This window comes from Pinus tabuliformis, chromosome 6 (assembly GCF_031772625.1).
Source record: "Pinus tabuliformis cultivar Carrire ecotype Pingquan chromosome 6, CPIR1, whole genome shotgun sequence".
Taxonomy (NCBI): Eukaryota; Viridiplantae; Streptophyta; class Pinopsida; order Pinales; family Pinaceae; genus Pinus; species Pinus tabuliformis.
Genome location: NC_142292.1, coordinates 1,740,081,777 through 1,740,153,865, shown reverse-complemented (window position 1 = coordinate 1,740,153,865; position 72,089 = coordinate 1,740,081,777).

Below are 72,089 nucleotides of genomic sequence, written 5' to 3'. Positions count from 1 at the left end.
CGAGGTTCAGCATGATTTCTTCTCAAATGGTTTTTGTTTTGCAACTTCTGAAATGTCGCAGAAAAGAAGCTATAGCGAAAATGCCACGATGACCTGTTTGGAGCAGCGAAACCCTAGAATCCAAAGCTCTAATACCAAATGTTATGAAACCAGCTCAAGAAAAGATAGAAAAGATAGATCGACGCCTTAGAATTCAGCCTCTTCAAGGGGGCAACCTCCTTTACATTACATAAATGAACAATTCTTGGATGATACAAATGAAAAGACCTCCTTTATATATATAGGAGTCTAAGGGGTCATAACATAATCAGAGCCGACATAACAATAATAATGTAAGGGCAAAATAATAACAATAGTGGGCTTCTATGGGGCACAATAGTAACAATATGGGCACTACATGGGTACAACGATATAATAAGTGGGTTGTACTAATAACAATAAGGGGTTACACTAGTAGTATAGGGGTCTAACATATATTAGCTAGTCTCTAGTTATAGGTGGATCTATCAAGGGAATTAGAGTCCCTTGAGAGATGGCGTGGATGTGTTCAGTTGAAAGCAAAATCTTTAGCACAACATGGTAAGATAATTGGTGTATTGTTGTGTTTATTTATGCACTAGCAATTATGTGTTTATGGCAGTATGCTAGTTCCGTATAATACTAGTGATTCCCCCATTACTATTGTCACTGTATCCCTTATTGTTATTGTTGTGCCCCTATTGTCCCCATATTGTTATTATTGTGCCCCATAGAAGCCCACTATTGTTATTTTTGTGCCCTTATATTATTAATGTTAGGTAGGCTTTGGTTATATTGTGACCCCTTAGACTCTCATATATAGAAAGTAGGTTTTATCATTTGTATCATCCTAGAATTGTTCATTTGTGTAATGTAAAGGAGGTTGTTCCCTCGAAGAGGCTGATTTCTAAGTCGTTGATCTATCTTTCTATATCTTTGTGAGCTAGTCTCATAACATTTGGTATTAGATGTTGAATTCCAGGGTTTCGCTACTCCAAATAGGTAATCGTGGAATTTTCACCATAATGTTTTTTTTGTGATGTTTTAGAAGAAAAAACAAAACCCATTTGAGCGGAAACCTCTCTGCACCTTAGGTCTGAATTTTAGATCTTGTATCACTATATTTTCATAGATATCATCCAAGGAAGTTAGGGGTTTTACAGGATCCCAAATTATATGTCAAACAAGTGACTTGGGGAAAATCGTCATAGATTTTTTTTCTGAGCATCATATTGACTTTCGTAAGACGTTATAGAAAGAGGATGGACTGTAGTTTCTGGGTATCAGTTTCATATCCTAAGGTCAAAACAGTGACACATGTCACTTCGTACAAGATCGCTATACTGAACCAGTCTATAATCAAGTCATCGTGGGAAATTTGGCATAACTATTCATTGGAGAATACAATCTTGATCAGACTTGCGGGGTTAGGAATAGTACTTAGAGGGTTACAGCAGGAAGCAATTTCAAACATTGGAGATCCAAAATTACAGAGATACGGCAAATTCAATATCGATCTCCTACAAAGTGAAAAAAAGGTGTGTAGTTTTTTAAAACAAAATTGCATAGGTTTGGTTTAAAAAATTAGTTTGAAGGAATTCAAAGGGCATAGTGAAGCACTACTATTAGTAATTGATGCCCCGAAGAAAGGAAATGGAAACACCTAGTAAGAAACCTGAAAGCTCTAGCATGACTCATGAAGAAGAGGAAGAAATGCAACATGATATATCAAAATTATGAGACCAAGTGCAACAAATTTCACTCAAACAAAAAGTAACAAAATCTAAGATGGATGGTTTAAAGAAAGACGTAGAAGCTAAGATGTATGGCATGGAAGCTAAGCTGGATGGTTTAAAGAAAGATGTAGAAGCTAAAATGTATGGCATAGAAGTTAGGATGGATGGTTTAAAGAAAGGTGTAGAAGCTAAGATGAATGACATGGAAGCTAAGATGGATGGCATGGAAGCTAGGATGGATGGTGTGGAATCTAAGTTGGATGATTTAAAGAAAGGCATGGAAGCTAAGATGCAAGATTTGAAGACAAAATTGACAAAGTTTCTACAATAAATGCTTACTAATAACCAAAGGGTAGTAAAGGAAACTCATGATGAGAACAAAATAAATGTTAATCATGATTTCATAGACTCTAACATTGGATCGAAGAACCACCATGTTCCAAAGATCGATATGAGGAAGTTTGATGGTAAGGATCTCGTATCATGGATACTACATATGGAACAATTTTTCGATCTCCATAATGTGAAAAACACACAAAAGGTATGCATTGCAACTTTATATTTGGAACCAAATCAGTTTGTATGGTATCAATGGTTTTGATCTCGTAAACAAATTGTCACTTGGGATATTTTTACGGATTAAATGATAGAACATTATGAGGATACAAAAAGCAACATGTTTTTGAGCTAATTGATAAATCTCAAACAAAAGGGTTTAATGATGCAGCACATTGAGGACTTCCAAAAATTTAATATAAGGGTAAAAGACATTCCAGAGGAGCATAGGATTGATGTGTTCATAGGGAATTTAAAGGATAACATCCAACATGAGGTTCACCTTTGGCAACCTGATTCATTGAAGAAGGCATTCAGGTTGGCAACAAGAATGGAAAGAAAAATTATGGCAATAAGGAAGCATACCACTCACAATCATAAATATAGAAGTGTTGTTGCCCCTAGCCATCCACAACCTATAAGGTTGACACCACAACAATTGGAAGGAAAAATAGTAAAAGGGCTTTGTTATAGTTGTGATAGCAAATAGACTAAAGGTCATAAGTTGTGATAGCAAATACACTAAAGGTCATACGTGTGCTGAGAAGAAATTATTTTACATAGATTGTGAAGAGGAGGAAGCAGAGGAATCAGGAAATTCAAAAGAAGAGGATATACACCAGGAACAAACCCTAGAGAAAGAAGAAATGAATCTGACCTTATCTTGTAATGCGTTGGCTGAATTACCACTCCTCAAACTATCAAGATAGGAGGGCATATCAAGAAGAAAAAGGTAATAGTGTTGATTGATTTAGGCAGCACCCATAATTTTATTCATTGTAAGATAGCCAAGGAATTGAATTGCTTGTTATATCCAGCACCAGAGTGTCAAGTGATGGTTCCAAGTGGAGGAACCATAAATTTCTCAGGAAAGTGCCATAATATCAAGCTATCCATGGGAGAATATGTATTTAATAGCCCAATTATTTCCATTCCAATGGGTGGTGCTGAGGTTGTACTAGGAGTCCAATGGCTACAATCCTTGGGTACACAATAGCTTTTTATTTTCAAGAATTTTTCATGAAATTTTCCTCGTTAGGAAAGGAAGTTGAATTAAGGGGTATCAAAGGGAAACTGGGAAAGACAATCAGCTCTAACAGAATGACAAAGCTTCTAAAGAAAGAACAATGAGGCATAATTGCACAATTGTGTTCACTAGAGGTTCCCACATCGAAATCATCTATTTCGCGAGATCTCCAAAAAGTCTTGGACAATCACTCCAAGGTATTTGAGACTCCCAAAGGCCTCCCACCTATTCATTATCATGATCATGCTATTCATTTGATTCCAGGAAGTGTTCCTCCAAACATCAAGCCTTACAGATATCCCTATGCCCAAAAGAGTGAAATTGAGAGTAGGGTTGTAGAAATGCTAGAGGCTGGTATAATTCAATCTAGTCAAAGCTCTTTCTCTACTCCACTAGTATTGGTTCACAAGAAAGATGGATCATGTCGAATGTGTCTAGATTATAGGGAGCTCAACAAGCTCACTATTAAAGATCAATTTCCCATTCCTGTCATTGATGGATTATTGGATGAATTGCATGGATCTATTTACTTCACCAAGTTGGATCTTCGTTCAGGATATCATCAAATCAGAATGAAGATTGAAGACATTACAAAAGAAGCATTTAGAACTCATGAGGGTCATTATGAATTTTTGGTCATGTCTTTTGGCTTTACCAATGCACCTTCTACATTTCAAGGTTTGATGAATTCCATTTTCAAACCCTTCCTTAGAAAATTTGTGTTAATATTTTTTGATGATATACTAATCTACAACAAGTCTTGGAAGGATCATGTTCAACATGTTGACAGGGTACTCAAACTATTGGAGGAGAAACAATTATATGCAAAAAGCTCCAAATGTTTCTTTGGAGTACAAGAGGTGGAATATCTGCATCATATTGCATCTCATGAAGGTGTTAAGGTAGACCCTAGAAAAATTAAAAGCATTAATGAATGGAAAATCCCCACATCCATAAAGCATCTACGTGGATTTTTCGAGTTGACAGGGTATTATCGCAAGTTTGTTAAGAATTATTGGAGAATAGCAACACCTCTAACAACATTATAGAAGAAAGATGAATTTTCATGGACTCCAAAAGCAAATAAGGCCTTTTAACATCTTAAAGAGGCAATGTACCAAGAACTGGTCTTAGCTACAGTGGACTTAACAAAAACCTTTATCATGGAATGTGATGCCACGAGAAATGGAATTGGTTCTGTTTTAATGCAAGAAGAAAGACCCATTGCTTTTGAAAGTTGTCCAATCAAAGGAAATTATTTATACAAAGATATTTATGAGAAGGAAATGTTGGCAATACTACATGCACTTAAGAAATGGCGACCCTACCTAATGGGAAGACACTTCAAGGTAAAAACAGATCATGATAGTCTTAAATACTTTTTAGAACAAAGATTATCTTCAGAAGAGTGGAAAAAATGGGTCACAAAGATGTTGGGTTATGACTTTGAAATCATCTATAAAAAAGGGAAGCAAAATGTTGTGGCAGATGCACTCTCAAGAAAGGATGAGGATGTAGAAGCATTTCTTTGCGCCATTTCTATTATCCAACCAATTAGATAAATGAAGCAAGGGATGAATGGAAGAATGAAGAAGAAGTGTGGGCACTCATTGAAAAGTTACAACAAGATCCCAGTGCATCTGATACATTTAGCTAGAAAAATGATTCATTAGGTACAAAGATCGGTTATACCTATGTAAGAATTCCCAACTCAAAAAATGATTCTTAGGGAATTGCACACCTCTCCCTTAGGAGGGCACTCAAGATTTCTAAAAACTTACCACAAGGTTAAGAAGGAATTTTTTTGGTATGGCCTGAAATTGGATATTCAAAAGTTTGTGGCAGAATGTTTGGTTTGCCAACAAAATAAAGTTGAAACAATTAATACCTCGAGTCTATTACAACCTTTATCCATTCAAATCCAACGTTGGGAGGAGGTTTCAATGGATTTTATCATAGGTTTACCCAAGTCTGAAGGAAAGAGTGTTATCATGGTGGTAGTTGACAGAATTACCAAGTATGCAAACTTTTGTGCATTATCTCATCCATTTAAAGCGAGTACAGTTTCTATTGAATTTATGGAAATAATTCAAAAGATACATGGAAACCCAAAAATTATTGTAAGCAATAGAGATCTAATTTTCACTGGAAATTTTTGGATAGAATTATTTTCTTGTCTTGGTACTCAGTTAGCTCATAGCTCATCTTATCATCCTCAATCTGATGGTCAAACTAAGATAGTAAACAAATGTTGGGAAGGATATCTTTGTTGCTTTGTATATGATAAACAGAGACAATGGGTCAAATGGCTGCCTCTGGCTGAATGGTGGTACAACACTTCCTTCCATACTGCAACAAAAATGACCCCATTTATGGCACTTTATGGATATCATTCACCATCCATCACATCATATTTAAGAGAAATTTCTAAGGTTCAAGTTGTGGAAGATCACATCGAGCATCAACAATAAGTTCTCCAACTCTTAAAGGATAGCCTCACCTTGGCGCAGAATAGAATGAAACATCAGGCAGATCAACATCGCAGCAAAATAAGTTTTGATGTAGGTGATTGGGTATTCCTACAGCTACAACCATATAAAAAAATTTCCCTCAATCAAGCTAAGAAGGATAATAAATTATCACCAAAGTATTATGGTCCGTACAAGGTGTTGCAAAAGATAAGCTTTATGGCATACAAATTGGAGCTTCCTACGGCTTCCTCAATGCACCCAGTTTTCCATGTTTCATGCTTAAAGAAGGTTATAGGTGACAAGCTCCAAGTTCAAACATTATTGCCAGAACTTGAGAGGAAGGAAAAGTCATATTGGAACCTAAAGCAATCAAAGAAACAAGAACTGAACAGCTACGAAATTGATCAATTTTAGAGTATCTCATAAAGTGGAAGAACTTACCCGTTGAAGATTCCACATGGGAGGATGAGAATTTTATATAGAAGCATCCAGAACTACTCAAGTGTTGAGGGAAAAAAAATTTGAAGGAGAGGGGCATGTCAGGTCCCTATAATACTAGTGATTCCCCCATTACTATTGTCATTGTATCCCTTACTGTTATTGTTGTTCCCCTATTGTCCCCATATTGTTATTATTGTGTCCCATAGAAGCCCACTATTGTTATTTTTGTGCCCTTATATTATTATTGTTAGGTCGGATTTGGTTATATTGTGACCCCTTAGACTCCTATAAATAGAAAGGAGGTTTTTTCATTTGTATCATCCAAGAATTATTCATTTGTGTAATTTAAAGGAAGTTTCCCCCTCGAAGAGGCTGATTTCTAAGTCGTTGATCTACCTTTTCTATCTTTTTGTGAGCTGGTTTCATAACCAAGTATGATGCAGAGGATTGCATGGCAACAGACTGCCATGAAATTCTGAAGAAGGGTCAGGTTGAGCATTCCTTTGGAAGCACTGGGAACCATGGGGATCAAGTCATGATGTTTGTTGTCAATCTTGTGCTTTTGGTATTTTGGAAAATTGGTGTGCTTGATTGTAGTTTTGTTTGCGTATTATGCATGGCCATGCAACATTTTTTGTGGTGTCGTATTGTTGTTGGTTTTCCATGGTTCTATTATTTTTTTCTTCTCGATCTTGCCTTTATTTTTTTGAGAGTCTTGGGAATTGGTTGGGGAAGGAGGAAGTTAATAGAGCTTGGGGAGAGATGTGTGGTACCCGACAAGTAAGGTATGACCTAGATGAAACTTGGTGCATGTATAAGGGAAGTTGGAGGAAAGAGTATGAAAACCAGTTGGAATGGTTGGGTCTATTGGTGTAAATGGACAATGGCAAGATAGTCATGGAAAAGGTAATCCAGAAAGATAATGTGAATGGATTTGAGGTGTCATATTCCTTGTCTATGTTCGGAACTATTGTTCTCGATGTTGCGCATGTGTTGCATGCATAAAGGGAGTTCACCTAACCTTGACCTTATGATATCTAGTAATTATGTTGTGATCGTGATTATGCTGATGTCTATATGTGCACACATGTATGTATGTATGTATGTCATGTCTCACATGGTAATCAATGTTCATGATTATTAAGCATAATATTTATATGTATACATATGTATGTATGTATGTATGTCATTGTCTGAAAGATTGTTTAATGCTAATATTTATATGTATATATATCTATGTATGTATGTTGTTGTCTGACAGGGTTGTTAGGAATCATTCTTGTAGATGAATGATTGCTTACACATGTGAATGACATGAATAGGTTCTTGGTTTATGAGGAATAAAGTGGAAGAGTAGTCATGAAAAATATATGAGGTTAGTATCATGTGGTTATGAGTTGATATTATGTTATTATATTGTGTCTATGTTATGGACATGCTATACCAAGTGATACATCAGCAAAATGGAAACAATATGGTGTGTCAGATTCTAGGATAAGCATGGATGGCGGGGAGACACTAGAAGCAAGGTTGTTTGGTAAAGATAGTGTGGTTTTGGACGAGTGGTACTACTATTGTGCATATGTTGTATATGTTTCACATGTTTCATCCATCATGTTGTGCGCATGCAATTTTGTGTATCTATAGTGTGTGTAAATGTGATTTATGCAGTGTTATGTACATGGTGGTACAAATAGTGTTGTCTGAATGTTGCATATGTAGTTTTGGGTATATATGGTGTTATGTACACATTGAATATGTAGTGTTGCATACATATTGTACTATGTGCATGATGGATATGCAGTATTTTGTGCATATGGTGTCGTGTGCATATTGTATATGTAGTGTTGTGTACATAGGGTTCTATGTACATGTTGTATATGTAGTGCTATGTACATATGTTGTCATGTGCATGTTGTACATGTGGTGTTATGTACATATGGTGTTGTGTGCATGATTGTATAAGTGGTGTTATGAGCATGTGTTGCCGTGTACATATTGTACATATGGTGTTGTGTGCAAGTGGTGCTATGTAAATGTCATGCATATGGTGTCTTGTACATGTGGTGTCATGTACATGTCATGTATGTGGTGTTGTGTATGTCTGGCATTGTGCACACATTGTACAGGTGGTACGATGTACATGTGGTGATGTGTACACATTGTGTTGTACTATGTGTAGTACATGTATTTTGTTGTGTTGTATGCCAAGTGTAGGTACATGTATTATATGGTTTGTACATCGGGTATAGATGTATTTTGTTGTGTTGTACGCCAGGTGTAGGTACATGTATTGTGTGGTGTTATACATCGGGTATATATGTATGTATTGTTTAGTATACGAGGTGTAGGTGTATGCATTGTGTGGTGTCGTACATTGTGTGTGGATGTATGCATTGTGATGTACATTGTGTATGTGTACATGATTGAAGAAAATAAAAAGGCAATGGGTGTTTGTTGGGTGTGGCAACCAATCTGGAGTGCGTACAGAATAAGGAAAAAGGTAAAAGCTAAGGATTGGTTGTGGATAAGTATCATTATTTTATTTTAGTTTTATTATGTATGTGATTTATGATTCTAGTCTATGATGGTTACATGTGATCTATGATTCTGGTTTATGATAGTTACATGTGATTTATGATGTTGATTTATGACGGTTGTGTTTTTGGCTAAACTAATGTGATATGTTTATATATGTTGATTTTTTCAAAGATGCTAGTTTGACTTGTTGTGACAGGGAGAAAACAGAATTGCAAGTATACCTTATTGACAGGCCACCAATGAGGTATGATTTGAAGTTATTTCAATTTATTTTGAATATAATGGAAACTATGTGCTTGGTACAAGAAAGAATGAAATTCCCAGTTGGGTGGTCAATATTCACAACAAGCATTAGAAACAACGGCATCAGTATGTTGATAAAGCATTCAGGAGCATGACCATTACGGGATAGTGATACCCAATAGTGTCAATTGATTTTCATGAGCATGCTATGAATGGTATGATGGTTTTGAGGTAGGGATATGCCTTTCTTTTTGGACCTTTCTGTAACAACACTGGTGAAAATATCATGTAATGAAAGTTAATAAAGGCAAAATAAGACCATGGTTACGAGACACTAATTCCAAGTTGAATGTTGGGCAAAGATATCCTAGTGGACATGATGCAAGAGCATATAGGTATAGCTAGCAATGTGATGGTGTGGTCACATGTTGTGGCTAATGAAAGTTTGGAGGAAGAATTGGTTGTTTGATTTTATTAATTGCAAAGTATGTAAGTAGTTAATTGTTGCCTAATTCTGAACAGAATTGGGAATAAGTTGCAAGTGATCCTCCCTACGTGGAGATCAAGCCAAGTAGTTATATTGATTAGTTAAGGTAGCATATGATTTCTAAATATATGGTGAACTCCTTCATATGTGGAAGGACACTATTAGATAGAGCATATATGCATTTTCCTGTCTTTTCAGAAAGGGAGAGAGAGGATTCAAGATGGGATTGTAAGCCTATGGGTAGATTAGAAAACAGAGGCTCCAATTAAGAGAATCATCCAGATAGGAATGGAGAACCTCAAGATGTAATTATGTGTTTATATGTTTATATACAAAGAGTTGATTCTGAGTGTAGAACTATGTATCTATGCATTTTTAATTCTTGTTGTATATATATGCTTGATTGTTTAAATCCCATTTGCACGCATGTTGATCGACCATCGATCACTTAAGGATCGATGGTGATCCATTGATAATTGAAATATTGTTATATGTAGAGTTTTGCATGCTTAAACTGAGTATGGAAGAGGAATGTGGTTTAGCGCAGAATCCATCAAACAGCGAACGAAGCAAGGTTAAATAGAAATAGACAATGTTGACGCATAGGATCCATTGGATCTATGAGATCAACAGAGAAAATCAAAAGAAGAGAACAGAGTGATTGATATTGCATCAGTGAAGTTCATACACAAGGGGCAGACCTTAGGCCTTAGACAATCGCGATCTGCAATCGCTGATATATGACATTGGCAGAAGTTGTGATATCGAAATCAGACCTTAAAACAACGATATTGTGGATAGCCAATGAAGCGAGGACCGTTGGATTGGAAGTCAAGATCAACGACGTAGATGTGATCATTGATCGCATTAGGAGAGTTCAAGTGTTGGTGGATAGTGGAATGTCGATAGCTGATTAACTGATGTGTGATACGCCGATAGTGGGGAAATGTCGATATGCGATTAAGAGATATGTGAAGGTTGATAAAGCGTTGGCCGATCAGAGATCGGAAAATGGAAGGATCAACGGAAAGGCTTGAAGCAATGAGTGGACCCGACGGATTTACGAATGTGGGTATATAAATTTTGAAATCCGACTTTATGCTGCTGAAGCGGGTTTTCCCGTGTTTATATGTATTACGGTGTATTCCGATATTATGTGTCTATGATAGTCATGATAGCGATATTGTGATAGATCCTTAGGAAGGGGTGATGAGCAGACCCAAGGGAATTATAGATGTGGGTGAAATCATTTTGAAGTCTGGCCTTAAGGTTTAAGGTGGGTTTTTCGTGTATTCCTGTATATTTCAATAAAGTGGCATGGTCCTAGGGTTTTAAAGGAAAACGAATATAGATTAACGCTTATGATATGTATATGTGGGCATGAAGCTTAAAAGGCTTATAAGGGTGAATGAGTCCCGATAAGGTGTTTAGGGTGTGGCAGTAGATTGGTTGCGTCATTTTGGTATCAGATCAGGGAAAGAGATTTCCTGCGAGAAGGAGGAAGAGTTTGCAAGCAGAAGGATGCCTTGCTTGTGAAGATTATGACTAAAAAGGTACGAAAGTTTGTAGCATGTTGGATAAATGCAGAGTTGGCACCGGATTACAGGAGTAAGACTGTAGAAAGAAATTTTGGGAAGTTCTTAAAAATTGTAGCAGAACCTCATTCCAGCTAAGGCTGGGAATAGATAGGGATAGAGGAGTCCTTAAGAGAAGTGAGTGTAGCAACCAAAGAGAGAGCAAGATTGCTCAGTGCAAGTTCTAAGGAAAGAGGACTTGGAGACCAGGTAGAGGAGAAGCTTGGTGAGAAGATCAACTTAGAAGGAAGTTGATTGGTTGCAAGTGTAGGAACTCACATATAAGAGAAGATGGCTATGGAAAGTCATATGGAAGGTTCAAAAGAAGGCTACAAGATGAAGGAGAAGGGTGCTCAAACAATTCGTAGGAAACAGATGATTCAAGCAGAGATTGACAAGGAAATAGTTGAGATAAGAGAAGAACTCGATGCATTGGTAATGATGCCAGAGGAGAACCAAAGACTAGGTTGGGTCTTGAAGAGGAAGCCAGTGAAGTGGCCTAAGTTGTAGAGAAGGCTGCAACAAGAACAGGTAAATTGGTTGATGGAAAACCTCAGAGAAGCAGAGGCAGAAATGGAAGTTTCCATTTGTAGACCAGAACAGGGTGAAATGTTGGGTGAAGAGGATAATTGGAGATCAGCTGAAGATCTCATGGACTATTAGCATAGTTCAAAACAATTAGAAGATATTATCACAAGGGAAGCAGATGAGGAAATGAAGCCTTGTGATTTTTATTCTCATAGTTTCTGTATGTTTGCATGATATGTAGAGGATGATGGACAAACTTGTGAAACTGTCACAAACAGAAACGAAACTCTTGAGGTGAAGTATGATGGAGAATTCCTTTTAGAGGAAGAAGGTACTGATTTATTACAGCGGAAAGAGTTCATAGATGAAATTATGTTTGGTATAAGATAGTCAGATGAAGTTGATAGGGACTAGAAGCCTAATGAAAAAGCCGAGTGGTATTCCAAGAAGGTAAGAAAATGAATTTGTCTGATGGAATTGATGCAAGAACTTTGAAATATGATAGTGCAGAAAATAGGATAACTCAGGAGGATTGCCAGGAAAAGAATGAAACTAAGAGTGGAAGTTGTGATGAAATGCTAGAGAGATTTCATATGGAAATAGAATTCTTGGAAATATTGCACAAAGAACCTGAGGGAGAAATGAATCTTTGAGAACCTGATAAAGAATAGATTATGGTTACCATACATGATAAGGATAAAATGTCTCAAACATTTATAGAGTTAAGTAAATGTTTAGACTCTTCAGTTAATGATGTGATTGTAGGTACAGAGGAAAACTTTAATAAGTATGATGCTGAAATCAAGGAAACTAAACAGAGATTATTTGAAGTTGAGATGAAATATCAGGAACAACAAGGAAGTTATGTCCTTAGAGACATGAAGGAGATAGAAGTATTAATCCAACAGGATAAAGATGGAAGAAACCAACAATTTAAAAGAGATGATCAACTACATGAGAGTGAATTTGGGGAAGGCATTATATTGCGAGAGTATAGAAACTGGCAGAAGAATGAAGAACAAGAGATTAGTCCGGTAGGAATGACAACATAAGTAAATATAATAATAGAGGGCCTACAAAGAAAGACAAGTGAATATTGAAGATACAGATGGAGAACGAAGAAACGATTCAAATGGAAGCTATTGCAACAGAGGTGGAATGGCAAGCTGATAAACGAGTTTAGGGAACTTGAACAAATTCATATTGATTTGTTAGAGAAGGAGAGACTTAAATAAATGGAGTCACAATAAGAAGGATCTACTAAAATCCAGAGGATATATGCTGGAAGATTGGTGTTTGAAGCATCAAAAGAGGATGAAAGGTATTATATTTTTAAAACTGATGATTGTTGTGTGTTTACAGGTCATGTAATTTTAGGGGAAAATAGGAATTTATTGGAAACTGTCATATCAATAGGTGAAAAGATGAATACCCACAATCATATGAAGAATAAGAAGAAAAGTTATAGTCAAGTGAAGGAAGATGTCCAGTCAGATGACATCCAAAGGATAATCCAAAAGGAGGATGGCAAAGGAATTATTGAGATCAAAGAAGTGTTTGGAAAGGAAGGGATCCATTCATATGAACATAGAACAAAGATTTTTCTCAGGAAAGTTGATGAAGCTAATACAAACAAAATGAAGAATCTTATGGTGTATTCAGGAACTGGGAGTCAAGTTACTAGAAAAATTGATGATGAAATTATTTGAGGATACCTTGGTGTCTCATAGTTCTGAACCTAATATATTGTGTGTAAATGCAGGATACACTGAAGTAAGGCAACTATTTAATGTTGTCATAAGGGAAAGGAAAAACAAAGATATGATTTTTCATAAGTTAGAAGAAGGAAATTCACATAATCTTGTGATGCAGAGGAAAGAGCAGTTGTTAAACATGGCTATAGTGAATTATGTAGATATTGGACAACTATTGAGAATTGAAGCCAAAGGAAAGTAGCTACTGAAGATTGATACAGAAGAATTGGTAGATGTTAAACAGTTATTGAAGATTATTGACATTGAAGAAAGCTAGAGTAGAGAAGGACTAAAGACAGATGTTGTAGACAATGAAGTTAGTAAAGATAGTGTAGAGCTCTTGGGAGAAATTTCAAATGAAATGGAAGCTTTGTGGCATAATTCAAGTCTTTTTGAGAAGAGGCAAGAAAACCAAAGAATAAGTGATCAGACTGCACAACTAGAACTGAATAAGAATGAAGAAGTTGTCATGGATGACAAATATGGAAAAGAAGTTGTCAGAAACATTGGCACAATGAAGAAATAGGGTAAATCATTTGTGTTTAATGAATTTATTGATTCTGGTGAAGATTTATATGTAGGAACAAGCAATGTGAAGTGAATTTAAAACAAGGAATTGATTCTGAAGATCTGATCGATGTAAGGAAGGGTGAGATTAGAATGTCCCAGAAAGATGGAATGATGTTGAAGTTACAATATGGAACTTTTGAACTAGAGATGAGTTCAAGAGATAATAGTAACAGGATTACTATTGTACTATAGGGAGTTATTGATGAAGAAGAGGATGAAAATGGCATTTGAGAAGCAGACAAATATGATGCCATAATCCTGAAGGGTGCAGAAATTAAGTTACTAGAAGAAGAGGTATTCCAAGCACCTAAACAAGCAGGAAGAATTCTTAGTTTTCAAGAAATTTGTGGAATTACAGGTATACTAGGAATTGAAGTAAGAAGTGATGAGGCCATGAGTGAGAAACAAGAAGAAGGAACTGGAATTGTTGTAGGGGATTAATGGAGAAGGTATTGGCACAGGGACTATGATGTTCTTATGCAAGAACACATCCAGTTGTAGGAGAATAGTATTCATCATCCAAGAAGCGAAGTGGACAAAGAAATTGATGAGTTGTGGAGACTCATACAACAACATTCCAATAGAATAAATAGAGGACAAAATGAGAAAGAAAGATTGGATGGAAAGAATGGTATAGGTGAAGGTAATGGTAAATTGCAAAATAAGGTGTGGAAGCCTAGCATAAATTTTGATGATGAGAAAAAAGCAGTAAGTTATATGAAAAATATAGTAGCAGACAGTGAGAGCATAACTAATGTGGCAATACAGCATAAAGTATGGAGACCTGGAGAACGAAAACCAACAACAACAATAACCAAGGATAGACTACCAAACAAAGTATGGGATCCAGGAGGACACAAATCAGAAGCACATGATCAGGATATCATGATTATTTTTAACCTTGAGAGTCTGATGCAGGAGCATCTTGGCCTAGCCAAAAATGTGATGGTGTGGTCACATTTTGTGGCCAATGAAAGTTTGGAGGAAGAATTGATTGTTGAATTTTACTAATTGCAAAGTATGTAAGTAGTTAATTGTTGCCTAATTCTGAATAGAATTGGGAATAAGAGGCAAGTGATCTTCCCTGTGTGGAGATCAATCCAAGTAGTTATATTGATTAGTTAGGGTAGGATATGATTTCTAAATATATGGTGAATTCCTTCATATGTGGAAGGAGACTGTTAGATAGAGCATATATGTATTTTCCTGTCTTTTTAGAAAGGGAGAGAGAGGACTTGAGAGGATTCAAGATGGGATGGTAAGCCTACAGGGAGATTAGGAAACAGAGGCTCCAATTAGAAGAATCAAGCCAAAGAGGAATGGAGAGCCTCAAGATGTAATTATGTGTTTATATTTTTATATACAGAGAGTTGATTCTAAGTGTGGAACTATGTATTTATGCATTTTTTAGTCCTATTGTATATATATGCTTGGTTGTTTAAATCCCATTTACAGGCATGTTGATCAACCATCAATCACTTAAGGATCGATGGTGATCCATTGATAATTAGTTATATGTAGATTTGTGCATGCTTAAACTGAGTATGGCAGAGGAATGTGGTTTAGCGCAGAATCCATCAAACAACGAATGGAGCAAGGTTAAATAGAAATAGATAGAGTTGATGCATATGATCCATTGGATCTATGAGATCAACAGACCAGATCAAAAGTGGAGAATAGAGTGATTGATATCACATCGATGAAGTTCATACACAAGGGGCAGACCCTAGGCCTTGAACAATCGTGATCTAGAATCCCTGATATATCGCATCGACAGAAGTTGTGATATCAAAATCAGACCTTAAAACAACACGATTGCTGATAGCCGATGAATCGAGGACTGTTGGATCGGAAGCCAGGATCAATGGTGAAGATGTGATCATTGATCGCATTTGGAGAGGTCAAGTGTTGGCAGATAGTGCAATGCCGATAGCCGATTAACCGATGTACAGTACGCCAATAGTGGGGAAACGTCGATATACGATTAAGCGATATCGTGAAGGCCGGTAAAGCGTTGGCCGATTGGAGGTTGGAAAATGGAAGGATCAGCGGAAAGGCTTAAAGCGATGAACGGATACGACAGAATTATGAATGTGGGTATATAAGTTTTTAAGTTTGACTTTATGCTGCCGAAGCGGGTTTTCCCATGTTTCTATGTATTGCGATGTATTTCGATATTATGTGTCTGTGATAGTCATGATAGCGATATTACGATAGATCCTTAGGAAGGGGTGATGAGCAGACCCGAGGAAATTATAGATGTCAGTGAAATCCTTTTGAAGTCTGGCCTTAAGGTTTCAAGTGGGTTTTTCGTGTATTCCGGTGTATTTCATTAAAGTGGCATGGTCCCGGGGTTTTAAAGGAAAAGGCATATAGATTAATGCTTCCGATATGTATATGTGGGCATGAAGCTTAAAAGGCTTATAAGGGTGAATGAGTCTCGATAAGGTGTTTAGGATGTGGCAATCGATTGGTTGTGTCATTTTGGTATCAGAGCAGAGAAAGAGATTTCTTGCGAGAAGGAGGAAGAGTTTAGAAGAAGAAGGATTCCTTGCTTGTGAAGATTATGACTAAAAAGGTAAGAAAGTTCACAGCATGTTGGATAAACACAGAGTTGGCACTGGACTACAACAGTAAGACTATAGGAAGAAATTTTGGGATGTTCTTAGAAATTGTAGCAGAACCTCATTCCAGCTGAGGCTTGGAATAGATAGGGACAGAGGAGTCCTTAAAAGAAGTGAGTGTAGCAACCAAAGAGAGAGCAAGATTTCTCAGTGCAAGTTCTAAGGAAAGAGGACTTGGAGACTAGGTAGAGGAGAATCTTGGTGAGAAGATCAACTTAGAAGGAAGTTGATTGGTTGCAGGTGTAGGAACTCACACATAAGAGGAGATGGCTATGGAAAGTCATATGGAAGGTTCAGAAGAAGGCTACAAGATGAAGGAGAAGGGTTCTCAAACAATCCGTAGGAAATGGATGAGTCAAGCAGATATTGACAAGGAAATAGTTGAGATAAGAGAAGAACTCGTTGCGTTAGTAACGATGCTAGAGGAGAACCAAAGACTAGGTTGCATCTTGAAGAGGAAGCCAGTGAAGTGGCCTAAGTTGTAGAGAAGGCTGCAACCAGAACAGGTAAAGTGGTTGATGGAAAACCTCAGAGAAGCAGAGGCAGAAATGGAAGTTTCCATCTGTAGACCAGAACAGGGTGAAATGTTGGGTGAAGAGGATAATGGGAGATCATCTGAAGATCACATGGACTATTGGCATAGTTCATAACAATTAGAAGATATTATCCCAAGGGAAGCAGATGAGGAAATGAAGCCTTGTGATTTTTATTCTCATAGTTTATGTATGTTTGCATGATATGCAGACGATGATGGACAGTCTCATGGAACTGTCACAAACAAGAATGAAACTCTTGACGTGAAGTATGATGGAGAATTCCTTTTACAAGAAGAAGGTGTTGATTTATTACAGCAGAAAGAGTTCATAGATGAAATTATGTTTGGTATGAGATAGTTAGGTGAAGTTGATAAGGACTAGAAGCCTAATGAAAATGCCATAGTGGTATTCCAAGAATGTAAGCAAATTAATTTGTCTGATGGAATTGATGAAAGAACTTTGAAATATGATAGTGCAGAAAATAGGATAACTCAAGAGGATTGCCAGGAAAAGAATGAAACTGAGAGTGGAAGTTGTGATGAAATGCTATAGAGATTTCATATGGAAATAGAATTCTTGGAAAGATTGCTCAAGGATCCTGAAGGAGAAATGAAGCTTTCATAACCTGATAAAGAAGAGATTATGGTTACCATACATGATAAGGATAAAATGTCTCAAAAATTTATAGAGTTAAGTAAATGTTTAGAATCTTCAGTTAATGATGTGATTGTAGGTATGGAGGACAACATTAATAAGTATGATGCTAAAATCAGGGAAATTGAACAGAGATTATTTGAAGGTGAGATGAAATATTAGGAACAACAAGGAAGTCATGTCCTTAGAGACATGAAGGAGACAAAAGTATTAATCCAACAGGATAAAGATGGAAGAAACCTGCAATTTAAAAGAGATTATCAACAACATGAGAGTGAATTTGGGGAAGGCATTAGATTGTAGGAGTATAGCAACTGGCAGAAGAATGAAGAAAAAAAGATTAGTCTGTCAGGAATGAGAATAGAAGTAAATATAATAACATAGGGCCTACAAAGAAAGACATGTCAAGATCGAAGATACAGATGGAGAACGAAGAAATGGGTCAAGTGGAAGTTATTGCAATAGAGGTGGAATGACAAGTTGATAAACGAGTTCAGGGAACTTAAACAAATTCATATTGATTTGTTAGAGAAGGAGAGACTTAAAGAAATGGTGTCACAATAAGAAGGATCTGTTGAAATTCAGAAGATCTATGATGGAAGATTGGTGTTTGAAGCATCAAAAGAGGATGAAAGGTATTGTATTTTTAAAACTGATGATTGTTGTGTGTTTACAGGTCATGTAAGTTTAGGGGAAAACAAGCAGTTATTGGAAACTGTCATATCAACAGGTGAAAAGATGACTACCCACAGTCATATGAAGAATAAGAAGAAACGTTACAGTCAAGTGACAGAAGATGCCCAGTCAAATGGCATCCAAAGGATAAGCCAAAAGAAGGATGGCAAAGGAATTATTGAGATCAAATAAGTGTTTGGAAAGGAAGGGATCCATTCATATGAAAATAGAACAAAGAGTTTTTTGAGGACAACTGATGAAGCTAATACAAACCAAATGGAGAATCTTATGGCGTATTCAGGATGTGGGAGTCAACTGGAAAAATTGATGATGAGATTATTTAAGGAGACCTTGGTGTCTCATAGTTTTGAACCTAATATTTTGTGTGTAAATGTAGGATACACTGAAGTAAGGCAATTGTTTAATGTTGTCATAAGGGAAAGGAGAAGCAAAGATATGATTTTTCATAAGTTAGAAGAAGGAAATTCACATAATCTTGTGATGTGGAGGAAAGAGAAGTTGTTAAACATAGTTGTAGTAAATTATGCAGATATTGGACAACTATTGAGAATTGAAGCCAAAGAAAAGTAGCTACAAAAGATTGATACAGAAGACTTGGTAGAGGTTAAACAGTTATTGAAGATTATTGACCTTGAAGAAAGCAAGAGTAGAGAAGGATTAAAGACAGATGTTGCAGACAATGAAGTTAGTAAAGATCGTGCAGAGCTCTTGGGAGAGATTTCAAATGAAATGGCAGATTTGTGGCATAAGTCAAGTGTTTTGGAGAAGAGGCGGGAAAACCAAAGAATAGGTGATCATAGTGCACAACCAGAACTGAATAAGAATGAAGAAGTTGTCATGGATGACAAATATGGAAAAGAAGTTGTTAGAAATGTTGGCATATTGAAGAAATAGGGTAAATCATTTGTGTTTAATGAATTTAATGATTCTAGTGAAGATTTATATTCAGGAACAAGGAAATGTGAAGTGAATTTGAAACAAGGAATTGATTCTGAAGATCAGATCGAAGTAAGGAAGGGTGAGATCAGAATGCCCTAGAAATATGGAATGATGTTGAAGTTACAATAGGGAACTGTTGAACTAGAGATGAGTTCAAGAGATAATAGTAACATGATTACTATTGTACTACAGGGAGTTATTGATGAAGAAGAGGCTGGAAATGACATTTCAAAAGAAGACAAATATGATGCCATAATCCTTAAGGGTGCAGAAATTAAGTTACTATAAGAAGAGGTATTCCAAGCACCTAAACAAGCAGGAAGAATTCTTAATTTTCAATAAATTTGTGGAATTACAAGTATACTGAGAATTGAAGTAAGAAGTGATGAAGCTATGAGTGAGAAACCAGAAGAAGGAATTAGAATTGTTGTAGGGGATCAATGGAGAAGGCATTGGCACAGGAATTATGATGTTCTTATGCAATAACACATCTAGTTGCAGGAGAATAGTATTCATCATTTGAGAAGTGAAGTGGACAAAGAAATTGATGGGTTGTGGAGACTCATACAACAACATCCCAATAGATTAAATAGAGGACAAAAGGAGAAAGGAAGATTGGCTGGAGGGAAAGGTACAGGTGAAGGTAATGGGAAATTGCAAATTAAGGTGTGGAATCCTAGCATAAATTATGATGATGAGAAAAAAGAAGTAAGTTATATGAAAAAGATAGCAGTAGACAGTGAGACCACAACTAATAGGGAAATACAGCATAAAGTATGGAGACCTGGAGAACGACAACCAACAACATCAGTAACCAAGGACAGACTACCGAAAAAAGTATGGGATCCAGGAGGACACAGATCATAAGCACATGATTAGGAGATCATGATTATTTTTAACCTCGGGAGTCTGATGCAGGAGCATCTAGGCCTAGCCAGCAATGTGATGGTGTGGTCACATGTTGTGGGTAATGAATGTTAGGAGGAAGAATTGGTTGTTTAATTTTATTAATTGCAAAGTATGCAAGTAGTTAATTGTTGCTTAATTCTGAACAGAATTGGGAATAAATGGCAAGTGATCCTCCCTGCATGGAGATTGTTGGGTGATAAAAGGTGCCGTTTAAAACTCCCAATTATCCCACATTAATCATCAACTTGGGCAAGTCCTCTTATTTCAAGAGTGTACACAGTATGTGGCTGCTATTAATTCAGAGAGTAATGGTTCCTAAATTGTAGTATAGATCTTGACACAAGAATAAATGGATGCATCTAATAAACTCTGATTGTAATTATTAAAGGAAATATCAAAGCTCAATCCTCTATAGAAATCAAATCTTACAGCAATTCAAGTAACAACATCATCAGCTGAGAGCACAGTAACAATAACTCACCTCTTCTTAGCTAATTCAATCTAAACTACACTCAATCTCTATAAAGAAACCAAGAAAGAAGTGATATCAATTCTGAGAGTCTAATAGCAATAATCAAACTCTTATAGATTATTAAATCAATGTGATGCACTATCTAGATAATTCACGTTGTAATAAACAAAACTTAAATCAAATGATAGCGCTGCAAATTATAAATAGAACATACACTACTTCAACATAAGTAATGAACAGCTAATAAAGTAAACTCACAAAAATAGGAAATTATCAAACCAACCAAACTTTAGAAGAATAAAAAATATAACACAAGAAAGTAGTTAAATCCACTAGAGGCCGAGCCCTTAGCTGCCAACGAACACTACTAAGTTACTTCAAATAATGCAATGGAACAGTAACTTCAATTATATATTAATCATCGAACTTAAGTAGCATTACAATATAATCGCGTTCTCCAATAGCGTAAGTCTGTAATTAAATTTACATCTTGAAAAATAACATAGATTTCTCCTCCCTTTTTCTTCCTACAATCGCTTTCTTTTATAATCAGAAAGGGGTATAGGGTAAATGAAAAATGCTATCCCTCAGGATCTACCGATCCTGAGGGATTCGCAATTGATTTCTAACTTCAGACATATTTCCTATTCTGCACTGATCCCTCTGATTTGCTCTCAACCTTGTCCACAACCAACGCATTCCTTCCTTCGCTTGTCGGATTTTGTTGTTCCAGTGTCAGGGAACAACAATAATTCCTTTTATCGCTTTCCTGCATAAACAAGTGTAAAAGTTAGCTAAATCATAACTGCAAATAATTCTTTCATTTCTTACCATAATTCCTCAATATTTTACCGCATTAAGATATGAAAAATATAAGAATCAAGGAAAATGATGATGAAATTAATAGTAAATACATACCCATTTCGTAACTCAACATACTCCCCTGCTTACCATGTTTCATGTCCTAATGAAAAGCAAGTAATTCTGATGGAGTGCAGTTAAATAATAGGCTAGAGAAGGAGCATCAAAAATTCATATAAAAGCATGATGTTGAGCTAAGAGCGCAAAAGAAGGCCCTTCCTTTCCTTCAGGCAATTCATAGATGGCCCTGTAACCTTTTGGAGGATACCAAATTATGGGGCTAAGAAACCGATATCCTAACCAATAGGGTCCTTCTCTTAAATTGAGCTTGATATAGGTGACAAAAAGGGCTGCAACTGCTTTAAAATTTTTGTACTTAAATGGCTCCCTATCCTGCACACTACTAGTAGAGACCATCCACCTAAGCTTGGATGCAACCAGAGAGCTTTCTTGAATGGATTGAAAATATGATACTCCGTTTTGTACAATCTCCTTATGAATAGGCCCTAAAATTTTAATCACCCCTTCCCTTGTCATCAAACTCTTATGGTTGGCAAGCATTTGCAAAGGGTACTTGGGTTCACTTCACTTCTTACCCAAAGATCCAATCCATGCTCTTGTCTTTGGAATGCATTATGAGCTTTGAACCATTTAAGTTGATTGACTACAATCAAGATAAAATCATGGAATGGAACATCTCCCACAAAAGGGTTGGGGTTCTTTTCCTCGTCATCCTATAATACAAAATTGTGCAGGTAAAATTCACAAAGAAACCTTTGAACCTTTACACCATGTTGTTTGTAGCAATTTATAGAGTCTTCAATCGTTTTTAATTCAATTGGTTTTGTATCTCTCATGGCTTTAATTTTCAACAATAAGTATCATTCTAACAAAAACAAGCCATAATTAGTGGCGGAAGCCCTGCATGCCAAGCCATCTGTATATAATGAGCAGATGGTGTCTGTTCGAGTTATGACCCTATCTAATTTGAGCTTGATTCTCTCTATTTTCTCTTCTGCTTTTCGGTATCTGTTGAAGGTCTCACTCTCTGTTGCATTCATTTCCCGAAGCTGTCTCTGTAACTCTTGATATTTTTACTAGAAAACAGTTTCTTGTTCAAACCGTTCTAACATGAGCTGAGCCTGTGCTAATTCTTCCTGCAGATTCAGTATAATGGGGTCATTGTGTGTCATCACGTCTTTAGCTTGTATGATTGTCTGAGTGCTTACACTATGAGAAAGGATGTTTTCTATTTGAATCTCTTTATTATGGGAGGTCCAAGCCTCTGTCTGAGTAGCCATGCTATAAGAGGGTACATCCTCTGTCTGAGTAGCTATATCTACGAAAATTACATGTTGTTCTTCTTGAATGATGACTGGTTGAGTGGGTATGGGCTCAGTTTGAGTCCCTGTAGCCCTACCTTCATGTAACTCATTCTGTACAGTTGCATTTACTATCTCCAGGGTTTTGTCCTGAACCTTTCCTGCTGATATTTCTTTTATTTTTCTTCTGATCATTTTTACTGTTTTTCGAAGCTTCTACTATTCTTTCCTAAGCTTTTTCAATTTGGCTCTATACTTTTTCATAGGAGCAACTGTTATGCTGACAGTCTTGTTAATATTTTCTGCTTCTAAAGAGCTTGGTTGCTCACCCCAGCTCTGTTCTAAAAGGACCGTGTCTCCTAATTGATTATCGGCTTCCTGAAGAATCTTTGTCTCTACTTATTCTCCTTGGCCTATGTTCTCTATACTTAGGCTTACCTGGCTATTTTCTACTGGAAGTGTGTCACCGAATTGGTTCTCTACTTCCCGAATGGCCTCTACATCTGTTTCTGCTTCATGGCTTGCATATTTTAGGGGAGATTGAATTCTGGTGTCACCAGCATTCTCAGGAGATTAGGATACTCCTAAATTAAGATTGAGTGGGCTTTTAGGCTGCATGTAATCATTAATGTTGGCCAGGACCTGGGCCAATTCAAAATCATGCAATAAATCACCTTGGGGACTCATGCTTGGTGTTGAGGGAAGTCTCGATTCGTTTCTTTGTTCCTCTCCAGAATTCCTTGTTTCTTCCTCATGGTTTGATCAAGGTTATCCTGGCCTTCTAACTCTAGCTCGGAGTATTGTTCACTTACTGGGCTAGATAATTCTATAGGTTGATTGATACTGCCTTGAGGATTTTTGGCCGCTCCTAATCTTGACCTCAACCTTGTGGATCGTCTTCACTTTTGAGATATGTTCCTTGAAAGGGTAGCCCTCTTCCTTTTCAGAACAGGGTTAGGTGCAAGCAAAGATAAACCTCCTTCGAGAGCTAATATTAAATCATCCCAGCTTGATTATTTCTAGGCGAGGTTATAGCTGACTATTAGCCTGATCAAACAGTGGTGGCTTACTATAGTTTCTATGTGTTGGGACTGTCTTAACATCTCGGCGGTGTCATGCAGTAAAGAATTCAATAATTTAGGTAACTTAACAAAGCACTTTCATTTTAGAACTTCTAAGAGTTTGAGTTGATGTGGCCTGACCATGTCTTTGTGCCCGTCGCATGTAATATAGTTTTGGACGATTCTTGCTAGTTCTCCCCATGGTTCTCCAAGAGAATATGGTCGAACGCTTTTTCCCTTTTTGATCAGCTCTTGTCCTTCATCCCTGAAAGCCTCAATAATGTCCTACAGCTTCAACTGCTTACTAGCCCATACCAATCCTTCTGCCGGTAACCAGGATACTTCTGCTATCACAACGTTTGATACAGTGATTTTCCTGCCCCTTACCATAGATTGTCCATTATGTAGATTTCGTAAGAATTCAATGGCAATTTCCTCATTGGGTGATTGAAATCTCGTAAAGTATGCTATCCACCCGGCTCGAGCTAAAATTTCCCTAGCTGCATTAGAAACAGTCAGTATTAGCAGTTCTCTGTACACTATTCTTCCTCCCATAGTGCTTGAATTCTACAAATGATAAGTGTAGTAGGGAAAACACAAGGATGAACAAAGTTGAGTGATAGAACAACGAACAGTTGTGATAGCTTTATCAGGTGATACTTTATAAATATAAATACCATTATTGAGGGTTGTTATCATACCACATGCTCTGTGATCATGGAATGTTGTATCATTCTGCAAAATCCAATGAAAAATTACAATGCATTCATAAGTACACTGGAGGTCCCCACCCCCCTTCGAAATAATAGGTTGCCTACGACCAAATGAATGAAAGGGTAAAGCGTTGGTGGTGAAGTACAGGGGTGATGGATTGGCAAGGTATGCTTATTAATGAAAGGATCATAAAGGATATTAGAGTGGTGAAATCAATGCTTGTACCGAGAATTATCAATAAGTGATAGGCTGTCATGATGCGATATGATAAAGGAAAAGGGACAGCATGCGTAAGAAATAATACTTTAGTGTCATTATTCCACTTAAAACTATTGTGATTTATTTTAAAAGAAATTATTCATGCATAAAGGTTCAAGGTATGTTAGGGCCATAATCTCTCCATAGAAAATATAAAAACATAAGAAGAGGGTATTATAATATTTATTGATATAAAATAAAGCTTCAATACCATCAGCAGAGCTTCTGTTGCCTGCAGGCATCCATATCCTCAACAAAGTTGCTTTCTAACCCTTGGGAACCATGGTCTTCTTTGTATAATTGGGGAAGTGTCTTATGATTTCCATAGTAGAGACCAATGTGATGGCTTGGTAACCAGGTGAACACATTTCCATTCACTGGGAAGTAGCGAAAGTGGTCAGGCCAGTTCGTGATGAGACCTCCTGTTTCCAAGGACTTTATTTTTTTATACATCCATTGGATCATATCCCTCTGTGGTGGCCATAGTGGGAATGTCACTTCGCTCTTTCCTTATGATTACGGTAGGATGGCTCGTGATGAGACCCCATATCCTCCATCTGTGGAAAAAAATCATTAAACTGTTATTGAATATATATATATTTTTATTTTTTACAATCCCCATTTTATACATAGAGGGTGGCTCATCACTCCTTAAGAGTAGGGATGGCAGAAGAAGTTTGACATATCAATATAAAAAAAATATACCCATAATCTTATTGATAATACACAGAGAGAGTTATACAGGAAAGGGGGAACCAGCATGGTACAAATAATCAATCAGTTTGGTTTATAGTGGAAATGAGGACAATAAAGTGATATAGATAACTGTGTCCTTTTTTTTTTTTTTTTTTGGATCATCACAAAGCAATCTTGTTAAAGATGATAATATTCATGTTATTTTCCTGTTCCACTAGACTTCCATATTTGTTGTTCTTAAATATGTATTGTACCTTTCATGCCATTAAGAGGATCATAAAGAGTGAAATTGGGGTGGTTTAGGGATGATTATGCAAAGAAGAGAAAGATGATGTTGTCAAAACTATTCACAAAGTGTTGTTCTTTGAAAGGAATAGCAAAATAAAAACCCACACAAAAAGTGTTGTTCCTTAAAGGGAATAGCAGCTATTCCCTGTAAGGAACAACAAAGAAAAGTATGCAAAAAATGTGTTGTTCCTAAGAGGGAACAACAACTGTTCCTTGTAGGGAACAAAAAAGAGAAGAGTTGCAAAATGATGTTGTTCTCTATAGGGAATAGCAAAGGAAATACATACGAAAATTGTTGTTCCCTAGAGGGAATATTAGTTGTTCCCTGTAGGGAACAACAAAGGAAATACATGCTAAAAAATTGTTGTTGCTTGTAGGGAACAACAGTTGTTCCTTGCAGGGAACAACAAGAGAAAACACGCACAAAAATTGTTGTTCCTTATAGGGAACAACAATTGTTCCCTATAGGGAACATCAAAGAAAGCTACACATAAAAATTTATGTTCCCTGTAGGGAACAACAAGAAAAAATGCATGCCAAAATTGTTGCTCCTTAGAGGGAACAACAGCTGTTCCCTGTAGGGAATAGCAGCTATTCCTTGTAGGGAACAACAAAGCAAAATTCACATGAAAATTTCTGTTCTCTGTAGGGAATAGCAGTTGTTCCTTGTAGGGAACAACAAAGTGAAATACACACAAAAATTATTGTTCCCTATAAGGAACAGCAGTTGTTCCCTGTAGGGAACAACAAAGAAAAATGCACGCAGAAATTGTTGTTCCTTGTAGGGAACAACAAGGGAAAATACACACAAACATTGTTGTTCCTTAGAGGGAATAGTAGTTATTCCCTATAGGGAACAACAAAGGAAAAATAGAGAAAAACTAATATACAATCTATTATCCAAGAAAATTCAATCAAATAGAAAGGAAAATTTATGTACAAGTTCAAAAAAAAAAGTAAATTCTTCATTCGACTGGTGCTGTGGAATCGTTGCCCTCCTCAGCAAGAATTTGTATAGTGGAATCTTCCCATAACTATTGGCAAAATGATTCCCTTGTAAGCGGTTTGCGATAGAGGCGTACTCGATGTCCATTCGCTTTAAAAGAGTATCCAGGCCCATCAATGGTGGCTAATGTAAGGGTGTCATTATCATGCACCTCTTGTATCTCACAGGGGCCTAACCATCTATTCTGGAGTTTGCCCAGGAAATCCTGGAACCTAGAATCATATAGAGGTGCCCAATCACCTTCATGGAAGGTCTTCTTCTTGATGAGGGCATCATGCCATTTCGCTCTTTGTTGTTGGATCAGTGCAGTATGTTGAAGATTTGATAGCCAAATTTCATCCAATTCATTGATTTGACGTAGCCTGTTAATCTGTGCTTCATTCAAGTCTAAGCCTACTTCTTCAACTATCCTCAATGTCTGAATTTCAAATTCTATTGGGAAGACAGGTTCTTTTCCAAACACTAGTTGATATGGGGAGTATCCTGTGGTATTTCTCCATGTCATGCGATATGCCCACAGGGCTTCTAGCAATCAGGTAGCCTAGTCACATCTATGTGATGCGACTGTCTTTGTTAGTATAGCCTCGATTACTTTATTGGTACTTTCTACCTGGCTGTTTGCCTGTGGGTGGTATGGAGATGTGATTTTGTGCATGATATGATGATTTTTTAATGTAGCAGCAATCTTATGGCCTACAAATTGTGGCCCTCCATCTGTGATTATTTCTCTAGGCAAGCCATACCGCACGAAAATTTGGAAAAGAAAGTGGATTACTGAGTCCTCCATTGCCCTTGGTAATGCTTCTGCCTCATATTCTATTGCAACTAATATATATGTCTTTTGATTAGATGATGGGTTTATTGGGCCAATGAAATATAATGCCCATCATTCAAAAGGTTCAATGACTAATTGTGGATGCAGGGGCATCTCGTCAGACTGTCCAGGGCAGCCCATTCTTTAGCAGCTATCGCATGCCTCGACAAACTTCTTGGCGTCCTTAAAAATGTTGGGCCAGTAATCACCCATCTGTAATACTTTATGCCCCATCCTGCGATCTACAAATGTCCACTACAAGGCCCATCGTGGCAAGCTTTTAGGATGTTGAATATTTCGTCTTCCCTGGCACACCATTGGATATGCATATTGGCTCCTGTGTGAAAGAGATATCCTCCGATCTAGGAGAACCAAGTGCTAAATTGTACTATTAGTTTTCTTTCACTGGGCGTCAGGTGCTTGGGTAATTTTCCTAGTCCTAGGTAGTTCACGACATCCACGTACCATGGTGTTTTCACGGTTACAGCAAATAAGTGCTCACCAGGGAACTGGTCTTCTACTGCTGCCGAGTCATCTATCTTTGGCAAACGTGAGAGGAAGTGTGCTACCAGATTTTCCTTTCATGGTCGATCCTTGATTGTTATGTCGAATTCCTGCAAAAGGATCAATCATCGTGTCACTCTTCCATTTGTAACAAGTTTATTAGCTAAATATTTAATAGCAGAGTGATCATTATACAAAACCACAGGGTATCTTGTTATATAGTGTCTAAATTTGTTAATAGCATAGATTACAGCCAAAAATTCTTTCTGGGTTATGGTGTAATTCAACTCAATAGGAGTTAAATTTTTGCTGATCTAGTATATCATATAAGGCTTCTTATCTTCCTCCTGGCCGAGAACTACTCCAATGGTTGTACCTGATGCATCAAATGAAATATGAAATGGCAAATCCTAGTTCGGGCCCCGTAATACTAGGGATGTTGATACTAGTCGTTTTAAATCTTCAAAAACAGTGGTACATTTTTTAGTCCATAAAAAATCAATATTTCCTGTTAAAGAATATAATGGTGTAGCAATTTGGGACAAATTCTTTATAAACCTTCTATAATATCCAGAAAATCCCAAAAAACTACGTACCTCAGTTTGTGTGCAGTGGGTAGGTATTAAGAGGATTATCTTAATTATTGTTGGATTGATGAGCCTCATAAATGAGTAATTATATGGGCTCATTTTACCTCCTAACGCAGTCAAATCAACCATTATCTTAGATTATTGTATGATTTACTAATTATATTTATGCTTATAGGGTGAGTTGAGTTCTAAGTTATTATGCCATGTGGTCTAACATGTACTTAATGCAGATTATTGATGGATTTCGAGGTCAAAGTCAAGGATCTAGTGGTCAAATTACAACAAAAACTTGAAGTAGACAAAGGATAGGACTTATAGGAGGTAATCCCTCTCATTTATTTCTCCTCACTTTGAATTCCCCTTCATTAAGCTCGGAGTACAAGCAGTCGAATCATGCACTAGAAGGCAGTCGAGCAAGTGGAAGATGATTATTAGTTATCTCGAGTTTTGGGAGCCAAGCCTGCCTGATTTTAAGGAAGCTATTGGTAGCTTCAGATTTATAAGTATAGAGGCCTAGGGCCAAAGTAGGGTTGACTTTTTGCTTATGTAAACTCTGCTCAAATTTCAAGCTTACTATTTTATGACAGTTTTATGTAATCTTGTTTTTTTATATAATGAAGACGGAATCTTTTTTGAGATAGCACTGAGTTACCTTAGAGGGCTGAAACTCTTGGGTTAAGGCCCAATCCAAGTAGCCAAGCTTCTCTTTAATTGTATTTGCATGCTTTACTTCAGTTTGTAGATTAGTTTGATGTTAAATGTATTTCTCTTATGGTTAAGAATAGGTTTATTTTGATGATTTAGTAGCTTGCTTCCATTTGTGCTTTCTGTAGCAGGTTAAGCAGTGATCAAAGAAGATTAAAAAGGCTAGAAATAGTGCCTTGGCCTCTCTTCCTCCCTCTGGGACCATGATTTGAGGCGAAGACTATCTTGTTGCCCCAAAAACATAGATTTTCCTAATTCCTAGGACTTCTAGTGTTTGCAGCTCTCTAGTAGGTTGATAGTCCAGTTTTGTTTTGCTTTAGATATTCTTTATCATTTTCACATCCTGATTTGCAATAGTCCTTTTGTAGGATTTCCTTTCTTACAAAATTTCCCAGCATTTCCTTCTATACATCATAGTTTAGGCCATTTTAATGCAAAACTCTGTTTTTCCTAGGATGCACTCATTTCATTGGTTGCTTGATTTTCTTGGTTGATTGTCAATTTCTATGTAGCAGATCTCTTCCAGTAGTAGGCCAGATTACCAGTAATCACACCCTCCATCTGATCCATGCCCTACAGGTCTCCCAAACCTCACCTCAATTCTTCCCTAGTTTCCTTCTTTTTTCATAGAACTTCTTCCTCTCTCCTTGAGCAAACCCAATCATCTTTCTCTCTCCTAGTGATCCATGGTAGACCTTAGGCACCCTAACACCTCATTCCCACCTTCATCCACCTTTTCCACCCACTCACAGACCATCAAAATAGCGAAAATTGCTCTCGGCCTCCTCCTTTAGGCCTCTTGTAGTTTCCCTGTTTTCCTCTTGTAGTTTTCCTGTGTCCTCTTGTAGTTTTTCCTGTAGGCTTTCTTTTGAAGGCTGAGTGTGGGAAAATCCTCCAGAAGGCCACCTAAGACCTCCTAGGACCCATCCACACCATCCTACATCCTCCCAAGCTCTAAAACGGCCCTCTGACGCCACCTATTCGATGCCACATTCACACACAATAAATTAAATGCATGTTAAATTCACATAAAAACACATAAAAATCCAAAAATATGTTTTTTGCTTATTTACTTCTAGAAATAGCATGGTTATATGTTTTTTACTTCCTTGAGTAGGTAATGGCATTCCTTTCATGGTTTTCATAATGTTTTTAGCAAAAGTAGAATTAGCTTGTTAATTAGGGCTGACTAGGTTTTGCTTTACATTCCAGTCTTTCTCCTTTCTGCAGTTAGAATAGCATCTCTAGAGTAATCTTTCTTTCCTTTCTCACACATAGAGCTTCTTCTAAATTCTATAGAAGTTGGCTTGAGCTCCTAGTGATCTCATGCCAGTTGACCATGTGAGAACCTGCAGTGAGAACTAGTACTTGTGCATATAGCACCGACGCTTCCAAGTTTGTTACGAACTACCGGGCAGGTAAATTCAAGTTGGCAGCCCAGGAGTTGTAGCATTCTTGCTGCAATACTGGCACTCAACACTTTTGGTGTTGTTGCTGGGGAAGCATCGAAGTATTCTATGATTACCACTTTCTTCTATTTCCTATTGCAACATTTTGTTAATAGTTTATATTGGCAAAAGTAGACTAGTCATCTCTTTTCTTTCAGTTCTGCATTTCCTTGCTTTCCTTTTCAATTCTGCAAATTTCCATTCAGCAAGCTCATTTTAGCTAGTTGCAATTTGTCTTTTTCAATTCACAAATTTAGTTTCTGCAGGTACTTTCATTGTGGGGAAAAAACAAAAAACCAACCAAAAATATTTCCTTTCATGCCTCGTAGGAGTAGAGATAACTTAGGAAAATTTTTACCCAACACCCCCACTGCTTCTCACAGCCAACCTTCTCTCTTCTTCGGTGGCTGCAATCAAGAAGAACCCTTAGGTGAACAACCACACATATTTTAAGAAACTATAGGGGAAGAAGAAGAAGAAGAAAGCATTCCTCCGGAGCCAATGGCTGAAAACAAAAATGCTAGGGGAAATGGAGAGAGAATGGAGGGTACCTTCCCCATTTAGGAAACCGATGGGGACACCAAAATGAAGAATATGAGTCCTTCAACCCTACCTCACCTTCATGGTCTGCCTACAGAAGATCCTGACACCTTCTTGCTCTAGTTTGTTGTCATCTTTTGAACTTATGACTATGCAGAAGATGAGCAAAAGTTGAGATTGTTCCCTTCTACTCTCAAGGATGCAACATTGTGCTGGTTCATGGGATTACCTGGAAATATCATCACAACTTGGGCTCAAATGCAGCAGGCCTTTAACAACAAGTATCGAGACTATTGTAGGTCAAAAGATACTAAAGAAGAAATCTTCTGAATGACCATGGGAAGTGATGAGTCCCTGGAAGACTATGAAGAGAGGTTCCAGCTCAGTTACAAAAGGGCCAGGTGTACACTTGACCCTAAGTCTTTGAAGTTGGTCCTGCTCAGGGGAATTCGGGAAGACCTTTTAGACACCCTCCATCTACTGGCCAGGGGAGACATCTACCAACTATCCTATGAGGACATAAAGACTATTTTTAGAAACCATTCTAGAGTAGCCAGAAAGAAAGTAGGGTGAGTCAACCCATATCCAGTACCTCTACTTCCAATTCATTCATTAAAGGTGAAATTGGAAACATGCTAGAATACTTCAAGAGTGAGATGCTGCAGACTCTTGCCATGCAAATGGATACCTTACATATCAAAAGAAAACAAGAGGAAGCAGAGAGGGCTTTATCCATTTTTTCTCTAGATGCACCAGGAGGCATCCTAGGAATGAATGGCCATTGAACTCTATAGAGGTTTGTTCAGTCTGTGAAGAAGATCATTCTATAGATAAGTGCCCTTCCTTGCTCGAACTTAAAACTGTATACCAAGGGGCCGAAGGAGTCACTGAACATATCTATTATATAAACCAAAGGAGGCCGCATGGACCTAGACCATACCAGCAGGGGATGCAAGGGACATCTTAGGCATACTACAACCCCAACCAAGTCACCTCCATACCTTCTTCGGGTCCCCCTACTCATCCTTCCTATTCCATGCCTCCTCCTTGGTCCTTCACATCTCAATATCATGCCCAACCAGCCACCCATTCATTTCAATCCTATGCTCAACCGCAACCTTAGTGGAATGCATCTCGTCAATGGTGGAGGCCCCAATAAAACTCTCTTCCCGCTCTTCTGCCTCCACCACTTGCCCAACCACAGCCATTACCTTCTGCTCCACCAAGGCAACCCCAAAGGCCTGCCCAGCCAAATTCGAACCCGAACAACAGATAGGCTCAACAAGTGTATAGTGGGGAACCATCATGCCCAACTTATGCTGTGGAGATTCAAGAAATTAACTTGCGATCCAGGAAATTTCCCCCAAATATCCAGCCTCCACCCAGGGAGGTTGAGGAAGATAAAGAGGAAAGCGAACCTAAAGCAATCCACCCTTTCCTGAGAGACTATCCATGACAATCCAGCCTACCCCAGAAGAGACTGAACTCCTAGGAGAATTGAAACATTTATGTGTGAAGATACCACTTCTCCAAGCCATAAAAGATGTGTCTATCTACAATAGTTTGATCAAAGAGAAGTTCTTTAGGCATCCAAGAAGGTGCAAGAGAGATGCCCCAACCATCAATGTCATAGGACAATTGTCCGACTTGATGTTGGGGCAGATAATCTGTCCAAAATATCTGGACCCTGGAAGCCCAGTAGTTGATGTCCACATCAATGGCACAATGGTCACACATACCTTGATTGATCTGGGAGCTGCGATTAATGTGATGACAAAGGACACAATGCTAAAACTTGACCTCCATGGCTCCTTGAGTAAGACCACGATAGTGTTGCAGCTAGTAGACCGCTCCACAGTGACCCCTGAGGGGATTGTGGAAGATGTGATGGTCGCCATTGATTCTTGTGAGTACCGTGCTGATTTCTTAGTTCTCTAGCCAAAGGCAAAGCTCACTAGGTATCCCCTCATTCTGGGAAGACCCTAGTTGGCTACAGCCGATGCCTACATCAGCTGTCGAGCTGGGAACATGACCATAAAGAACGGGCACATATCCAAGAAGTTAACCCTATATCCTCCTACCCAACCCTTTCTAGAACATGATCTACCTCTCTAGTTGGAGGAGGAGGATGAGGATGAAGTTTATTCTACACCACTTTGTACATTAGAAATCACCATAGGGGGAACCGCAAGATGAGGATGATATGATTGAAAATTTGATTCAGAATCCACCTCCCAGTGTATCACCATTAGAAGAAATAGTAAGAGAAACCCAAAACAACCCCTCAACTGAACTTTGTGTGGCCAACCCCACTTCTCTCCATGTTAAAAATATAAAATTTGGCCCAGAAAGAAAATTGAAAATCAATCCATCCCTATCTGCTTCCTAGGAGAAAGAGCTATGCAGCATATTGAGAAAACATCTAGACGCCTTCGCCTGGAGTTATAAGGAGATGAAGGGAGTGCACCCCTTAGTATGTACTCATCATATATACATCGAGGAAGATTGCAAGCCAATCAGGTGGCCTCAAAGGAGGATGAACCCAACACTTAAAGATATTGTTAAGGAAGAATTGCAGAAATTACTTAATGCAGGATTCATCTATCCCATCTCTGACAGTGAATGGCTCTCTCCTTTGGTGCTAGTGCCAAAGAAAAATGGTAAGTGAAGAATATGTGTTGACTATCGGGAATTGAACAAAGCCACTAAAAAGGACCATTTTCCTTTACCTTTCATAGATCAAGTGTTAGATAGTCTAGCAGGGAAAAAAATTTTCTCCTTCCTAGATGGGCTTAGCGGGTACAATAAGATTCAAATCAGCCTGAAAGACCAAGATAAGACCACTTTCACTTGTCCTTAGGGTACCTTTGCATATTGGGTCCTTCCTTTTCATTTGTGCAATTATCTAGCCACTTTCCAAAGAGCAGTATTGAGTATATTTTCTGAACTGGTTCATGATGCAATAGAAATATACATTGATGATTTTACTCCTTACGGCTCTAACTTTCAGGAAGCTTTATATAACCTAGGAAAATTTCTAGATAAGTGTATTGAGATGAACCTGTCCCTCAGTCTAGAAAAATGTGAATTTTTGATGACTGGAGGGACTTTGCTAGGTCATGTAACTCAACAAGGACTCCAAGTGGACCCCAACAAAATTGCCATCATCTAAAGGCCCCCCCCTTCTCAAAAGGTGAGAGATGTCAGAAGCTTCCTAGGCTTAGCTGGATATTATAGGAGATTCATTAAAGACTTTAGCAAGTTAGCCTCTCCTTTGTTTGGCCTCCTAGGCAAAGATGTTGAGTTCATATGCTCAGAAAACTATCAAGAAGCCCTAGATACCTTGAAGAGCAAGCTAGTGACTGCCCCAATTCTGAGGGGCCCAAACTAGACCCTACCCTTTCATATTCACATAGATGCCTCGAACAAAGAAATAGGAGTATCCTTAGGACAAATTGATGGAAAGTTACCTTATGCCATATACTTTATAAGCAAAAACCTATAAAAGGCAGAGTTAAACTATACAGTGACCGAGAAGGAACTCCTAGCTATCGTGCATTCCTTCAACAAATTTAGACATTATATCACAGGCTATCAAACCTTTGTGCACACTGATCATGCTACAATTAGATAGTTAATTAACAAACCAGATGTAAATGCTTTCATTATTAGATGGTTGCTTTTACTGCAACAGTTTGATCTGACCATTATTGATAAGCTTGGTAAAGAGAATGTTGTTGCTGACTTTTTGTCTAGAGTAAATTTTCCTGCAGGTGAAGAAGGAATGGTGGATGACCAAATGCCAGATGAACACCTATTTTCTATATCAGTACTCTCTCCATGGTTTGTTGATATAGCAAACTACTTGGTTTCAGCACAGTTCCCACAACACCTATCCTTAAAAGAGAAGAGCAATATAGTAAGGAAAAGCGCCCCTTTCACCTGGATGGGAGGTAATCTCTTCAAACTTGGCCCAGATCAAATCTTGAGAAAATGTGTCAGGGAGGAGGAAGTCTTTGACATCCTCCTAACGTGTCATGACAGGCCTTGTGGAGGTAATTTTGCAGCAAAAAGAACTACCTTCAAGATATTGCAAGCAGGCTACTACTAGCCCACTCTTCATCAGGATGTGAGGAGATACACAAGCCAATGTGATCAGTGTGAGAGGATGGGGAAACCCACTCCAAAGGATGAAATGTTCATGAAACCTCAAGTGACCTTTGAGCCATTTGAGAAGTGGGTCATGGACTTTGTGGGGCCTATCAACCCCCCTTCAAAGCAGAAGCAGTACATCATTGTGTGCACCGACTACCTGACAAAGTGGGCAGAGACAAAAGAAATCAAAGCAATGACAGAGGAAAATGTAGCTAAGTTTTTGAGGGAAAACATATTCTACAAGTTCGGGTATCCGAGAGAGTTGGTCACATACCAAGGTAGTCAGTTCACTTCCAACTTGATTGAATACTTTCTCACACATCATAAGATCAAGCAGAGGACTTCCAACCCTTACCATCCATAAGCCAATGGGCAAGTGGAGGTCACTAACAGAGCATTGGAAGGGATTCTAACCAAAAAAGACTGGGCAGACAGATTAGTTGAGGCCACTTGGGCCTACAACACAACATGGAAGACCACCACTGAGTTCACACCCTATGAACTAGTCTACGGGAAGAAGGCTTTGTTGTCAATAGAGTTTGAATTCAATACCCTGAGGATGGCAACTCAGCTAGACCTAGACCTCAGCCATGCACAGAAGGAAAGATTACTTCAACTCAGTGGATTGGATGAATACAGATTTCAAGCCCTTCTCCATACAGAGGTAGTTCAGCTTTAGAGAAAGATGTGGCATGATAGAAATATCAAGGAGAAGAAATTCCAAAAGGGAGATTGGGCACTACTCTATGGTTCAAGGTATAATGATTTCAAAGGAAAGTTGCAGACAAGATGGTTGGGACCCTACACTGTGGAGAAATGCAATGACAATGGTTCAATTCTGATCAAAACCATTGATGATGAAACCATCCCCATGCTTGTCAATGGACATCGATTGAAATTCTACAAGAAACCCCCTCCAAGAAAGAGTTTATTGAAGATTTGAATAAAATAGTGATGGTAGTGGAGCATGTCTTAGCTTCCACCTCACCCACTCACTGAAGAAAAAAGAGAAAAAATAAGGACTCAAGTGAAAACCTCCATGAGGTGCTTGAGTCTCATCATTGGGTTGAAAACCTCTTCTGAGGCAGTTCAATGATGTCAAAAAAAAAATAAAAAGGAAAATAATAATATCCCTGGGTGAAAACCTCCCTTGGAGGCACCCAGGGCAGGCAATTAAGGTGAAAACCTATCTGAGGCACCCTTGTTGTTTTCAAAAAAAAAGGGAGAGAAAAAATGAATTTTTATTGCATTGCGGGTTTGCAGGAGGACTACAGGGAGCAGGAGAAGGTGCCAAGGGGACCCTGACATTCATACCAGCCTCCATCTCATCTTCTCCAAACCTTCCTCCATCATATTTGGCATCTCTTTCACCCCATTGTACCTCTTCTTCCAAAACTGTGTTTTCTACAGGAGGCTCCTGTAGGAATTACAAAGAGCGAAATGTGTCTACAGGAGGTATTTTGAGGGACAAGAAAAGCTTCATGAGGAACCTATAATCCCTCTTACCATATTTAAACCTCCTTGCCATCATTTCCAAGCCTGCATCACTCTCCAAGCATCATTATCTTTTTTTTTCCTTTCCAAAAAAAACACAGAAAAATAGTTTTTTAGTTTTGAAAAAAAAAAACAAAAATAAAAGGAGGAAAAGGCACCATTAACTTTACCTGAAGCTTGCCTATTATCCCTCCATCATTCATCTCCACCTCTGGCACCATTCTCGATCTCCAAGCATAGGGAAATAGTTGAAGTTTCAAGGGGAGAAGCAGCTACAGGAGCTCCTGTAGGAATTCCTGTAGCCGCTGATCCCATAGAAGTCTAGCGCTAGCAGCAAGGGACAACACATCTGAAGGATGGAAAGGAACACGTAGCTTAGCTCCAACAAAAGAAGAACCTACAAAAACACACAACAACACATCAACAAGTAGAGACAGCATGCATGAGGAAAATGAAGGCATGCAGTAGAGAAAGCCGAAGCACTTCACAGTCGATTACAGCAAATACACTTGGATTACAGGTAAGTAACTAAGTCACTCCTCTATCTGCATTTGTGTAATTAGGAATCATACGAAGGCAACGAGATGGTTGAAATCGAAAGAGGGAAAGATGGCCAGTTAACTTGGCCACCTTCACTTAGTTGACTCCACTTAACCGAGATACCACCCACATGTGCGCACAGTCAACTCAAGCAAAAGAGGCAAAGGACAGGTAGTGGGAGGAAAATTTAACTCCAATGTAGTAATGAGGTGATGATTATGGGGTGGTCATGATGACCAAGCAAGTGGGGACCAACGGTCCCAATCTAGGCAATGTATACCTTGCCATCTCAGCACTCATAATCAAAAACAGCCATAAAAGGTAATGAGCACTCCTCCCCGCGCATTCTCACCACCTTTTCTTTAGTTTCTCCTCGTAACTCAGCCAAACCATAGTCTTCTTATGCCCCCATAGCTTTGTATCCACCATCCTCCATTGATTTCCTCCATATTTTTTCTCTCGGCATTTTCTACAAGAGCACCTACAAGAAATCTATAGGAGGGTCAGCGGGCTTCTACAAGATGGGAAGTGAGTCATTTTAAAGCGAGGAAACGTAATTTTTGGCACAAATTTTAGTCTGAAGAGGTAGGGTTCATTAATGCCCTCTGTTGAATATCAAAATATGGGAGAGTTGGTTTCAAATTGAAGATTAAATGAGTCTTTAAGAGGGTAGAAAAACATAAAAAGAAATTATTTGTTAAAAAAAAAAAAAACGCAGTCCCCTCTATTTTTCTATTTCACTCAAAATTCTTTATCTCCACCTCCATATCTGGTTTCTCAAAAGAAGTACAGGCAGTATGATAGGGGGGTTTATGAGAAAAGAGCCCACTAACTCCACTAGACTCCATGCACATCCTCAAGTTGTGGAAATATTTACAAGGGAAAACTGTATGAATTTCTTTGAGAAGTTTAGAGGGTTTGATGATGAAATTGCCCATGAATTTTCTCTCTCTAGTCCCTCACACAAGAACTCATGCTACTGTAACCATTAGAGGCTTCTCCATTGAAATAACCCCTGAATTCATCAGTAGGGTCACTAACCTTCCTCTTGGGCCGCCTTGGAGTAAAGATGAGAAACGAATTGGTCAGGCTACCAAGAGGAATTTTTTCCAAGATAATGAAACCCCTGTTGAAGACAAAAATGAAATTAGGAGGGCTAGTGTGCCATACCCCCGGGATGAGGTTAGCTACCAAGTGATCAAATACATTTCTTATGAGGAGAGGCACAACACTGTTTATGGATATCATTTCAGAATCCTCCAAGAATTGAGATATGGCATGGATACCCCAGCACATCAAAAGTTTAGTATCCCTTGCTTTCTCCTTCAGTCCCTCATTGACTCCAACACTAAGGTACAAGAAGGAAATTCACAGCAGCTAGCTCACCATGGCCTAATCAAGATCCTAGTAGAGGAAGCCCTCCATACCCTTACAGTCCCTATAGCATGGGAAGTTTTTAGAAATATGATAGTTGAGGCTAACATCAAGGCATTAACCTATGATGTTAGTCCTACTGTCAGTGAGGAGGGAGAACACCAAGGAGGAGAAGATGAAGCCAGTTGTGACATAGCAGAACAAGAGAGGAAGGAGGAAAGAAAAGAAATAGAGGAGGGGAGAGTTGAAGAGATAGAATAGGAGGTAGAAAAAGAGACAGAAGAGGGAGAAAAGGAGGGAGAGAGGGCAAAGCAAAGAGAAGAGTCCCCTGAAACTGTGGAAAGAGAAGAAGCAGCTGCCCTCACTTCCCTTAGTACACCAGTCAAGCAGAAGCAGAAGAGGAAAAGGAAAACCTCCATGTATTTCAGGGCAGGGAGAGTACCAGAATTAAAACAGGCAAACCTCAACCCTCATCAAAGACTCCTATTAACATTGAAGATTCACCATCTGCCCAGGTGAAAGAATCTCCTTCCAAGACACCCATAACCTATGAAAGGAGGACTACAAGATCTTCTACATGGAAGGGGAACTAAATTCTACAGGACCATAAAACAATCCTACAGGAGACACTGTCCAAACTATAGGAGACACAAAAACTTGAGGAAAAGATAGGAGGACAACTAGAGGTGAAAGAGGAAGCACAAGAGCTACAAGAACCTGACCCCCAGCCTAATCTTGACTCCTATTACAGACTACTTGAGGGAGGCAAGATAATCCCACAGAAATTTGCAATTCCACTATTTTTCGAATTGGAAAAAGAGAGAGTAAGAACACATAGGTGGATGCAAATAGCCAAGTCCAAAGGAGTTGAGGATATTGACCACATGGAAGACAAACTTAGGGAAATGGGTATGGAATTGAGTGCTCCCAGAGACAGAGAAGCCATTACAAGAAGCCACCTTGAGAATGAAAATGAATTACTAAGGAGGCAGTTGCAGGAGAAAGAGACTCATTTGGCATACATGGCCAGCTTATCCATAGAATCATTACAATGCAGAACACTAGCCAAATCCTATGGCCTCTATCTGAAAGATCAATGGCTTCAATTCCAAATAAAAAGTTTGGCACAAAGAGGCGCAATGCCTTCCCAAGAATACAGGCAATTCATGGATTTGTGTGACCAAAGCACCTCCGAGGACAAAGCAAAGATGGCAGAGTTCTATCTACACAACATGGCCCTCACAGACCTGAATGTGTGGGACCCCAATGCCAAGCTAGGGGATCTGTAATTAATGGCCATGGCGTCATGGATGAACCATGAAGAATTGAGCGCAGCAGAAATGAAAATATTGTTAATAGAAGAGCATAATGAACCATTGATGATAAGATTTGAGCCATCAAATCCTATGGCACTCATCAGCGCACACAACCTGCTTGCCAACGACCCTCAGATCACCCCTAAATATCTAACCAATCAGGAACAAGACATTGCACACTTTGAAGATATGCTTAGAATACTTGGGGATGACTGTGTGCATGCATGCACGAGAAGATGGAACACCCTACCCCATAGCTTGCAGATCAGAGAATACCATTTCCCTATGAGGCTGAGGGAGGCATTAAAAAGAGTGCCAATGTACAAGCACTCCATGCAAAGGCTGAAGGTCAACTGGATTGGCCTCAAACTGAGTCCTCCACTCATATTAGGCATGCTAGAAGGCACAAGAGAAGAAGAAGAGAAGGAGCAGTGGAAGGACATAAACAGAAAGGCCGGATTTTATGGAGAACATGAACAGAACACATCAGAAGCCTGGAATGCTAGCGAAGCCACCAGGGCCATGAAAGACCAAGAGATTGACTAGGTTGCTCAGAGGATGAGCAACACTTTCAGTGGGGGGTGATGATGAGCCTCATAAATGGGTAATTATATGGGCTCATTTTACCTCCTAACCTAGTAAAATCAACCATTCTCTTAGCTTATTGTATGATTTTTTGATTATATTTATGCTTATGCGGTGAGTTGAGTTAGTTATTATGCCATGTGGTCTAACATGTATTTAATGCAGATTATTGATAGATTTCGAGGTCAAAGTCAAGGATCTAGTGGTCAAACTGCAGCAATAACTCGAAGTAGACAGAGGAGAGGACTTACAGGAGGGAATCCCTCTCATTTATTTCTCCTCACTTTGAATTCCCCTTCATTCAGCTCAGAGTACAAGCAGTTGAATCATTCACTAGAAGGCAATTGAGCAAGTGGAAGATGATTGTTAGTTATCTCGAGTTTTGGGAGCCAAGCCTCCCTGATTTTAAGGAAGTTTTTGGTAGCTTCAGATGCATTAGTAGATAGGCCTAGGGACTCACTAAGGTCTAATTTTTTCTTATGTAAACTTTGCTCAAATTTCTAGCTTACTAATTTATGACAGTTTTATGTAATCTTGGTTTTTTTTATAATGAAGATGGAATCATTTTTGAGCTATCACTGAGTTACCTCAGAGGGCTGAAGCTCTTGGGCTAGGGCCCAATCCAAATAGCCAAGCTTATCTTTACTTGTATTTGTATGATTTACTTCAATTTTTAGATTAGTTTGTTGTTAGATGTATTTTTATTATGGTTAAGAATAGGTTGTTTTTGATGATTTAGTAGCTTTCTTCCATTTGTACTCTCTGTAGCTGATTAAGTAGTGATCAGAGAAGATTCAAAAGGTTAGCAAAAATGCTTTGGCCTCTCTTCCTCCCTTTGGGACCATGATTTTAGGCAAAGACTCTTCTTTATCATGTTCATTTCCTGATTTGCAATAGTCCTTTTGCAAGCTTTCCTTTCTTACAAAATTTCCTAGCATTTCCTTCTATACATCATAGTTCATGCCATTTTAATGCAAAACTCTGCTTTTCCTAGGATGCACTCATTTCTTTGGTTGCTTGATTTTCTAGGTTGACTGTTAGTTTCTATGTAGCAGATATCTTCCAGTAGTAGGCTAGCTTACCATAAATCACACCCTCCATCTGATCCATGCCCTATAGGTCTGCTAAACCTCACCTCAATTCTGCCCTAGTTTCCTTCGTTTTTCATAGAACTTCTTCCTCTCTCCTTGAGCAAACCCAATCATATTTCTCTCTCCTAGTGATTCATGGTAGACCTTAGGCACCCTAACACCTCATTCTCACCTTCATCCATCTTCTCCACCCGCTCTCACACCCTCAAAACAGTGAAAATTTCTCTCATAGGCCTCCTGTAGTTTCCCTGTTTTCCTCCTGTATTTTTCTTGTGTCTTCCTATAGTTTTTCCTGTAGGCTTTCTTTTGAAGGCTGAGTGTGGGAAAAGCCTCCAAAATTCCACCTAAGACCTCCTAGGACCCATCCACACCATCCTACATCCTCCCAAGCTCCAAAACCGCCATCTAACAGCACCTGTTCGCTACCACATTCACACACAATAAATTAAATGCATGTTAAATTCACATAAAAATCCAAAAAATATGTTTCTTGCTTATTTACTTCCAGAAATAGCATGGTTAGATGTTGTTTACTTCCTTTAGTAGGTAATGGCATTCCTTTTATGGTTTTCACAATGTTTTTGGCAAGAGTAGAATTAGCTTGTTAATTAGGGCTTACTAGGTTTTGCTTTACATTCCAGTCTTTCTCCTTTCTATAGTTAGAACAGCATTTGTAGAGTAATCTTTCTTTCCTTTCATCACACACAGAGCTTCTTCTAAATTCTATAGAAGTTGGCTTGAGCTCCCAGTGATCTCACGTTGGCTGACCAAGTGACAACCTGCAGTGAGAACTAGTATTTGTGCATATAACACCGACGCTTCCAAGTTTGTTACGAACTACCGGGTTGATAAAAGTAAAGTTGGCAGCCCAAGAGTTGCAGCATTCTTGTTGCAATACTGGCACTCACCATGGATCTACTTGAATTCTAGCTGTTGAGATGTAGTGACCCACGATGAGGCCCTCGGTTATCATCATGTGGTATTTCTCATGGCTTAAGCAGAGCCTGGTAGCAATGCATCTTCGCAGGACTTTATCTAGCATTTGCAATGTCAGCTCAAAGTCATCTCCATAGGATGTAAATTCCATGTACACCTCAATTCCATCATTTATCAATTCCAAAAAAATGTTGAGTATGGCTCTCTCGAATGTGGTAGGTGCATTGCACAGTCCAAAAGGTAATACCCTATAAGAAAATATCCCCCAGGGGTAGGTGAAGGTAGTCTTATCCTAGTCTTCGGGGGAAATATGGATTTGGTTGTAGCCACTGAAGCCATCTAGGAAAGAGTAGAATTTTTTACCTGCCAATGTGTCCAAGACCTGGTCGATGAACGGGAGGGGAAAATGATCTTTTTGGGTTGCTTTATTAAACTCTCTATAATCGACACATATACACCACTTACCATTCTTTTTAGGCACCACAACTAATGGAGAAACCCATTTGCTATCAGATATAGGATAGATGAAATTTACATCTAACAGTTTTTGTAGTTCATCTTTAACAACATAGTTAAGGTGATGGTTTAACATTCGTTGAGGTTGTCGAATGGACCTCGCATATTTCTATGTACATATGTGGTGCATGCATAATTGGGGATCAATCCCCTTCATGTCTGGGTAATCCCAAGTGAAAGCCTCTTTATATTTTCTAAGGATTTGAACAAGCCTTTATTCTTGGTCATCAGTCATGTTTTTGTTAATGTTTAGGACTTTCCCTGGCTCAATTTCAAAGGGTTTGCTGTTATAAACAGTTGTCGTTGGTATTGCCTGGTCATTAATATCTTTTAAGGGATCTTTTTAAATTTCATTATCCAGGGCTGCTTCGATCATGTGACATTTAGATTGGATACAACATCTAGTTGGTTAATGTAAGTGCTAATAATGTCATCTTCTGTTTGATTCTTAAATTTAAGAGCATCTTCTACAATTAGTGGCGATCGAATGTTTTCAGTTAAATATGATACAAATTGTTTACTAGTTTTTATTATTGTTAGGTTTGGCTGAGATCGAGGATATAAAGCTAGATTCTTCACATTACTTCCTCTTACTATAGTCATACTGCCTGTTCGACAGCTTATGTAAGCATCTGCAGTTGCTAGCCAAGGTATTCCTAGAATTAGGGGATGTTCATCTAGCTGGTTTCTAGGATTAATAATCAAGAAAGCTGTTGGGTTTTCCCAAGAATCTATAGACACCATTACATCTTGTAATGTCCTTCTGGTTTGACAACCGATCGGCTAGCAAGTTCCAGCAAGGTCGTAGTTGGATCCAAGGTTGTAATGCCAAGTTTTTGATAGGTTGTTGTTGTGAGAATATTAATGGCTGCTCCTAGATCAACTAATGCATTGGGGAAGGAACATCCATTTATTTGTACTGTGACTATAGGGTTTCCTGGGTCCTCATATTTCACCAGTGTTTCTCTGCCTGATAATAAATCAGACAAAGTTCTGACTATGTTGACAGTTGGGGTTGTTTTTATTTTCCTCTTAGGAATTTTAGTACATAATTCCTTAATAGCTTTTGCATAAATTGGAATGTCCTGAATAGCCTGGAGGAGGGGTATTTTTACACACAGATTTTTTAATTCCCCAAAAGATTGAAATCGATATATTCTATTGAAAAGGGTATAATCAATCTCTATGGGAATGGTGGAGAAGAGGTAATAGTTTGATCATGGCTTTTCTATTTAACTATATTCTCCACTTGAGGTGTTTTTTTACAAGTAACAGATCTTCTAATTGTATATTTTTATCCCCCTCTGACTCAATTATCTGTCGAGACCTTAATCTGAGTTCATTACACTCCCTCAACTCAGTTTCTGGCTCTGGTCCTTTAATAATTTGTACAAATTTGATTGGTCTATTGTTGGGATTCAAGTTGGGCTGGGCTGGAAGTTGTGGTCGTAGATTCAGTTGAGGGTTCTACTGCAATGTGTAAGGTGCTATTAATGTAGGTTGAGGTAGGGGGATTGTTCCTACTGGCTGGTTTGTATGTCTTTTCCAGCTTGGCTAACAGTTCTAGTTTTTTGAAGTGGAGGGTGGACATTGGGATGGATATGTATTGTTCTACCAGAATGGTGGAAAGTAGGAGGAATTTGGCCAATTGTTGTTTTGATTTGATTGATTGGACCAAGGTGGCATAGAGAATGGTTGTTGTGACCAACTAGGAAAAGGTGGTTGGTTCTACCATGTAGCTCCTATGTATTGTTGAGAATTGTATTGCGAGGGTTGAAAGAAAGAAGATGGGTCAGCAGGTGTACCTGTTTGTTGTGCTTGCCATTGGCAACGTTGATTTAGCAGGTAGACTGGTTATGTTTCTTCCTTTGCCTCCTTGAAGACTGCTTTTAAGCCTGGGAGCAATGGGCAGTTTTCTGTAGCGTGATATTTAGTACATATGGCACAGGTTTGTACCATATCCAATGACATTCTTTATGACTATGCTTCTTCCTGCATCAAGGGAAAAATATCACTAGGTTTTGTTCTTCTTCGGCCTACTTCTACTTGGCTTGCATGATGTCTAATTGTGTCGTCAAAGTTCCCAAGATATCTATTTTGAAATCCTCCATCAGGTTTTCGATTTCTGCATGAGTAATGCTTCCGCCAGAGATTTTTCTGTCCCTGGTGGTCATATCGTGTTCTACTGGTTTCAATCTCGTATTGCCTCTTGAGCACCCGATACACAAATTAATAATGTTAGCATAGTCTTCTTGATGTTCTACTGGTTTCAATCTCGTACTGCCTCTTGAGCACTCGATACACAAATTAATAATGTTAGCATAGTCTTATTGATATATATCACCTTTACCCATAATATTTAATGTTTCTATCTATTAGTCTTTCATCCCTTTAATCAGTGTAGCTTTTAGCACATTATCAGGCAAAGGCAGAGTTGTGTAGGGAGACCTTTGGAGGTTATATTGAAAATGCTTCACATACTCTTCCAACGTTTCACTAGGTCTTGCTACCATTTGGAATATTTCGTCTTTTAGTTCCCTAGATCTACAATAGTCCTGATATTTTTTAAGGAAAGCGGTTTTCATTTGATCGCAATCATTTATGGTGCCCCCACCTAGCCCCATAAACCAACGCCAGGTTGCTCCCTTTAACGTAGAGGGAAACAACTTCAGTTTCTGGGGGTCTGTGGTGTAATCATAACCCTGACATAATACATCAAATTCAAATAGAAATGCTTCTGGATCCTCTGATGTGAGTCCATGAAAGGTGGCAATATTTTGTAGAGGGATAGCTTTCATGGGTGCGTTGACGGCTACGTCAACAATATGATACTATAATGTAGAGGTCTGTGGTGCTTGTGGATTATTGGCCATTTGATCAAATATATGCCAGTACCCTTCCGAGATCTTCAGAGCTAGAGAGTTATTCCTAGGATGACTAGAAGGGGTGGGAATGATCTTAACAACATTCCCTTGGTTTGGGATACTAGGTGTCCTTTGCTCAATTACTACCTGAGGATATCTTGGTTCCTCTTTTTCCCTTCTTTCTCCTCCTCCTTCACGAATATTACAAGAATTCCCTTCTTGTGAGGGACTTGGGTGTGAATTTTCAATATCTTGAAAACTTTTCTCAGTTCCTTCCATTTTATTGTGGACCTCAGCATAGGCTACAGATGGTGAGCTTGTGGCCCGAAGGGAGATAATAGATTGTCTAGAAGCAACGGTTCGGGGACCTACTGATGGCTGAGATTTAGCTTTCTTTAAGATGTTGTTGATGAAAGTTGATCGTCCAAGGGTCACCAATCCCTTAGATTTTTCAGGTTTGGGATGTGGAATTGGATTGTTTTCAGGTCTTTTCTTCTTAGTCATTCATGTAAAAAATTCAAATGTTTATTTCTACCTTAATTTCCTGACAATTCTGCTGGAAAGCGCGCAGGGGAGCAGGCATTTTACTTGCTCCGTACACAGGTTCTTACCTTCCATTTTTAATACCCAGTTCTCTCTCAATAGAAAAGCATCAAACACCTACTTCACCTTTTTGTAATTGCGTTGAAAAATGAGTGGAGGAGCAAGCACTTTACTTGCTCGTTACGTAGGTTCTTACCTTTCGTTTCAATACCCAATTCTTTCTTAACAACAATTATTAGATATACATCACTCTTTGTAAATGGCTACACTCTCCCCGATAATGGCGCCAAAATGTTGGGTGATAAAAGGTGCCTTTTAAAACTCCCAATTATCCCACATTAATCATCAACCTCGGTAAGTCCTCTTATTTCAAGAGTGTATGCAGTATGTGGCTGCTATTAATTTAGAGAGTAATGTTTCCTAAATTGTAGTATAGATCTTGACACAAGAATAAATGGATGCATCTAATAAACTCCAATTGTAATTATTAAAGGAAATATCAAAGCTCAATCCTCTACTGAAATCAAATCTTACAACAATTCAAGTAACAACATCATCAGCTGAGAGCACAGTAACAATAACTCACCTCTTCTTAGCTGATTCAATCTAAACTATACTCAATCTCTATAAAGCAATCAAGATAGGAATGATATCAATTTTGAGAGTCTAATAGCAATAATCAAACTCTTACATATGATTAAATCAATGAGATGCACTATCTAGATAATTCACGTTGTAATAAACAAAACTCAAATCAAATGATAGCGTTGTAAATTATAAACAGAACATACACTACTTCAATATAAGAAAGTAATGAACAACTAATAAAGTAAACTCACAGAAACAGGAAATTATCAAACCAACCAAACTTTAGAAAAATTAGAAATATAACACAAGAAAGTAGTTAAATTCACCAGAGGCCTACCCCTTAGCCACCAGCGAACATTGTTAAGTTACTTCAGATAATGCGATGGAACAACAAATTTAATTATATATTAATCATCGAACTTAAGTAGCATTACAATATAATCACGTTCTCCAATAGTGCAAGTCTGTAATTAAATTTACAACTTGAAAAATAACTGAGATTTCTCCTCCCTTTTTCTTCCTACAATCACTTTCTTTTATAATTAGAAAGGGGTAGAGGGTAAATGGTAAATGCAAACCCTCAGGATCTCCCGATCCTGAGGGATTCATAACCGATTTCTAACTTCAGATATCTTTCCTATTCCACGCTGATCCCTCTAATTTTCTCTCAGCCTTGTCCGCAACCGACGCATTCCTTCCTTTGCTTGTCAGATTTTGTTGTTCCAATGTCAAGGAACAATAACCGTTCCTTTTGTCGCTTTCCTGCATAAAGAAGGGTAAAAGTTAGCTAAATCGTAACTGCAAATAATTTCTTCATTTCTTACCATAATTCCTCAATATATTAGCACATTAAGATATGAAAAAGATAAGAATCAAGGAAAACGATGATGAACATAATAGTAAATACATACCCATTTCGTAACTCAAAAGAGATCAAGCCAAGTAGTTATATTGATTAGTTAGGTAGGATATGATTTCTAAATATATGGTGAATTCCTTCATATGTGGAAGGGGACTATTAGATAGATCATCTATATATTTTCCTATTTTTTAAGAAAGGGAGAGAGAGGATTCGAGAGGATTCAAGATGGGATTGTAAGCCTATGCGAAGATTAGGAAACAGAGGCTCCAATTAGAAGAATCAAGCCAGAGAGGAATGGAGAGCCTCAAGATGTAATTATGTGTTTATATGTTTATATACAAAGAGTTGATTCTAAGTGCGGAACTGTATATTTATGCATTTTTGAGTCTTGTTGTATATATATGTTTGATTGTTTAAATCCCATTTGCAGGCATGTTGATCGACCATTGATCACTTAAGGATTGATGGTGATCCATTGATAATTGAAATATTGTTATATGTAGAGTTGTGTATGCTTAAACTGAGTATGGCAAAGGAATGTGGTTTAGCGCATAATCCATCAAATAGCGAACAAAGCAAGGTTAAATAAAAATAGATAGATTTGATGCATAGGATCTGTTGGATCTATGAGATCAACGGACTAGATCAAAAGCGGAGAACACAGTGATTGATATCGCATCGGCGAAGTTCATACACAAGGGGTGGACCTTACGCCTTGGACAATGGTGATTTGCAACCGCCGATATATCGCATCGACAGAAGTTGTGATATCAAAATCGGACCTTAAAACAACACGATTACCGATAGCCAATGAAGCGAGGACCATTGGATTGGAAGCCGAGATCAATGGTGGAGATGTGATCACTGATCGCATTCAGAGAGGTCAAGTGTTGGCGGATAGTGGAATGTCGATAGTCGATTAACCGATGTGTCATACGCCAATAGTGGGGAAATGCCGACATGCGATTAAGCGACATCGCCAAGGCCGATAAAGCGTTGGCCGATCGGAGATCGGAAAATGGAAGGATCAGCAGAAATGCTTGAAACAATGAGTGGACCCAATAGACTTATGAATGCAGGTATATAAGTTTTGAAGTCCAACTTTACGCTGCTGAAGCGGGTTTCCCTGTGTTTCTATGTATTGCGGTGTATTCCGATATTATGTGTATGCGATAGTCGCGATAGCGATATTGCGATAGATCCTTAGGAAGGGGTGATGAGCATACCCAAGGTAATTATAGATGGGGGTGAAATCCCTTTGAATTCTGGCCTGAAGGTTTAAGGTGGATTTTTTGTGTATTCCCGTGTATTTCAATAAAGTGGCATGATCCTGGGGTTTTAAAGGAAAAGGCATATAGATTAACACTTCCGATATGTACATGTGTGCATGAAGCTTAAAAGGCTTATAAGGGTGAATGAGTCCTGATAAGGTGTCTAGGATGTGGCAGCCGATTGGTTGCATCAGGGCATCACTGGATGTGTGTTTTGGCTAAGGAAAAGGCATTAAAAGGGAAAAAGACATTTTTGGCACATTTATATGAAAATAATGGAAATTAGGAGAAAAGGAAGGTGAAAGGTCATAGGTTGCATGTGAGAAGGAAATTGAATGAAAATAATGGAAAATGAAGAAAATAGAGGAATCATTAATAAAAAGACTTATGTGCATCATTTGGTAACCTTTTCTCAGTTCAAGTTTGGAGCTCTCTCATTCTTCTCTCTATCTCTCTCTCTCTTGGTCACTTGAGTTTTCTTGGAGCACTCTATCTTTGGATCAAGGAAGGAAAAACAAGCAAAGGGAAAGGAATGAAAATAAGGATCAAGGAAGAAGAGAAGGATCAAGTAGCTTCGGCAGGAATACTTGCAGGTAACCTTTTGCATGTGTGATTCCCTAGCTGGTTTGGACATGCATGGCTTTACATGTTGGTGTATGGTTCTCTTGTTGTCGGTGGCATGGTTTTTCCGAGTTATGACAGTGGTTTTAAGCCTAGCCTTTCCTTTTTCCCAAATGCCATGGTGTTGGGATGTTCATCTCGTTTTTTAGTTTTAGTTTGCCGAATGGATTTTGGAATCTGGGGTGGAGGTGGTCTCAAGGTTCATTCCCAAAGGCCTAGGAATCCCTTAACCGGTTTGTTGGGATACATGGTAAGGCCTAAGGGATAAGTCTTAGTTTAGGACTTAGTGATCTGGGTTTGGATTGCGGTAAAGCCTGAGAGACTAGTCTCGATTTCGGGCCTAGTGATCTGAGATTGGATTGCGGTAAAGCCTGAGAGACAAGGGGATGGAAAATTCCTCAACGATAGTGATGGATTCTGGATGGCATTCCAAGTTCGGTTTGGTTGTGATCAAAGCACCGATTTTGGTGTGATCACAGTATGGTGAGGGTGGAGATGGTTTAACCAATGGATTCCCTTGGTTGTTCTTCGATTGCTTGTTCTATGAGATCCCACATTCATGCTTGGAATATGGCACAAGGGTGACTAGGTGAAAGAGATATTTGGTTCAGCCATGTCTATGATCGGGTGGTACATGGAAGTCTCAAACCTGGTCAGATTTTCCTATGATTAATAAAAGCTAAGTTCTCTTACTTTTGTACTTGTTTATATGTGGATTTAATGGTTGTCATATCTCTGATATTTATATGGTTTAATGATGGTTATAAGCATGGTTATGTGACTGCTTCATGTCATGGTTATTTCATGTATTTACTTGTAATTGTTAAATGGATGGATGTAAGACCTAATTGATGATATAATAGTTAAATGGAGAAGGAGGTGATCCTTTTGGTCATGTTTCATAAGTTGTTTCATTCCTTTATGATGTGTCTTATATCCTAGACCTGTAGGTTGCATTGATTCCAAGTGTTTGAAAAAATGCCAGTCCCGGTCGGGGATGCTCATTTCTAGTCCCAAGGTTGATTTTTGATTTATCAACATTATTATCATGTCTTTGATGGATTCTGAAGGTTGTAGAAAGTTATGGGAAGAGGCCAATATTCTAGGCTAGAAAAGTTGCTCAAATCTCGAGGTCGCTAGCATAGGTATGCTGAGAAGATTCCATTGTCACTATCACATATGCCTATGAGAGAAACTTTTGGTTTTGGACGCTGTCATGCCTATAATATGAGAACTACCTGGGGTTAAAAGGCTTAAATCATCAGTGGGAATCATGGACAGGATGGGTTTGTTTGATATGTTTCATTGGTTCCATTTCCTTGAGGTCACCAAGGAAGTTGAATCCCTTATAGTAGCCTCTCTCCTCACATTTTTACCCTTGCTAGCAGGTTGCTTGAGTGGACCTAGGAGGAAAAGGTGTTATAGATTGGTATAAGAGCGTGGTTGTGCTATCCTTGGCTAAAGGTGCTTGTTCATGCATGCATGTCAGTTGCATGTGTGTCCCTTACACTTGCATTCCATGTGCTTGTTGCATTGCATCATGTTGATCATAATTGTAGTAAGGTTGTCATGAGGAACTTGATGTGATTTTGTGGGATGCATCTTCAGAAGTATATGACTGGTTTCATATGGTTATATGTCACTTGACTACTTCCTTGTATGTTAGGTGTATTCTTGAATGCTTTGATTACATGTATCAATCTTGTAGGTTGATTACAAGAATTGATCGCTTATGCTCGACTACATGCGTTCATATGTATGTGTAGATGATTAGGAATTGCTTATGCATGTTGATATTTTCATGTGGCAATATGTGTAATGGAGTAATGGTTGTTGTCATGTATGAGCTCACAACATGCATTGTTGATATGTCCTTGCATTGATGATTGGACCCTAGCTAGAATGATGTTTATGCATTGATACACTTATCTATTATATGTCTATATGCTGTTATGATTATGTTATACATGTCTCACATTGATTTTATGATCATGGAGACAAGGTATCCTCCCTAAACTATGCTAAGTTACATTGGTTTATTGTGATTTGGTTTAACTAATATAGTATGCCTTGCGAGAAAGGGATCATATGGATAGGAAGGTCGTAGACTACATAGAATATCCCTATGCATTAGATGGCCAGCGTGGTGTGGGGAACTCTTTTGAATTGGTAGACACATTAAAAAGCTTGAAGGAATAAATAAGGAGTTGCAAAGGAGACAATGACAAAATCATGTAGGCACAACAGAAACAAGTAGAGGTGAATGTGATACTACTTCAAAGATTGTTAGATTTGTAGTGACATTGACCTCTTCGGATCAACCATGGACATGAGGATAGAATTAATGGGGCATATGGAAATAGGTCTCCGAGTAGACATAGGTCGGATAGATCTGACATGATCAGAGATGGAAGGCTGTTGGGCACTCGGGATAGGAGAGGTGATCGACACATGTACTATTCCAGTTCTGGTTCTAATAGGCATCATCATCATTATCATCCTTACAGGACGAGTGATAGGGGATACTTACGGGATGAGTTTAAGAAGGAAAAGCCACCTACCTTTGATGGAAAGATGAAGAAATCACAAGATGCAGAAGCATGGTTGCTTGGTATGAAGAAATTCTTTCAAATGCATGATTATTCAAAAAACATGAAAACAAAGATAGCCACTTTTAGTCTTAAAGGTAAAGAGGATATTTGGTGGGAAGATGTGAATAATTTCAAAGATATAAATGAGTAGGATTTCACTTGGCATGAATTTGAAAGGATCTTCAAGAATAATTACTTGTTTGAGAGGTACTATGATGACAGAGATAAGGAGTTTTAGGAGTCGCAAATGGGTTATATGATAGATGATAAGTATACTAGTAGACTTTTGGGGTTGTTGAGATATGTGCCTTACCTCAAGGAGGAGAAGGCCAAGGTTCAGAGATTCATCAGGGGACTTCTAGTTTCATACAAAGACCAGATTGAGTTTGATGAGCCTAGATCATTGGAGGAGGACATCTGAAAGTTAAAGCATTGTTATGAGCAATCGAAGTACAAAGTTGAGCCTAAGCATGATTTGAAAAGAAATGAGAAAGCTAAAGGAAAATGGTCACCAAAGAGACGAATACCTCAAGATGCAAGTGAGAAACAAAATGCAGTTCGTTACAAGAGATTCAATACAGCTGAGAAGGAATGTGGAGAGCAGCAGGATAGAGGCGGTGGTAGGGAACCATTGTAGTGTTGGATATGTGGTAAGGATCATTGTAAGAGGGATTTTCCACATTATCATAGTGGTGGTAGACCCTAGATCTATAGTTCTTAGGACGTGTATACAGTTGGTGATGTTGGATCTGTGCAACTATGGAAAATAGGCAGGCGGATCATCAGGATTCGATCATTGAGATGGATGATAATATTTGTGATCAATTTGTTTCTATTTTGATTGACCCTATATCTAACTATAGTTATACTAATCGTGACCTGGTGGATAAGCGTGGTTTGAGAAAATAATTGCATGCATAATCTTGGTTGGTATAGTTGGCTATAGGTACGAATAATAGAGTTCACCATTGGGTGAGAACTTGTTCATCTGAGTTAAATGGTATGCCTACAACAACACACTTGAATGTATTTCCATTGGGATTGTATAGTATGATTTTGGGTATGGATAGGCTATACATTCACAAAACCAAAGTGGCTTTCTTCAACAAGATCATTGAGTGTGTGGATGATAGTGGGGAAAAGAGGATTTTGCAGGGAAAGAAGAAGCCTACATCAGTGAGGATGGTTACCGCTATGCAGGCTAAGCATAGCTGTAGAAACGGTTGTGTGATGTTCACAGTACACATTTCTAGTGACAAGGATAATGAGGTTGAGGATTTCGACGTGTTAAGAAAGAACCCATTTTTCTAGCAGTTTCAGGATGTATTTCCTGAGGACATTACAGAGCTAGCACCTCATACGGAGGTATACTTTTCTATTGAGTTGGTGCTAGGGGCAGCCCCAACATCAAAAGCACCTTATATGATGAGAACATATGAGTTGGTTGAGTTAAAGTTACAGATGAAGGAAATATTGGACAAAGGGTACATCAGGCCGAGTGTATTGCCTTGGGGTGCAAAAATGTTGGTTGTGAAGAACAAAAATGGTACTCTTAGATTGTGCATTGATTACAGGAAGCTGAGAAGAACAGGTACCCATTTCTGAGGATTGATGATTTGTTCGATAAGTTGAAGGGAGCAGCAATGTTTTCGAAGATTGATTTGAGATCGGGATACCATTAGGTATGCATCAAGGAATAGGATATCTTCAAGACTGCATTCAGGACCAGGTATGGGAATTATGAGTTTGTTTTTGTTCCATTCCTTTTGACTAACGCTCCAGCTACATTTATGTTTTTGATGAATAGTGTGTTGTGTGCTTATCTGGACAAGCTTTTATTATATTCATTGATGACGTATTGGTATATTCTAAGAATGAGGAATAACATGTCGAGAATTTAGTAGTAATATTGAAGTTTCTAAGAGAGCATCAGTTATATGCTAAAATTAGCAAGCACGGGTTCTTTCAGACTAAGGTACATTATCTGGGGCATGTTGTCTCCAAGGATGCATAGCAGTGGATCCAGAAAACATAAGGGCCATCATGGAGTGGGTATATCCTAAGAATGTGGATGAGGTGAGATCATTTATGGGATAAGAAGTTCGAATGGAAAGAAGAATGTGAGGCTAGTTTTGAGCAGCTTAAGTAGTTGTTGACACATGCACCAGTGCTAAAGATTGTGGATATGGAAAAGGAGTTTGTAGTGTGTACAAATGCTTGCAAGAGAGGACTTGGTGGAGTTCTCATGCAAGAAGGATATGTAGTGTGCTATGAGTCATGAAAACTAAATGAGCATGAGAAGAACTATCCAATGCATGATATTGAGCTAGTAGTGATTATACATGGATTGAAGATGTGGAGACACTATCTTCTTGGTAGGAGGTTTACATTGATGAACAATCACAGTGGGTTGAAGTATTTATTTGATTATCTGAATCTAAATGCTAGACAAGCTATATGGTTGGATACCCTTAGTGAGTTTGACTTCGAGATCAGATACATCAAAGGGAAGGAGAATCGGGTTGAAGATGCTCTTAGTAGGATGATACAGGTAAATCATATAGCAACTATGAGCTCTTATGGGACAAAGTTATATCATAGGATCTTGTAGGTAGGACAATAAGATGAAGAATACATGGATATTATGTATAGGTTATAGCAGAGTGTAGGTACATGTATAGGTACAGGTGCAGGTACAGGTGATCAAGATGCAAACTAGCATCTCACGGCAGATCGTTTGGTGATATTTAGAGACATGATCTATGTGTCGAATTACAGTGAGCTCAAGAAGCTTATCTTGAGGGAGTTTCACGTCAAGCCATACTCGGGTCATCCAGGATATCAGAAGATGTTGACGATGGTAAAGAAGTTATATTATTGGCTGAATCTAAAGAAGGAAGTAGCGGAGTTCATGGCTAGATGTTTAGATTGTGAACAGGTCAAGGCATAATGTAAGAATCCAAGTGGTTTACTACAACCTATAGTGATTCTGGAATGGAAATGGGAGGTCATTTCCATGGATTTCATCACAGGTCTTCCGAGGACAGTAAAGCAACATGATTCTATTATGGTCGTGATTGACAGGTTGAGCAAGGTAGCTCACTTCATTCCAGTAAAGACTACATATTTAGTCGGTGAGGTAGCACAGGTGTTCATCAGAGAGGGAGTGAGACTACGTGGTGTTCCAAAGAATATTTTTTCAGACAGGGATGTGAAGTTCACTTCTAAATTTTGGAAGGATTTATTTGTAGGTTTGGGTATAGAGTTGGCCTTCAACACAGCTTATCATTCGTAGACAGATAGGTAGACAAAGAGTGGCAACGTGATCGTGGAGGATATGTCGAGGATGTACATGATGCACTAGTAGAGGAAATGGGAGGAGTATCTTCCATTGGTTGAGTTAGCATACAACAATGGTTATCAAGAATCATTGAGGATTAGTCCTTTTGAGGCATTGTATGGATAGAGTTGTAACACTCCCATTAGTTGGAGTGATCCAGTGAACAAGGTACTTATTGGATCAAACATATTAGTCAACATGGAGCATGAAATGTAGGTTATAAAGAAAAATCTAAGGGCAACACAGGATATACATAATAGTTATGTGGATCAGCACTGGGTGTTCAAGGAGTTTCAAGTTGGGGAGCATGTGTATCTGTGCATCAAGCCCAAGAAAATCTCTTTGAGGATTGGTTCATGTGCCAAGTTGGCCCCATGATATTGCAGGCCTTTTGAGATCCTAGATAGGATTGGACTGGTGGCATATCGATTTTCACTGCCTCCAACAGTGAAATTCCATGATGTTTTCCATATTTAATTTCTTAATAAGAATATAAAGGATGTTGATCATGTTATTGATTGGTTTGTATTGCAGGTGGAGCAAGAAGGAGAGTTCTAGCCAGAGCATCAGTTCATATTGCAGCGGAAATGTCTCATGCTTAGGAACAGAGTCATATAGCAAGTTAAAGTGTAGCGGAAGAACTTTGGGCTTGAAGAATCTACATGGGAGATGGCGGATTAGATGTGGGCCATATATCCTTCATTGTTTTCTAGTTGAGGCAAAGCCGTTTTGGTTTGATGTTGGTATATGTTTGGAATATGTTTTTCTGATGTTATGGTATATGTATGTAAATGTACATGAATGTAAATACCTCCATGAGATAATTTATAAAGCTCCAATAAGTGGTATGGGTGTCATGCTAATATGGTTGTTATATTGTCATGTTATCATGATGTTTTTCTTTTGAGCGTGTATTTCATTGTAAATATTTCATCAAGCTAAGTTATAAAGCTACATGAGCAGTATCTTTTCTTTTCAGCGATTTTGCTGAGGTCTTAGTGTGGTTTAACACTGAGGATGGTATTCCCCAAGGGGGAGGGTTCTATAACAACCTTCGTGAAAATCTCATGTAATAAAAATTAATAAAGGAAAAATAAGACCATGGTTAAGGGACACCTATTCCATGTTGAATGTTTGGAAAAGATATCCGAGCGGGCATCATTGAATGTGTGTTTTGGCTAAGGAAGGTTGGAAAAGGCTAAGGAAAAGGTATTAAAAGGAAAAAAGGCATTTTTTGGACATTTATTTATAAAGATAATCGAAATTAGGAGAAAATAAAGTTGAAAGGTCATAGGTTACATGTGATAAGGAAATTGAATGAAAATAATGGAAAATCAAGAAAATAGAGGCCTCGTTAATAAAAACGATTCAGAGGATCAGTTGGTAACCTTTAGTCAGTTCAAGTTTGGAGTTCTCTCATTATTCTCTCTCTCTCTCACTCACTCTTGATCACTTAGAGTTTTCTTGGAGCAATCTAGCTTTGGATCAAGGAAAGAAAAGAAAGCAAAGGGAAAGGAAGAAAGAAAGGATCAAGGAAGAAGAGAACATGATCAAGCAGTTTCAGCAGGAATACTTGCAGGTAACCTTTTTCATGTGTGATTTCCTAGCTGGTTTGGACATGCATGGCTTTTCATGTTGGTGTATGGTTCTCTTGCTATCGGTGGCATGGTTTTGTTGTGTTATGACAATGGTTTTAAACCTAGCCTTTCCTTTTTCGGTTACCATGGTGTTGGGAAGTTCATCTTAGTTTTTAGCTTTGGTTTTCCTGATGGATTTCAGAATCTGAGGCGGAGGTGGTCTCAAGGTTCATTCCTAAAGGCCTAGGAATCCCTTTACCGATTTTGGTGGGATACACGGTAAAGCCTGAGGGAGAAGTCTCAGTTTAGGGCCTAGTGATTCGGGATCGAATTGCAGTAAAGCCTGAGAGACAAGGAGACCAAAAATTCCTCAATGATAATGATGGATTTTAGATGGCATTTGAATTTCGGTTTGGTTTTCATCGAAGCACTGATTTTGGTGTGATCATGGTTTGGTGAGGGTGGAGGTGATGTAACCTCTGGATTCCCTTGGTTTTTATTGAATTGGTTGTTTTATGAGATCCCACATTCATGCTTACAATATGGCATGACGGTGACATGCTAAAAGAGAGATTTGGTTCAACCATGTCTATTGTCGAGTGGTACTTGGAAGTCCCGAACCTAGTTGGATTTGCCTGTGGTTAATAAAAGCTAAGTTCTCTTTATTTTGTACTTGTTTATATGTGTATTTAATGGTTGTAATATCTCTTATATTTATATGGTTTAATTTTGGTTAAAAGCATGGTTATGTGACTAGTTCATGTCATTGTTTATTCATGTATTTACTTGTAATTGTTAAATGGATGGAGGCAAGACCTAATTGATGATATAATAGTTCAATGGAGAAGGAGGTGATCCTTCTGGTTGGATTTCATAATTTCTTTCAATCATTTATGCTCTGTCTTGTATCCTAGACCTGTAGGCTGCATTGATGCCAAGTGTTTGACATAATGTCAATCTTAGTTGGGGATGCTTAGGCCTAGTTATGAGGTTAATTTTTTATTTATCAGCATTGTTATCATGTCTTTGATGGATTCTGAAAGTTGTAGCAAGTTTTCGGTAGAGTTTGGGATTATGGTGTATAAAAGTGGCTCAAATCGCAAGGTCGCTAGCACAGGTCTACTGACAAAAGTCCACAATCGATGGCACATAAGCCTATGAGAGAAAATTTGGGTTGTTGGACACTATCATGCCTATAACATGAGAGAGACCAAGGGTTAAAAGGCTTAAATCATCAATGGGACTCAGGGACAAGATGTCTAAGTGGCTGACATGTCTGCTCAGGGTGTTGTTGCTGATGTGGATGGGTTTGTTTGATATGTTTCATCAGTTCAATTTCCTTAATGTCACCAAGGAATTTGAATCCCTTATAGTAGATTCTCTCGTCACCTGTTTACCCCGATTAGCTGGTTGTTTGGGTGGACTTGTGAGGATGGGGTGTTACACTTCTAATGCGAGAAAACCTTGCTGAGGGATGGACTACCCGAAATGGGGGTGTTAATGGAACTTGGAAGGTGTGTGACTGCACAGAAGGGGGTGACCTATTTTCTCGAAGGACTATGTAGAAAAGAAGGGAAAGTTAGGGATATATTTGTTTTGGTAATTAGCATTGCCAGATGGAATCAAATGCACATTGCAAATGTGCCATGTAACAATGAGTCACTAACTGTTCACTGAGAGGACAAGTGGCACTAAATTATAGTGCTAGACATTGGATGTAGATTCAACTTTGACGATCAATTGTGGACTTCCTAGGGAGGAGGTGAATCTCGATATTACTTTGAGGGTGGAAGTGTGAGCCTCTGGATTCCCTTGTTTCAGAAGTAGACATCGTATCCTTTTATTGGTTGGTTGAGAAAATGTGCATATGTGTATATGTGTGTATTATTATAAATATTGTATCGAGCTGGATTTATAAAGCTCCATAGAGAGTATGATTATTTTCTACGTGAAGCAAATGTGCATGAGTATATGTGGTTATTATTGTAAATGTCGTAATGAGTTGTGTTACAAAGCTCCATTAAACGATATGTTTGTCATATTTTAGTAGATGGTCATTGTAAATACTACAACAAGCTATGTTATAAAGCCCCATGGGTAGTATGTTTTGTTTTCAATAGTTTTCTTGTTATATGTGCCATTGAATATTGAGGACAGTATTCCACCAAGGGGGTGGGTTTTGTAACAACCCTGGTTAAAAATCCATGTTAAAATATATAAGGCCACGGTCATGGGACATGTATTCCAAGTTGAATGGTGGGAAAACATCCTAGCAGGTGTTCACTTCGGTTATTATGTCTAAGGAAATTGGCAAAGGCAATGGAAAAGCCTTTGGAAAGGCATGAGGAATTTATTGGCATTTCATTTATGACAATAATGGAAATTAGGAGAAAAGGGAGGTTAAAGATAACAGGTTGCATGTGAGGAGGAAAATGAATGAAAATAATGGAAAATGAAGAAAATAGAGGCCTCATTGATAAAAAGGCTTCTGAGGATCAATTGGCAAGATTTTTTTCAAGCTTTTGATAGGTTTTGGTGGAGATCTATTATATTCTCTCTCTTTCTCATACTCTTGGACACTTAGAGTTTTCTTGGAGCACTCTTTGAGGAGTGCGGCATACTTGGATTTTTGGAGCAAGAAGGAAAATGAAGAGTATGAAAGCACAAGAGGACATCAGGATCAGTAGCTATAGAGGGTTTTTATTGTAGGTACTGAGTTGCATGTATGTTTTCCTCACTAGTTTTGGCATGCATGGCACATGCATGTGGTTTCTTGGTTATGAGTTGCCATTGCCATGGAGGATTTCCTGGATTGATAGTGGATTTTCCTAGCCTTGCCATTTCCTAGATAGCCATGGTGTTGTGGGTTTATTTTTTTGTTTTCTGGTTGGTCTCATGCTTCATTTAGCTTGGGGGGAGTTACCAGTTCCTGGAAGCCCTGGTCGAACAAACACTCTAGAAGCACTATAACGGCTTGGTTTGACTTACTAGTCCTGGAAGCCTTGGTTGGAAAAAATCTATGGAATCCCTTGGTGGGTTGAGTTACTAGTATTATAAGCCCTCGTTGGACAAACACTCTGGAAGCCCGATGACAACCGTGGGTTGAGTTACTAATCATGGAAGCCTTGCTTGGAACATATGCTCTAGAGCCTTGGAAGGATTAGTTAGAGACCAATCTGATGATGGTTCTTCTGATGTCAAACCATGAGGTGGAATCACTATTTGATGGGTTGAGGTGGTTGGCCTCTGAAAGCTCTGAATGTTTTCAAATTGATGTGTTTATGAGATCCCCCATTCATTCTTGGAATATGGCACGGGGGTGACTGACCAAAAAAAAACTTTGGTTCAACCATATCTACAGTTGGGTGGTACGCTTGAATGTGGTCATATTTTCCTATGTTTAATAAAAAATAATTTATCTTTCTTTTGTACTTATTTATATGTGTATTTAATGGTTTATATCTCACTATTAATTTCACAGTTTTATGTTGGTTATAAGCATGGTTAATTGACTGATTCATGTCATGGTTATTTCATATATTTACTTGTAATTGTTAAAATTATGGATGCAAGACCTAATTGATGTCATAACAGTTCAAGGGAAGGTGTTGACCCTTCTTGTCATGTGTCATAAGATTTTTCAGTTATTCATGCTTTGTCTTGTATCCTAGACATGTAGATTGCATCGATGCCAAGTGTTTGATAGAATCTCAGTCCACGTTGGGGATGGTCAAGCCTATTCAAGGAGTTATTTTTTGTTTTATTAGTCTTCTCATCATGTGTTTATCGGATTCTGAAAGTTATAGCAAGTTCTAGGTAGTGGCCAGAATTTTGGGCTTGAAAAGTTCCTTAAATCCCGCAGAATTTGTCACAGGTTTGCTGGAAATAGTCCCTTGACGTAGGCATGCAGGCTTGTGGGAGTGTCCAAATCTCTTTGGATGGTGGCATGGCCATAGCATGGGAACGTCCAGAGGTTTAATAACTTAAAAAATTAGTGGGACCTAGCGGCATGATACCCGACTAGTTTGGATGGCTCCTCATAGTGTTTTTGTTGATGTAGAAGGTATGTTTGATGTGTTTCCATCGATTTCACCTCCTTAACGTCACCTAGGATGTTGAATCATATCATAGTAACTTCTCGTCACATGTTTACCCCATTTGGCTAGTTACTTGGGTAGATGTGGGAGGAGGGTGCTACAATGAGAAAGGGGATCTTTTGTCTTTATTTTGTATTTGGCATTGGAGGAAAGAATTGAAAGGGAAAGGAAGTCCTAAAGGAGAACTCAGGAGATTAGTTTTGGGTGTGATATTAATTTTGGTTGTGGTTGGAGAGTATGGGACCTATTTTTGGACACACTATGAAATTTGTTGTTTGACTTGGTATCAGAAGGTTAGGGAACTTCTGGAGATTCCCTTGGCTAGGAAGTTAGATATATATTCCTAGTTGGTAGGGTGGAAAATTCTGTTGGGAAGGAGAACCCCAATCAAGCCACCAGATCAAGTATTCTTTCATTTGTTTTTTTATTTACGTAAATTGCTAAAAATAAAATTCCTTGCATGTTTAATATGTTTTAAATCACATTTCATTATATTTTATTGTCAAATAATTGTTGTGTTATAAACACGTTATTTTCCTTCTAAAATTATATGATGAATTTATTTTAGTTATAGGACCCGAGGTTGAGTGCTCACACATGGTATCAAATCCAGATTCAAAATTTGTACCCTACATCCACCAAGAACAAAATATGAACTAATTTGTAGAAGATCCCTACACAAAAAGGGACAAACTTTAGTGTATAACTACAGAATAAATAAAACTTGTGATACAATTTTTTTATGAAACTCTACACCACATCAAAGTGGCACAGGCTCAACAAGATTTGTTGATTAGCTTAAGAGCATGTATTTGGATCTGAAGGAAGTCATTTATATTTTCCTTTAATTATGTGATTCTATCACATCATCCTCCTCATTCCTTACCTATTCTTCAATCATCTTAGGCTCTCTGGTACCCCCAATTTAAGAGATGAAATAAAAAACCCATGAAAATAGTAATCACATCCTTTGCCGCTACCTATTGAGACTCCCACTATCTCTGACCACAACTACAATGCATTCCATTAATTTTGACAACAAGCATAAGAAGTTTCCTTTTCTATTGCTACTTCTCTTGGACATCATTATTGATGTTGTTTTTATTGGCATTAGGGTATGGATCATACCCGATATAGTAAAAAGTTATTACCTGCAACTGCAAAAAATACAGAGAAAAATTGATGGGCCCCTTTCAACTATGAGTCATCCATCTCTAAGATGAAGTTCAAAAATTTTACAAAATTTTTATAACAATTTGCATAACTATGGAAAAACTTAGTAGTAACGCCTAATTACACCACTATATCCAAGTCATAGACTTGTTAAATCTCATTATGTATACTTTCTACCGAAGAACATCTTGCATATTATTGTTATCATAAGGGATGACATAATTTGGTTGATGTTTAAAGGATGAGAACCATTCAAATTGGTAATAACAAAGAAAATCATGTTAGATACTTCCTCTTCTATGATAAATCAGAAGTAATCTGAGTGCCTGGAACGAAGCATCTCCAAAATTTAGAGCTTACACATTTTCCTCCATTAAGGTTCTATTCATGGTGCTGGACCCACCAACATCTCATGGGATCTCCCCTGTACGAAGTCCCAACTAGATCACTGGCCGTTTGGAGTAGGAGTGCCAACAGTGGGTAGTAAAACAATGCCTTGATTGTGATAACATGCAAAGGTAAGTATGATATCTTTCTTGGAAGAAAGTGGGTGACCTTGTAGTGAGTCAAGTGAGATGCATGGGGGTTCTAACAGATGGAGCGGAAAAGGAATTGTATCCCTTAGAATCTTGTAATAGTACGCAGCGTGAAAGGAACACATGATTTGGAAAGAAGAATAGTCCACAATCCAAAGTGACGAGTTAAACCAACAACACGATTTCAACAAGATTCATACAATCATATACAAAATAGTTCATACATGAATGCATAAGTTAAATAACATACATTTCTAAAGCAACTAGAATATTCAAACTACAATCATAACATATGCATGAGAATGTGTTGGATCTATTTTATATATATATATATATATATATATATATATATATATATATATATATATAGATATAAAGTGAAAGTTCCATCTATACATACACTACTGATAGCCACTATCCCCAATAGTGGAAGATTACAATCAATGCCACCTGCCCCTCCAAAGAGATGTACTCACTCTGCACTATGCAAAAGCCAAGGCTCATCACAATACTCTCCAAGCCTACCCTAAAAATGCCTAGCCAAAATCTTGGCTCCAAAAATCCTGTATTATGAGTTATGAGGTTATATATATAGAAAAGGGTGGGGTGACCCTTGACAATCCCCTTTGACTTTTGGACTACTCTCATGACTCTTCACATCACAACAGTGGTTGTTCACATTCCACTAATGACACTTGGAATTTCACTTACAACATATTTACAATAATACAATTTCCACATACCCGTGTTGGACAAAAATAGGCTTGAGTCAACCTGACAAGACAAACAAAATCATTTGGGGTCTTGGGGAAAGATCAACTTGGTAACCTCCTCACGGTGATCTTTGGTGAAAAACCAATACCAAGCTTGGTACTATGCTATTATGTCCCCATACTGTTTGATGAAATCTTTGTCGAAGCAGACTCTTTGCTTCATGGCTTCTGGGTATATGGTTATGAAACCTCTGTCCAGCTTATCCTGAAGCATGTGCAACATTGTCCTTAGAGTGGTCATACCACTAATGTACCTTTACATGTTCTCTCCGTTGAGATGCAAGTCATCACTAGTGGCTTCACACATCAACTTCTCAATGTACTTGTCGACTTCTAGCATGACATGGTTCTTCCTCATGGCCTCGGTGCGGGTTCTGATGGAAGGGATCTTGTGCATTCATTTAATGACATCCAGACTCCTAGAAAAAATTGCATAGGAAGCCTCATCAATGATAGTGATGAGCAGAGGCATCGGCTCATAGTTTCGAATAAACATCTGAATCCATGCTTTCTCTAGCTCAACCTCTAGTTTCATTCTCTTATGCAAGTAAAGCAGGTCTCCCTTGTACCTCAATGTCAATTCTTACATGTTCGCAATAGAAATGTGAATGTCTTTGAGTGTCTGTGTTGTCTCCGTGCACTACTGCTGAAATCCATATAGATGGATAACTGCTTTGTGCACAGTGACAACTATTCTATAATTTTTCCACATGGTGGCCTCCAAAGTTGATATCTCCGCCACTATTTCTTTCTTTATCTCTGTCATAGCGGATCCTACAGGCTGCTCTGTTCTCTGCTTGGCCTCTTGCAAGTCCTTCGCTATTCGATCATTCTCTACTACGAAGAACATGACCATTGAACCCGTGGCTTCTTCATAAGCCTTAGAAGCCTCATCCATGGAAACTGGATGTCTTCTAAGATCTGGTACAATCACCCTTTCTTATGTGTACACAGGTGATGTATGATCATCTGGGGGCTACTTTCTTCATGCCTATACAATCCTCTATTGTGTCCCATAAAATGCCAGATTGCACACATCCGTCTCCAAATCATCATCAAGGAGAACAAATTTTCCTTTCTCGCTCAGTATTGGTTTTGGTTCTAGAGGTGGCAGAGACTGTGGTATGACCTTCGATTCCCTCAGCATGAGATCAATGTCTTGGTCCTCTAACTCCCGTTCCATCTCCATGTTTTTTGCCTCAACCTACAGAGAAAGTTCCCGAACCTGCACCTACTCATCCTCTTCTTCATTTGCTGACTTCTCTGTAATCTCAACCTATATGTGCATAGTTTTCTTTGTCAATGTGCCTTGTCCTTCTTCCTGTTCTTGTTTCCTCCTTTCTTCATTCTCTCTCATCCTTGTTATAGACATTTTTGTGCCTTGTAGCTCCAAGAATGAAATGTCCATAAACCAAGGGATCCTAAGTCCCTAAAAGTTTTGTTCCGACCCCTAAAGGAACAAGGTCAACAAATTACAGCTTCTCCCGGAAGTTCTCCACCAGAAACTGCTCAGAATCAGCCAAATCAGGATCATTTTAGCTGCTCCACTGGCTAGCTGCATTGCATAGCACCCAAATACACTAGCTAGGTGCATTTCAACGCACCTAAGTGCACTATCAGGGTGCGTTGAGCGGGAAATGACAAATGGCAGTGCCATTCCGCGAGGTGGAAAGACAATGGAAGCTTCCAGAATCTTCTCCAATGACACTTGCCTCACTGAATTCGACCAAGGATGAGTAAGAGGCTCTCAGTCTCCAAGTGGAAGCAAGAACTGACAGAGAGAAGACACTAGTCAAATCATAAGCTGACTCATCCTCCTTGCATACATCTATATATGGATCACTCATCCCAGAGATCCAGGAGGCTGGAATTTTGTAAATTACGAAGAATTGCTGTTGGTTTTGAGATAGATATCAGAGTATTGGGTGATTTATGCTTTTTTGGAGGTGAAGAGGGGCTTCTTTGCTGGGAGGTTGATGCTGGATCGGGAATCATCGGTTGTAACTCCTCCTGGATCTTCTTGTTATATCAATAAAACTATTTGAGTTTCTCGTACATGCTTGTGTATCATTGATGCTTGTTACATTTGTATGTTTAGCTTAAATCTGATCCTAAGCTATTTATGAATATAAATCCATGTCTTTGTGTAGTTTTCTTCTTCTATGATCTTACAGGAACTTGGTGAAGCTGGGCAAGTAAGGAAGCAGGTAGCTGGAAGCTATCAAAGAAGAGAGAGATTGGATCAAAGGACTAGCGCAAGACACAGGTTGGTTCATCCTATTCCTCTTTGTTTATAGTTCATAAAGAAGAATACAAAAGTAGTTTTCTCTGTTTGTTTCTAAGGTAACTGTCACACCTTAGTGGGATAGAGTCGTTCTGAATAGACACTTTTCCTGTTAACAAAATGGTGACTCCACTGGGGACGATTGGCTAATTAGTTTGTTTGTGTTTCTCTTGTTGTTTGTTTCATAAACTTAGAAGTAGCAATCGAACTGCATTTGCCATTAACAAATGCAAAGTAGACATCTGCTACTTCAATCCATTCACTGGATCTATTTATGATTTGAACAGCTGGCTCACAAATGATCTGATTGCCCTTTGTGATAGCTCTTAGACCTTCTTTAAATCTACCCTCTGATTGTGCATTACTGATTGCTTTTACTTGGCCAAAAACCAAAGACTAAACTGTAAACCGTGACCCAGAACCCGGATAGAATTATCGTTAAGGAATTTAGACTTCTGTGATCCATAACGTTTGTTTAGAAAAATCTTTGGCGAAATCACATAATTGATCATTTGTCGACGCGTTTCGAACCAACTAGTGTGGTTCATCGTCAGGACTTGTCCTGACGATGAACCACACTAGTTGGTTCGAAACGCGTCGACAAATGATCAATTATGTGATTTCGCCAAAGATTTTTCTAAACAAAGAATTATCGTTTCTGCCCCAGCGCAGGTACTGTGAAGAGTTTCTGCATTTCAGCGCAGTTCCCGAGAGGGCAACCTGCGCTGCAATCCAGTTTCTCTGTGTTACAGGTGCGCTGATCAGACTAGCCTTGTGCAGCTGAGGTTCTTGTGCTTCATTCTTTCTAGTTTTGTCTCTGATTTTTGCAGCCTGTGATCAGTGTATGTGTCTGTTTAAAAACCCCTTTTCCTTGCTGAAATTCTGCCTCATTTGTCCAAAAGAACTGTAGGTGTTTTTGTGTGTTTGTTGTGTCATTTACAGTTTTCCATTGCAAAAGTAGAATAGTCATATTGTCGTCCTTTGATTTAGATCTGTCGCAAGTGTCGATTTTGATCATAGGAGAAAGTTTATTTGCTATTGACAGTCGACTATGCTTTTACTTTTTCCTTTGGTTTGAATTTGTGACTTTCTAGTGTTGAAACGAGTATTTATTTCAAAATCATAAAGTGTCGTAATCACCTCTACCTTTTGATTTCGAAAAGAATCTTGTTTGTGTTTGTCACTTGAAAGCAAATTCAGATTTGTACATCAACTTTCCCAAAGGCGACTGGGGGAAAACGAGTGTCGTCTAACGAAAATCCACACACTGCACCGACTAGGCCTAAATCGCCATGTGTCATTTGCAAAGGAGACCACTTTCACAGAGATTGTCCTTGCATCCCTCCGATACTAAGGGACTGGTCTCCTCGTTTGCACAACCCAGTGTCATCAACCTCTGATGATCATGTTGAAAGCACACCGTCAACTAGCGAAAGTGAAGCCTCAGGACAAAAAGGGAAAGCTAGATTTCCTTGTAAACTGTGCGAAGGCAATCATGTCGTCCATCGTTGTCCCTTCTTAGACGAAGCTAAAAGAGTTTCGGATGATCGTCTAGTTTCACAGTTACGACTTCCTCCTGGATATAAAAAACTCTTTCCGAGTCCGTCGCTAGTTGAGAATCCAGCTGGCCCGCTCAAGTGGTCGGCTGAAGCGCCTATCATTGAAGATAAACCATCTGGCTCCATACCAGACGAAAGTCAAAAGGTCGAGGTGGCAGTTGACCCGGTCTTGCTTTCAGAGGTTTCATCTTCAGATGATACAGTCACTGAGGAGAACAAGGATGACACCATCCAAATTCTCTTCATAAACACAGACTCCGACGAACATGGGGGCAATTTACCCGTTCCTTTCCGTAGGAAGGAAGTTCGTCAGAGCCGTATCCGGCTGTCTATTCGGTCCCACCTCCAAGCAACCTAGTTGTTTCCTTCGACTGGAATCAACTAGGCAGACCCCGTTTACCAGCAAGTGTACCATTCCGAGTTATCATTCAAATATATAGAATGGTTATGGCTGGTACCATCATAGATGAGGGGGCTTCTGTGAGTATCCTTTCATCGACTGCTTGGAAAGCGCTTGGTTCGCCATCGCTTTTGCCTGAAATGAGAAATCTGACAGGCTTTGATAAAGGAACCAGTCGACCTTTAGGGAACCTTCCTGATGTGCCCATAACATTGAGAAGGAAGACAGTTCGCATGAACGTAATGGTTGTTCAAGGACCCTTGGATTATAACCTACTCCTTCGACGAGACTATATTTATTGCATGGGAGCCATTGTCTCCTCACTCTTTAGAGTAATGTGTTTTCCGCATGAAGGAAGAGTGGTCAAGCTCGTGGACCAGCTTTCATTTCCCGGATCACGCATAGCAAATAGTCATATACCATCCCTAAATGGTCTTTTCACGCAAGAAATGTCTCAATCCCCAGTCCGTCCTCCCGATGAGCGCGAGTAATTTGGAGGGATATGACTGAAACCCAGGGGGCATGCATCCTGGTCTGCTTCGGCAGGAAAACTTCGGGTATAGAGTAGGTTTCCGCGGGAGAATATGCCTAGCCTGTACCCCCATCCGTGAGTGGAAGAGGGGGTTATTCTAGTACAGGATTCTCTTGTCAAAGTTATGTCAGGGATGGTCTCACTATATCATCCGTTCACCTTTGTTTATCTCGGTAGACATCGCCGAAGAAGTGTTTTGTTTACGCCGTAAATAGAACAATCTTTGGGTAACCTGTAAGAGGTAGTACCCTTCCTGATAAAACGAATGTTTTGTCAGCTCGAATAAAGGGTGACCCTTCCTGATAAAACGAATGTTTTGTCAGCTCGAATAGAGGGAGACCTCGAAACTCTGTTTTATACCTGGGGGCATGCAAACCTTTTGGAGTGCAAGCGAGGGGCGGCTATTTATTTTTTTAAATTTTTAGGACCTCTAACCCTTTAAACTCGTAGGATTAGTTGTCACCTAACTTGCATAAAGAAAGGATGTGGGGCAAAAATCTAAAAGTTGTCCTTTTTATATGAGACATTCTTATCATATGACTGGATTAATCGAGCAGTTTTAGCACATAGTTCAAGCTCGTTAAAAAATAAACATAAGACATGAGCAAATGTTTCCACCCGCGTTTAAGCTCGTTAAAAAATGAACTATCCCCTGGTAAATAACCACCGTGAATGTAGTACTTCAGCCATTAAAGCCTTGGTCGTGTTTGCACCGTCACCTCCACTTTTCCATTGGCCGATCATTCACCTCCATTTGATTGTTTACCCATTTTGAGGAACAGCTACGAAGAGTGATTTCACTAGCCATCCTTGTGACACTGCCGTGATTGGAAAATTCCAAACCTTACCTGGAATCAGCGGCTACCCATTTTATCACTCATTCCTCAAAAGACGAGTCCTCTTTAAGCTCTTTTCAACTGACTCGTAAAATATGAAAAGATTGCCAAGTCCTTGGCCTTCCAGCTCGTTAAAGGGACAGGAAGTGCTATCCCTCCTCTAGATTTTAATCTTTTTGGACATGAGGGATTATTGCACAAAAAGATCGAGCGCTTGTTTTGTTCGGCTCGTTAAAACTATCGAAAACTCATCCCTTCTGTATTGTTTTATACTTTTTCGGACTTAAGCGATTAGATGACAAAAAAGGAATTTTGGAGTTACCTTTACGTGCCTTTTCAGACTCTCTAAAAATGAAAAGGACCGAGTTATCTTTGTCGTTAAACTCGTTAAAAAGATTAATAGCGACAAACATGTCTTTAGACGAGAACGAGTTTCACTATCGCTAGGCTCGTTAAAACATAGCGATGGGTTTGCCCGAAGGGCAAATTATAGAACAAGCATATGTTATCCTCCTCAAGCTTGACAAAAATAAAGAGCTACTGGTCAGCAATGACTGGGGAAAAATTGGGAAGAAAACTCAAAGAATCTTTATTGGTAGCAAGTCGCTCTTGAACATGACACTTCCACTCCGTGTCCGAGTCGGGTTGGGTTGTTTCATTCACCAGTCACATCACCATGGTCACGCCATTCCATCCACATTTGGGGTAAATGCTACCAATCCATCACATAAGTGTCGCCGACATGTTCAAAAGAAGTCATCCATAGAAGTCACCTGTGTCCCATCCACTACCATACATTATACTTCATTCTTTCATGACCGCCATCCTGAACCGTATATTATCAGATTGTTTTCACCTCCATCAAAATCATTTTCTCCAGTACATACTGTGTTAATGTGCGCATGCGATTGATGTTTCACTGTTCTTAATTCTGCAAAATTGATGATCAACGTAGAGGAGGTTATGTATTATGCATGCATTCCAAAAATAATGTATAATCGAGATAATCTTTGTGAATAAGTGTTATATTATTCAAAATTTATACATGGTATCAGAGTAGAGTTGATCTTCAGATCTATTATTAAGAAAGTGATTACATTTTATTTCTTCAGGCAAAGTCTGTAATCGGGCCAGGTAGCCTCTGGATTCATCCTTCTTTTGGAAGGTGAGATATCCAGTAAAAGCCCATACAGTCAATCTTTGTACGAGAAATACTTTGTTCTCACGAATTTTAGATCAGAAGCGGTTGAGTTTTTGAGCTGGTGGAATTCGAATTTGCAGCAGTGTTTTCTTGGTGTCAAAGTTGAAATGTCTTTCAACGGATTGCGATTGGAGTATGCTCTTGAGGGCAGCTCGAATTATATTGCATGGAAAGACAGGATGGAGGCAGTGTTAGATGACAATGGGCTGAAGGAGTTCATAGAGGCTGAGGTCCCAAAGCCTACTGATGTTGCTCATGTTGAGGTTTGGCAAAAGAAGATAGAAAAGTGTCGAAGGATTCTGTTGGAGGGTGTGAAGGATCACATTGTGTCCAGCCTGCATGGAAAGGCTTCTCCATACTTGATGTGGAAAGCGTTGACAGATCTATTCCAAAGCAAGAGTGACCAAAGGAATTTGGCGCTCAAGGATAAACTCAGAAACATTAAGTGTGAGAATGGAGACAGTATGCCCAAGTATCTCACGAAGTTCACCCAATGCCGGGATGAGCTGGGAAGTGTGGGGGTGACTGTCGATGATGAGCACTTGGTGAGCTTGGCACTCCTTGGTCTTTCGAAGAGTTGGCATTCCTATCAGGACTCTGTCAATGGTCAGGAGAAATTGCAAGGATGGGAGAGACTTTGGTCTGATCTTGTGCAAGAGGAGATCAGGCGGAATACCAAGGACGGATCTTCATCAAAGGGATCTAATGAAGAAAATTGTGCTTTGGCTGCCAAGGCAAAGAAGGGGAAGGAGAAGGTTTCTCTTTCTGAATCCAGTTCTTCTAATGATGGGAAGAAGGTTGACAAATCGAAAGTGCGATGCTTTCGTTTTCATGAGGTGGGCCATTATGCTG